This window comes from Delphinus delphis, chromosome 10 (assembly GCF_949987515.2).
Source record: "Delphinus delphis chromosome 10, mDelDel1.2, whole genome shotgun sequence".
NCBI classification, from domain to species: Eukaryota; Metazoa; Chordata; class Mammalia; order Artiodactyla; family Delphinidae; genus Delphinus; species Delphinus delphis.
The window spans coordinates 41,067,622-41,126,448 of record NC_082692.2 but is presented as its reverse complement, the minus strand read 5'-3'; the positions used below and the strand labels follow the sequence as shown (position 1 = coordinate 41,126,448).

Here is a 58,827-nt window from a genome sequence, read left to right as displayed (position 1 = left end):
GGGAGAGGCCACAACAGTGAGAAGCCCGCGTACCGCAAAAAAAAAAAAAAAGAAAAAAATATATATATATCTTCCACTGCTATCTTGGTGACTTTATTAATTTTTATTGAGATATAATTAACCTACAACACTCTGTTAGTTGATATACAACATAGTGATTTGATATTTCTATACATTACAAAGTAATCACCATGATAAGTCTAGTTACCATCTGTCACCATACAAAGTTATTACAATATTATTGACTGTATTCCCCACCCTGTACATTTCATTCCTGTAACTCATTTATTTTGTAACTGGAGGTTTATATCTCTGAATCTCCCTCACCTATTTCACTTACTCTCCCCAGCCTCCTCTCCTTTGGCAACCACTCTGTATCTATGAGTCTTTCTGCTTTGTAATTGTTTGTTCACTTGTTTTGTTTTTCAGATTCCACATGTAACTGTAACCATACGGTGTTTGTCTTTCTCTGACATTTCAATTAGCATGATACCCAGTAGGTCCATCCGTGTTGTTGTTAATGTCACGATTTTATTTCTTTTTTATGGCTGGATAATATTCCATTGTATATACGTACCACATCTTTATCCATTCATCTATCGATAGACACTTAAGTTGTTTCCATTTGTTTGATTTTGTTTTCCTTTCACTTAATTCACTTCATTTCATTCTTTCCTTTCATGGATGTAAGTAACTGAGGTCATGAATTCTTCTCTGAACACTGAGGAACTATATCCCAGAAGTTTGATATGTGATTTAATTGTAACAGGGAAGAGCAAACTCGGACTCCATGTTGGATCTGTTTCTTTGATTTTAAACTTTGTTTTTCGTCGCTTTTGTTATTATAATCATATATAACGGCCTGCCTCAGGGAACCCTGCCCATCTGCCTGAATGTTATAATAAAGTGCCTTTGTTCAGCTCCCAGGGAGACAATCCGACTCTGCCCACCTGTGAATGGCTGCAGAAAAGAAGCAATTAACACATCCCCTTCCCGATGCTGGCCAAGCCAGGCAAATAATGGCCTTTTTACTTTACTTCCTCACCTCCTCCCCCTCTCTGTTCTACAAAAGAAACTGCCATCCAGACCCTGATAAGATGGTTGTGGGGGGACCCTAGTCCCCCATCTTCTCGGTCTGCCGGCTTTCTGAATAAAGTCGCTATTCCTTGCCTCAACACCTTGTCTCCCGATTTATTGGCCTGTTGTGCGGCAAGCAGAGTGACTTGGTAACAATTTTTAATTGTCATTTTTCTAGAAAATCTTCAGCTGTTTGTTTGTTTGTTTGTTTTCTCACTCTTTGGCCCAAGAGAAAGACCATTTCTTTAAGTTCCTATGTGGAAGGGCATTTACCTTTTCTGACCTGATTATTATCAAGCTTGCTCCATTATAGTCAGAGAATAGTACCTGTATCATTCCTATTTTGAGGAAATGATTGAGTGCCAGAATGTGTGGTTTATTTTCATTAATATTTTGCTGAAACTTGAAAAATTATGTTCTCAATTTTCAAAGAAGAAATTTAAATATAGAGCCATCAGATCTAATTTTTGACTATGTTAGTAATATTTTCTGTGTTCATATTTATCTTTTGTCTACTTGATTTGTTAGGCCTAAGAAGAGTGAATTAAAATCACCTATTACTACATTTCTGAATATTTTCCTGGTATCTACCTTCATTTCTGCTTTGTGAGGGTTACTTATATGCTATTTAGAACTTATATATTTCTTAGATATGCATTTTGAGTTTTACACTTTACATTATAAAGTGTCTTCTTATCTCAACCAATCTGGGGAGATTGGTCTGAATTTCACCTTGTTTAATAAGATTGTGACCTCTGCTTTCTTTATGTTTGCATTCTCTTTTTATGCCTTTGTCCATCATTTTATTTATTGAATAAATGAACGAATCTATTTGAGTCACTTTATTTTTAAGCATATCTTTTGTATATTGCAAGCAGCAGAGTTTTTCTTTTAATCTAATCTGAAAATATTTTTTATTTTAATGAGTTAAGTTCGTTTACAATTATTAATATGGCAAATAGTTCAGTGTAATTTGGAGATTATTATTTTCTGTTAAATATGATGTTTATATGAGTATTTCTTTTTTATTTCTTTTTTTTTATTTTTTTGGCTGCGTTGGGTCTTCATTGCTGCATGCAGGCTTTTCTCTAGTTGAGGCGGGTGGGGGCTACTCTTCGTTGCAGTGCGCGGGCTTCTCATCATGGTGGCTTCTCTTGTTGCAGAGCACGGGCTCTAGGTGCACAGGCTTCAGTATTTGTGGCTCACGGGCTCTAAAGTGCAGGCTCAGTAGTTGTGGCACATGGGCTTAGCTGCTCCGCGGCATGTGGGATCTTCCTGGACCAGGGCTTGAACCTGTGTCCCCTGAATTGGCAGGTGGATTCTCAACCACTGCACTACCAGGGAAGCCCTGACTATTTCATTTTTAAAATCTTTCACTATGTCTTTTTGTGGTTTTCTAAATTGCAGTTTTTCAGATATTTAGGAAAGTGTATATGTTGGGATTGTCTTGATAATTTTATTTTTATATACTTCAGTTAGTTCCTCTCTTCTTTAGATAGTTCCTATTAGTTTTCTACTATAAACATCAGAAAACAAGCTTATATTCTCTCCCTTTCTCTTCCATTGTCTTTGTGTATAACTTTGTACTCTTACATATGTTCTAAATACAACTACTTGATTTATCAGTCTTAGGGCTATCTTTTGACTCTCAGATATTAAAGACTAGGCCATCAGCAAGCTTATTCTATGTCCTTACTCATTTTTCCACTTAATCTGTAATTATTAAGAAATGTGTTTCTATTTGTCAATTTCTTCTATAATTTGGCATACAGATATAGATATAGATATTTTTTTGCCCATGCTGCTCGGCTTGTGGGATCTTAGTTCCCCTACCAGGGATTTAACCCCAGCCCTCAGAAGTGAAAACCGGGGAGTCCTAACCACTGGACCACCAGGGAATACCTGTGGTCTATATTTTCTTACCTATATCTGACTTTACTACTAGGTGCAGACTCATTCAGTTTTAGTATAATGTCCTGGTGACTTCTTGCTATCATTATGCATATTTTAATTTATTTATTTTGTAATATTTATTTTGGCTGTGCCAGGTCTTAGTTGTGGTGTGCAAACTCTTAGTTGCAACAAGCATGCGGGATCTAGTTCCCCGACCAGGAATCACACCTGCGCCCCCTGCGCTGGGGGAGCTCGGTCTTACCCACTGGACCACCAGGGAAGTCCCATTATGCATATTTTTAGATGTCAATGTACATGAACTATCTTCTATTAGTGTTAGCTTTACACATCGTATTACACATTTTGATTTTAACCTTTTCAAGTATTTAAGTTTTCTTTGTGACTCATGTGAAGGGCTTATAACTAGATTTTGTGATAGTATTAATCCAATCTGAGAACTTCTTTCTTTTAACTTCTAAATTTAAGCTATTTACATTTCTGTGACTACTAAGCTGTCTGGATTTGTTTCTATTATCACATATTGTGCTATGTTATTTGCTTCCTTTATTGTCCTTTCATCACTTACATTAAACTAATTAAATATTCTAAGTAATCTCTAATTTCCCCCTACTGGCTTAGGAGTTTTCGTTTTTTATTAATTAAGATTTACCCCTACATTTTTAACATGACTGCCTAATTTAGCAACATCCGAAGTTAATCAATATCTCTGCCCTCCTGCCAAATACGACCAAGACTTCAGAATTCTTTTACTTTATCTGCCCTCACTCTCATGTTATTTCTGATTATTCCATCATGTTCTTAAATTTAATTGTCATTATTGCCAGTGATTTTCGTAGTTATAGTCATTTTTCATTCCTCAGTCTGATTTACCAATATTTTAGACAGGTTTCAGTTAACGATGGTTGTGGTGGTGTGTGCGCACGTGTGTGTGTTTACTCATCTTTGCTTATTGCATCCCAGTTTTTCTTTCTGGGTTCAGTATCCTTCTTCCTTAAGTGGTAACAAAAATAAACCAAATGACAACTTCGGTACGATGCCACTTTTTATCTATAAGAGTCACAAAATCTAAAAATTTTGCAACATTCTGTGTTGATGAGAATGCGGGGAAAGAGATAAACTCATATACTGCTGATGGAATTCTGCATTCATACAATCTCCATGACGGTAATGTTCCAATATCTATCAATATTAATAATACATAAACATTTAGACTTGGCAACATCCTCTTTAGGACTTTATCCTAGTCCTATTCTCGCACATGTGTATAACAATGTCTAGACAAGACATTGCTTATAATAGCAAAAGACTTCTGACAGCCTAACTACTCATCAATAAAAGGAGACAGGCTAAATGAAATATGGTACTTCCATAAAATAGCATACATTAGAGCCATATATTTCTAAAGTTTAAAAAGTAAATTTCAGGACTTCCCTGGTGGTGCAGTGGTTAAGAATCCACCTGCCAATGCAGGAGACACGGGTTCGAACCCTGGTCAGGGAAAATCCCACATGCCAAGGAGCAACTAAGCCCATGTGCCACAACTACTGAGCCCACATGCCACAACTACTGAAGCCCGCATGCCTAGAGCCCACGCTCCGCAACAAAAGAAGCTACCGCAATGAGAAGCCCGCGCACCGCAACGAAGAGTAGCCCCCACTCGCTGCAACTAGAGAAAGCCCACATGCTGCAACGAAGACCCAAAGCAGTCAAAATTAGATAAAATAAATACATTTATTTTAAAAAAGTAAATTTCAGAACTGGGAATTTAGGGAGCTGCTATTTGTAATAACAGGGAGCGAGAATATATACATATATATGCTTAAATATACAGTACATTGTTTCTCTGGAAGGAGAAAGCTTGAAGTATGCATCGCCAAAGCAAGGGGTACTGGCAAACTGTGGGGAAGGATGGGAGTGAAGCTTTCCTCCATAGACCATGTTGTGCTTTTTGAATTGTAAACCACATTAATTAACGTATTGCTTATTCACATGAATTGTATCTTTAAAAAAGAGAATAGTAAGAGGGTAAGTGGATACAGGCAGTATAGCAAACTCTTTTGAGGAGTTCTGTTGTAAAGTTAGGCAAAGTCCACCTCTTCCTAGCTCTGTGTCCCAGGCAAGTGAGTAAATGTTTCTAAATCTCCACTCTCATTCTTAGAATTGGGATAGTGACACCTGCCACATGGGATTATCTTAAAGATAAAGTAAGATGGTATATGGCAGGCACTTAGCACAGCAGAAGCACACAGAGGGCACTCCGTGAATGACTATCGTTGATACTGAATTATTACAATTCATAAAAGCCCTTGAAACTCTAGGTTGAAGACTCAGTCTTTCCTAGGGCCAGCAGGTGGCATCGGACCCAAGTGAACGGATGCTCCTTTCACTCAGCGCCCAAAACAGATTTTTGTTTTCCTTATTCCCTTGTCCTTTCCCCCGCAAATTCTGACTCCACACTTCCTTCTCCTGAACCACGACTGCCGTGCAGACTACAAGTGGCTGCCCCACTCGGCTGGAGTGTAAAGTACTTTAAGTTCAATGTTATTCCCGCACTGGGCAGAGCAGACGGGGCGGGAGGTTGTTTGGGGCTCCAAAGTAATCTGAGAGTTTCCTAAGGTTCCTCCTCTCCATTCATATCTCGCTTTGGAAAGAGTAGTACATGGCTGAGCAGGAAAGGCAATGAAGGTAAGTGACAAGAAGAAGGGGAAATTAAGGGGCGGAAGTCAAATGGTGATGGGTAGTAGGAGGGGGAAATGAAAAGAACTCTGGACAAATCAGAATTACTAATGTCTGTGGTTACCAGGCAGACCACACTTGTAAGATTTGTTGAGCACTCTGTCGGGGAACATTGTTCTGTGTCCCTGAAATAAGGCGTACCTGGAAGTTTCCCTGAGATAACAAGTTTTCACGACCGCCTATGATCCTAAGTTCTGCTGTATCTTCCCATACTGCCCATCAGGATGCCTGAGTTTTCCTCCCAGCTCTGTCACTGATTAGCTGTGTGATTTCAGGCCACTTTCCCTATCTGTAAAGTAAGATTTGACAGCTATACTATTTTTAAGATGTCTTCCAAGTTTAAAGTATTTTGAGTCAATGGGTATAATTTGTACTGAGGACATCAAAGATTAATACATCTTCTTCTGTGAGGACTATAGTTTCCATAAGGTAGGGAGATACAGAAATTATCATTCCTACTTTATAAATAGAAGGAGGACATTTGGTGGGGAGGGGAAGGAATCAGGCCAGCCTTCTCTCTCTCCCAATGCTTATTTCACCCTTGGTGAAATTTGAGAGATAAACAGGTGTGGAGAAGTAGGACAGCAGCAGGATGAAGCAAAGGTTTATCTGCACCAGAAGTTCCTTACTCTGGCCTCACCTTGCTCCCAACAGTGGCCAGGCAGAAGAACAAAACAAAAACAAAAACAAAAATATCTGGTGAGTTCATTGCTAGCCGGGAAAGTACCTGCTATTTCTGGGAAAGTGAAAGTTTCAACTTCCTAGAATAGGAACCGTCCACTTTAAGACCCTTCCAATAACCAGTGACGTGCACAGCTTTGGACTTTCCACGATTTGTATGTGTACGGAGGATTAAGATGGAAGACAGTAGAGGAAGGAGATTTATTCATTTACCCAACAAACATTTATTTATTGTCCACTATGAATGGAGCCCTGTGCCAGGTAGTAGATATAAAGCTTAATAAGATAGACAGCCTCCCCCGCAAGGGCTCATGGTCTCGTGGAAAGACAGAGGTCTACAGTGGGCGGTGGAGAGTTTAATAGGGACTGTGAGAGGTAAGCCCCAGCAGCAGCGCAACAAGAGCACGTAGAAAGGGCACTTTCTCCAGACTGAGAAGATAAAGCAAGGCTTCTTGGGAGACTTGAATCCTGAGTGGAATCTTAAAGAACTGGGGCAAATCCAGGAGCATCGTTCACCGAATGGCAGGAAACAACATACTCAGAGGCACAAAGGCATCAGGAGGGCAGGAAGTTTGTTGTGGATAGAACTTAATCCAACAAGAAAGGGTGAGACAAACGGGCTAGAAAAACTGTCTCTGAGGAAGATGTGAGCAGAAAAAGGGGTGAAGACACAGGGAGGATTTTACAGGAGTGACATCGTCTTATGCGTCTTTTAGAAAGAATGACTTTGTGAACAATGGCTGGAAGAGGTGCACCAACGGTAGGGGAACCTCTCTGAATATGAGATCATCTCACACTATGAATGAAAGTTACAAGAACGAGATCAGAGAGAAGATAAGGGATTCAGAGCTTTTCGGAGCTAGAAGTGAAAAAGCTTTACTTGATCTGATTATAAAGTAGATTATGACACAAGATGCAATATAATGTATTGGCTGAGAGCGTGGACTCTGGGGTCAGGCCTGGATTCCAAGTCCAATTCCACCACTGTGCAACCTTGGGAAAGTCCTTTAATCTCTTTGAGACTCAGTATTCTCATCCATAAAATGGGGATAATAACTAACAATCTCAAAGGGCTGAGGATAAGGATTAAAAATGATAATACATGAAAAAGGCTTAGCATAGTTCCTACTCTGTACACAGTACACAGTACAGTACACAGTAACTCGTCAATACTTTATTCATACTGTTAATTAGGGAACAGTCCTCTGTCCCACCATACCCTAGCTCCCCAACAAAATATCAGGTCCTGGTGGGAATGGGGAAGGATACAGAAAGGCAAACTCATGAATATTTATGTCATACTGGTTAATATGTATCTCAAAGAACAATTCAAAGGCTAAGACGGCCAGCAAAATAGTCCCTGTGATTATCTCTGGGATGTGAAACAGTGTGCAGCTTTACTTTTCTCCTTCCTACCTGTCTCTACATTTCCCATATGAATGTGTGCTATTTATATAAGGAAAAAATATTTTGAAATGTACTTATGATGCCACAGTACAGTACTCAGCACCAGGCAAAGCTCTGTTCATCAAGGAAATAAGGTCCCTGGATACAGAAAGCAACCTCCTGCCCTCCCATGGCCCCAACAAAAGTACACATGGTCTAAATCTCCATCATCGGGCCTCCAGCTCCAAAAACAACCACCCAGGGGAACACCCCCAGGGAAAGCCAAAGCAGGAGCTACTCTGGGTCACTGAGATGGCCCTGAGAAGGCTCCAGCATCTCTGGGGTCTCAGTCCTCCTGTTCTGCTGCACCAGGCGGGAGTAGAGGTCCTGCCCCTCCATGAGCTGCTCATGCTCCTTCAGCTCTCCCTGGCTCAGCACCAGGATCTGGTCGGCGTTCAGAACCGTGTGCAGCTTGTGGGCGATCACCAGCACCGTGCGGTCCCCGCGAGCTTTCCAGTCCTGCAGCTGAAGGGGGAGGATCATAACACCTCAGAAAGATAAGAATGAGATGGACGCCACGGCCCCACTGGGCACCATCTCTAGTGACTTAGGGTAGAGAAGGCATGAAACACGAGAAGATAAGACAGAACGGGAGGGAAAGGTCTGCGCTGCCCTCCTCTCTCAGAGGGGCTGTGGCAGCTGGAGGATGGGACGGGAGACATGGCGGCATCAGGGATGTCCCCACACCACCCCCACATAGCCTCCATTCCATCCCAGCCCTAAGAAAGGTCCCACCGCCCCTGCCCCTCCGAGCCCAGTACTCACAGCCTGCTCACACTCCACGTCCAGGGCACTGGTGGCTTCATCCAGGATGAGGACCCGGGGGTCCCTCACAAGGGCCCGGGCGATGGCCAGACGTTGCTTCTGTCCCACAGCCAACTGGTTCCCTTTCTCCCCAACCTCTGAGGAAACCGAGAAATCCCTCTCCTCACACACAGGTGACCACGAAAACATCCTCCTCACAAGCACAGCTGGTATTTCCACAGCCAACAATTAGGCGGATGAGGGCCCGGAGTAGGGGAGGGACCTCTAGGGCTGCCCGTGTAAATATGCATCATCACCCTGCCCTGCTCTCCAGGAACAAAGGCTCCTGAGCTGGACAGGCAGCTACAGAACTCATGATGCTGGGGAGGGAGGTGAGTGGGTTTGGCTGAAGGTACCTGTATCCCTAAAGCAATTAGAGGAAGAAGAACAAAAAACCCCAAAGTTAGCAGAAGGAAAGAAATCATAAAGTTCAGATCAGAAATAAATGAAAAAGAAATGAAGAAAGCGATAACAAAGATCAATAAAACTAAAAGCTGGTTCTTTGAGAAGATAAACAAAATTGATAAACCATCAGCAAGAATCATCAAGAAAAAAAGGAAGAGGACACATATCAATAGAATTAGAAATGAAAAAGGAGAAGTAACAACTGACACTGCAGAAATACAAAGGATCATGAGAGATTACTACAGGCAACTCTATGCCAATAAAATGGACAACCTGGAAGAAATAGACAAATTCTCAGAAAAGCACAACCTTCCGAGACTGAACTAGGAAGAAAGAGAAAATGTAAACAGACCAATCACAAGCACTGAAATTGAAACTGTGATTTAAAATCTTCCAACAAACAAAAGCCCAGGTCCAGATGGCTTCACAGGCGAATTCTATCAAATATTTAGAGAAGAGCTAACACATATCCTTCTCAAACTCTTCCAAAATATAGCAGAGGGAGGAACACTCCCAAACTCATTCTACGAGGCCACCATCACCCTGATACCAAAACCAAAGATGTCACGTCTTTGTTGATGTGACAGAAAAGAAAGAAAACTACAGGCCAATATCACTGATGAACAGAGATGCAAAAATCCTCAACAAAATACTAGCAAACAGAATCCAACAGCACATTAAAAGGATCATACACCATGATCAAGTGGGGTTTATTCCAGGAATGCAAGGATTCTTCAATATATACAAATCAATCAACGTGATACACCATATTAACAAATTGAAGGAGAAAAAGCATATGATCATCTCAATAGATGCAGAAAAAGCTTTCGACAAAATTCAGCACCCATTTATGATAAAAAACCTCCAGAGAGTAGGCATAGAGGGAACTTACCTCAACATAATAAAGGCCATATATGACAAACCCACAGCCAACATCGTTCTCAATGGTGAAAAACTGAAACCATTTCCACTAAGATCAGGAACAAGACAAGGTTGCCCACTCTCACCACTATTATTCAACATACTTTTGGAAGTTTTAGTGACAGCAATCAGAGAAGAAAAAGAAAAAAAGGGAATATAAATCAGAAAAGATGAAGTAAAACTGTCACTGTTTGCAGATGACATGATACTATGCATAGAGAATCCTAATGATGCTACCAGAAAACTACTAGAGCTAATCAATGAATCTGGTAATGTAGCAGGATACAAAATTAATGCACAGAAATCTCTTTCACTCCTATACACTAATGATGAAAAATCTGAAAGAGAAATTAAGGAAACACTCCCATTTACCATTGCAACAAAAAGAATAAAATACCTAGGAATAAACCTACCTAAGGAGACGAAAGACCTGTATGCAGAAAACTATAAGACACTGATGAAAGAAATTAAAGATGATAAAGACAGATGGAGAGATATACCATGTTCTTGGATTGGAAGAATCAACATTGTGAAAATGACTATATCACCCAAAGCAATCTACAGATTCAATGCAATCCCTATCAAACTACGAATGGCATTTTTCACAGAACAAGAAAAAAAAATTGCACAATTTGTATGGAAACACAAAAGACCCCGAATAGCCAAAGCAATCTTGAGAAAGAAAAACGGAGCTGAAGGAATCAGGCTCCCTGACTTCAGACTATACTACAAAGCTACAGTAATCAAGACAGTACGGTACTGGCACAAAAACAGAAATATAGATCAGTGAAACAGGATAGAAAGCCCAGAGATAAACCCACGCACATATGGTCACCTTAACTTTGATAAAGGAGGCAAGAATATACAATGTAGAAAAGACAGCCTCTTCAATAAGTGGTGCTGGGAAAACTGGACAGCTACATGTAAAAGAATGAAATTAGAACACTCCCTAACACCATACACAAAAATAAACGCAAAGTGGATTAAAGACCTAAATGTAAGGCCAGACACTATAAAACTCTTAGAGGAAAACATAGGCAGAACACTCTATGACATAAATCACAACAAGATCCTTTTTGACCCACCTCCAAGAGAAAGGGAAATAAAAACAAAAATAAACAAATGGTACCTAATGAAACTTAAAAACTTTTGCACAGCAAAGGAAACCATAAACAAAACCAAAAGACAACCCTCAGAATGGGAGAAAATATATGCAAATGAAGCAAATGACAAAGGATTAATCTCCCAAATTTACAAGCAGCTCAGGCAGCTCATTATCAAAAAAACAAACAACCCAATCCAAAAATGGGCAGAAGACCTAAATAGACATTTCTTTGAAGATATACAGATTGCCAACAAACACATGAAAGGATGCTCAACATCAGTAATCATTAGAGAAATGCAAGTCAAAACTACAATGAGGTATCACCTCACACCGGTCAGAATGGCCATCATCAAAAAATCTACAAACGATAAATACTGGAGAGGGTGTGGAGAAAAGGGAACCCTCTTGCACTGTTGGTGGGAATGTAAATTGATACAGCCACTATGGAGAACAGGATGGAGGTTCCTTAAAAAACTAAAAATAGAACTACCATATGACCCAGCAATCCCACTACTGGGCATATACGCTGAGAAAACCATAATTCAAGAAGAGTCATGTACCACAATGTTCACTGCAGCTCTGTTTACAATAGCCAGGACATGGAAGCAATCTAAGTGTCCTTCGACAGATGAATGGATAAAGAAGATGTGGCACATCTATACAATGGAATATCACTCAGCCATAAAAAGAAATGAAATTGATTTATTTGTAGTGAGGTGGATGGACCTAGAGTCTGTCATACAGAGTGAAGTAAGTTAGAAAGAGAAAAACAAATACCGTATGCTAACACATATATATGGAATCTAAAACAAAGGTTCTGAAGAACCTAGGGGCAGGACAGGAATAAAGACACAGATGTAGAGAATGGACTTGAGGACACAGGGAGGAGTAAGGGTAAGCTGGGACAAAGTGAGAGAGTGGCATGGACATATAAACACTACCAAATGTAAACAGATGGCTAGTGGGAAGCAGCAGCATAGCACAGGGAGATCAGCTCGGTGCTTTGTGTCCACATAGAGGGGTGGGATAGGGAGGGTGGGAGGGAGACGCAAGAGGGAGGGGATATGGGGATATATGTATACGTATAGCTGATTCACTTTGTTATAAAGCAGAAACCAACACACCATTGTAAAGCAATTATACTCCAATAAAGATGTTAAAAAAAAAAAAAAAAGAAGGTACCTGTATCAAGTCCATGCTTCATTTCCTTTATGAACTCCTCCACTCTGGCCGCCCGTGCAGCAGCCAGCACCTTCTCATCGCTGCAGCCCTTCAGCCCATAAGTGATGTTGTCCCTCACCGAACCCGAAAACAGCACAGGCTCCTGCCCGACCAAAACCACCTGGGCAGAGGCGACAGGAGCAGAGGACCATGTGGAAACCCCCAAGGCAGGGACCCTCCTTTCCTCCTCGCCTACCTACCTCACAATGGACTCCTTGTGTTTCTTCCCCCGTCTCCACCCCCTGCTCTCCACACATACTTCTTCCATCCAATCTGCAATCCCTCTCCTTCCTCCCCACCCACCTGTTGGTGTAGGTAGTGGCGCTCATACTGGGAGATGGGCTCCCCATCCAGCAGCACCTGCCCCTCGGTGGGCTGGTACAGATTCTGCAGCAGAGCAGCTACTGTGCTCTTTCCAGATCCACTGGGCCCCACCAGTGCGGTCATCTTCCCAGGAGGCAGGGTGAAAGTCAGACCCTAGAAAAGCCAGGAAAGAGTTAGGGGCCTGCCTGTTTGCCCTCCCTCTCCTCTTCTTTCTATCAGAGAAGGATAAGCTTCTCATCACTCAGGGCGTGAGGGGCCCAGATTCCCTCCCTGGGGTCTCCGTTGGGCACCTTGAGCACAGGCTGGTCAGGGCGATTGGGATACACAAAGAAGACGTTCTGGAATTCCATCAGGCCCCGCAGAGTGGGCGGGGCCAGTGTCCCAGTTGGAGGCAGATTTGGCTTTCGGTCCAGGTAGCAGAACACCTTCTCTGCAGCCCCCACATTGCTCAGCATGTCCCCAAACATGTACACCAGGGTCTGCAAAACAGGAAGGCAGGGGTCAGCCAAGCAAAGGAAGCTCCACCAGGAACCAACTTCCCAACTCCTCACACCCTCCCTGTCACACTCCACCCCAGCCATGCTTCTCCCCTCATCCAAAAAAGATTCCCTACCTTTTATATATATAGATAGATAGATATAGATATAGATATATACACATATATATAGATATGTATATTTATTTATTTTTGGCTGCATTGGGTCTTCCTTGCTGCGCACAGGCTTTCTCTAGTTGCGGCAAGTGAGGACTACTCTTGGTTACGGTGCACAGGCTTCTCATTGCAGTGGTTGCTCTTGTTGCAGAGCACGGGCTCTAGGCACGCGGGCTTCAGTAGTTGTGGCACGTGGGCTCAGTAGTTGTGGCTCGTGGGCTCTAGAGCGCAGGCTCAGTAGTTGTGGAGCACGGGCTTAGTTGCTCCGTGGCATGTGCGATCTTCCCGGACCAGAGATCAAACCCGTGTCCCCTGCATTGGCAGGCGGATTCTTAACCACTGCGCCACCAGGGAAGTCCTGATGCCCTACTGTTAATGTGCGATTTTTTTTTTTTTTTTGCCCGTGCCACAGGGCATGTGGGATCCTGTTTCCCTGACCAGCGATCAAACCCGTGCCCCCTGCAGTGGAAGCATGGAGTACTAACCACTGGACCGCCAGGGAAGTCCCCTTAATGTGCAATTTGCTTGAATTTCAAAGGGGCACCAATACCCCATTATTCCAATTTGCCAGGTAAAGGATGGAGACCAGAGTCCTTCCATCCCCAGACCTTTCCAGTTACTCGTACACAGCTCTGTCTGGCCGAGTTACACAGGGAACTCCTTAAAAGCGGGTGCTGTGCCCACCTCCTCTTTGCAGATGCCAGACTGCTTTGCACAGCTCTCCACCCATAAAAGATGTTTAATCCGTGTCTACGAAACTTATAAAGCCCAAGATCCAGTAACTAATTATTTTTGAAAACTGGTAAATATAGGAAGGAACTAAACACTTACTGTGCCTTTCCTAATCAAACTGTACCACTTGGCAACCAAACAGTAGATGAGGACACATCTCCCTTGAGACATGCATCTAATAAATAAGGAATGGGGGAGTATCACCGTTTTGCCACCACAAATGATTTAATGGATCTAAGCTTTACTGGTTGCTGTCACCACAAATGTATATGAGAGAGAGAAAGAGATCAGTGTAATATATACCTCTATGAAAAATGTGAAAATCTGATCATTGACTTGCATTTGGTGAAGTTGTTGTTAATTCTCTTGCTGTGGCCATGGCTTTGTGGTTACATGTATTTTAATGTTTACATGTAGTGATACATATTTACAGATGAAACCGTATCTTGGATTGCTTCAAAATAATATGGGGGGAGGGAAGTGGGTGGGGTTACAGATTAAATAAGATTGGCCATGAATTGGTAATTGTTAAAACAGATGCTGGGGGATAAACAACAAGGTCCTATCGTATAGCAGAGAGGACTATATTCAATATCCTATGATATATACACACTACTATATAGAAAATAGATAACTAATAAGGACCTACTGTGTAGCACAGGGAACTCTACTCAATACTCTGTAAAGACCTACATGGGAAAAGAATCTAAAAAAGAGTGTATATATGTATAACTGATTCACTTTGCTGTACACCTGAAACTAACACAACACTGTAAATCAACTATACCCCAATATAAAACAAAAATTTTTAATAAAATAAAAAAAAAGTTAAAAAAAAAACAGATGTTGGGTACATGGGGGTTCACATTATAGTTTTTTTCTCTTTTATTGCCCATGTTTGAAATTCTCTATCACAATGAGTTGGGGTTATTTCAGTTTGTTGTTTTTTTTTAAGGGGAACAAATAGAAGACAAAGCGGGAAAAGAGAGCCTGCACAGCTCCTGACTCACTTCCACGTGGTTGCCCACGTCCTCCTGGTAGAGCAGAAAGGAGATCAGCCCGCCCTGGGTGAGGTCCCCAGCCAGGATCTGCTGCAGCCCACGTCTCAGCAATATAACCTTCATTGCCAAGTGCAGCATCTGGAGGGAGAAGGAAAGGGAGCCTGAGAATCTTCCATTCTTTGGCCTCCCTGCCCCTATGACACTGAGCGACCCCCAGACCAGCTGTAGGAAGAGGACCATCACTTTCCCTGCCCCCTCCCTGAGCCCTTCCTCCAGCCACTCAGCCTCCTCACCCTCCTTAAGAGGCAGTAGAGGGCCTTTTCCAGATCTCGTCGCCACCACAGCTGCCGGCATCGGTCAAGAGCCTCCTTATAGCGACGGACCTCTTGCTCCTCCGCCCCAAAACTGCGCACAGTCTGCAGCCCTCCAACTGCCTCACGTACCACCTGTCCTGCTTTCGCCACAGCATCCTGGATCTCCTGAAGGACTGCCTGGAAAAGTGGGGCAGGAGATAGGAGGGGCTGATTCGGCAGAAGACAGCCGACCCCCGCGTCTCATTCCAGCCCTTGGAACGCTCTCTTCACGCTAAGTGAAGCAAGTCAGACAGAGAAAGACAAATATTATATGATATCATTTACATGTGGAATCTAAAAAAATAATACAAATGAATCTGCATACAAACAGAAACAGACTCACAGACGTAGAAAACAAACTTATGGTTACCAAAATTGGGGGAAGGGGGGGAGTGGATAAATTAAGAGTTTGAGATGAACAGATACAAACTACTAACACAAAATAGATAAGCAACAAGGAGTTACTGTATAGCACAGGGAACTACATTCAACATCTTTTAATAACCTATAATGAAAAATAACCTGAAAATCTCTCTCTCTCTCTCTCTCTCTCTTCCCCGCCACCTCTCTTCCCACCCCACTCTCTGTCACACACACACACAAAGTCCCAGAGGGTCATGGACCTTCTGAAGCCTCTAAGGGCCTGGAGAAGTCCTCTAGGAGAACTTTCTTCTTCCCTGGGGATTCCCTAGCATCCACACGTACCTGATGGCGAGCACTGTACATCTTTTCAGCCGCTGTCATTAGAGGCACCTCAAGCAGAGAAAGGAGGGTGAGTCGAGGTGACAGGTTGAGCATGAAGCTGTAAACTCCCAGCACTTTCACCAGGCTTCGAGACAGCACGTTGGCATTAAGAGGAAGCCAGTTACTCATCAGTTTGGTATCCGAGCTCAGCCGGGAATTCAGCTCCCCTGGGCAGGACAAAGCAGGTGAGGAAACCACATGTTGTAATGCAGAACCCCCAGAAACTCCCTCCTGAGCTCCCAATCTCACACAGCCCTCCCTCCCTGCAGACTGCCTCTCTACATGGTCCCCAAAGAGAGAAAAACAGCTCCAGGCCTTGGCACCAGGGATGCAGGGGGAGGGCAGTGGAGGGGAAAGGAAGTCCTGGCGGACCCCAGACCTGGACTCCAGGCCCTACCTGTCTTAGTCTCCTGGAAGAAAGCAAGGTCCTGGCACAGGAGGGAGGAGAAAAGCAGCTCCCGGACCCGCAGGTTGATTCTGGACATGATGAAGGTGAAGGTGCTTCCTCGGCAGCCTGCAGACAGTGAACTGCGGGGAAGGAGGGCGGCAGAGGATGAAGAGGAGAGATGCAGAGAAGGACGGAGGGAGAGAGAGAAGCAGAGGAGAAAGCATGCGAAGAAAACAAATACAAAGTTGGGGGCAGTATATCATGAGAGCAGAAGAGAAACAAATAAGAGAGAGGGAGACACAAGGGGCAGGAATCAACAGACGAAGAGAAAAGAGGACACAGTGAGCCAGCTGTGGGAACCACATCATAACACAGACAGATTCACCAGCATCACTAGTTCATTCTGTTCTAGACAGGAGGGAACAGTACAATAGAAATGGAAAGATGCTGTGAAGGGAAAGAGCCTATGGCTTGCTTCTGACCTGGTCTCTCTCAGGGCCATCCCTCCAGCTTTCCCCTTGGTCTTGGTCTCCTTCCTCCACCCCCAACGTCCTTCTTCTTACTTCCAGATATTGATACTTTCTTGTGGGAACTGTAGCAATGGACTCCCTGCCCTCCCATCTCCAAAGCCCTGGGATCCTGCTGTTCTCCCTCTCCACTGTCCTTGGGATTGGAAAATTCCTCTTAGACCAAGTGAATTTTTACAGTCAAACTCAAAGGAAAACTGTGAAAGCGCAAAGGCAGGAACTGTACAAAATATGGGTTTCTAATACAAATCTAATGACCATGTTGAGAGGGCTGCTGGCATACTCAGACATCAAATGGTGAGGGTTTGGACTTTGGTGATCACAGTGAGAACGGAGAGAAAGGAGCCATAGGAGCACGTTTTGAGTGTGGCAAATGCAAGAACGTGAGAAAGGCAGCGACGACGCTGGTGCTTGGAGCGGAGGATACTGATGGTTTCATGAATGGGAATAAGAAGAGGGAGGCATTTTCAAGGAGACCAGGAGGGAGTGGGATGCACTTGGAGTTCTGGGTGCATGGAGTCTGAGGTGACAGGGCGTCATCCAATGGGAACGTCAAGGAGGCCTCTGGATTACAAGACTGGAGCTGGATGTGGGAATGTGGATGTGGGAATGTCCTGCAGACGTGAGCTGCATTAGCTCAACAGGAAAAATGTTCTTAAAGATCAAAGAACTGAGTCCTGAGAAAAGTCCATAATTAAGGATCCAGAGGAGGACGGTTCTCCAGAAGAGGCAGAGTGGACTGGAAAGTAGAAAGGGAGTTCATAAAAGCTACCTGAAGAACAAGATCAATCATAAGAGATTGTTCTGGGACTTCCCTGGTGGTCCAGTGGTTAAGACTCCGAGCTCCCAATGCAGGGGGCCCAGGTTCAATCCCTGGTCAGGAAACGAGATCCCGCGTGCTGCAGCTGAGACACCATATGCCGCAACTAAGACCCAGCACAGACAAATAAATAAGATACATAAATAAATAATTTTTTTTAAAAAAAGAGATTGTTCTGATGCCAGATGCTACAGACACATAGAGAGCTGAGGGCTGATTTTTTTTTTTAAAGCAGCAGCTTGATCATTAAGAAGTTCACTTTTAAGTAGTTTCAGCAAAGAGTAGTAAGTATGAAATAATGAAGAACTGGTTTTTGAGGGATTCTAAATGAAGTATGACCATATCAAAGGAGCAGGATCAAGCAGCCGGCTGGTATTTGGGGAAGGCTAGTGAGGTACTCGCACGACCCTGAGAATGAGCACCTCCTTAAATTTTGCAGCCTAGGTGCCTGACTCACCTCATCCTAGTCCCAGCCCTATCAAGCAGTTAGTTAATTAGTTACTTAGTTTGTAGACAGCGGACTCCTGGCTACGTCTTAAAACAGAAGGAAAAGTAAATGAAGTGGAAAAGAGTAAAGATGCTGGAAAGAAAGGTGACAAGCCTCAGAGTAAGATCTTCCAGGAGAGACAAGATGACTTAAGGACGAAGAGTCAGGAGGAAGAAACATGCCCACCCTGACAACTGGATAACTGTGGAAACAAACACAGGGTGGGAGGTTGGAGACAGAAAAGAGAAATGGAACTTCATGGAGATAAAAATGTTGAGAGGTAACTGAGAGACATTCCATTCGACACATAAACACCTTTTGTACTACATTCACTCCTATCCGTAACTATAATAAGTAATATAAACTTTGAAGATGTTGGAGCCACGTGGTGAACGGAGGAATAAATGAGTGGATGCATGACACAGAATGGTGAATGAACAAATACAGATATTTTAGTTTAAGTATTTTGTGCTTTGGGCACCAGAGGGTCTGAAAACAGTTAGGAAAGTGAGGGCCCCTGTAAAAACTGGGGGCTAGCAAATCACCATCACCTACCTCCCAACAGAGAAGAGACACATGAAAAAGATGGCGCTGGCAAAGGCATCAGGATCAAAATCACCTCCCAGGATGTCAATCACAAGACCAAAATAGTAAGAGATTAATGTCTCACCTGCGGGAGGACAACAGTGAATGTGCTGGTGCCCAGGGCCTTTTCCCACCTCCAAGTCACAGCGCCCTCTCCCGACTCACCCAACACGGCAACAGCGAGGAAGAAGAAGGCCACACCCAGGAAAGGCAGGTCTGGCCTTGAGAGCTTCAGCAACCTCCACATCAAGGCTCTGTTGTTCTCCTGGCCCTGCTCCCTCTCCCGGGCTCCTGGAGGGCTCAGCACAGCCCACACGCCCCAGCTCAGCCCTGCCGCTCCGTAACCCAGCAGCAGCCAGCTCCACGGGGCTGAAGCCGCCCTGGCTGGGGGAGCACTCAAGGTCCCCGGGACCAGGGCCCGCAGGGAGAGAAACAGAGGGGTCACCAGGCAGAGGGGGGGCAGCAGTGCTCCCGCAAACCTCAGCAGCCCTCCCAGCCTCAAAAGCCACCAAAGCCCTCCCAGTCGCAAGGTGCCTTCTAGCCACAGGCCTGGAAGCCCGCGGGGAAGCAGAGCCCCCAGGGTCCCCTGCAGCAGCCAGAGTAACGCCCAGTCGGCCAGCAGCAGGAAGGCCCAGGGTCTCAGGTCAGGGAGCCGCATGGCGAGATCTAGGGGTAGAAGGTGAGAAACGACAGAGGTGAGTCCCAATCCTTGTCCCCACTCCTCCCCACTCGCACTCCGCCGAACGCGTCCACGGGCTTCCCATTTTATTTACCCAGTGATACCCTGAAAGATGCCTGAAAAGTGCTTGGTCCTCTCCCTCCTAGGATCCCAGGCATTCGGCCTGACAGAGGGAGCTGGGAAGCCTGACCATCTGCAGCCTCATCCTCTAAAAAAAGACCCGTGACCCCCTCCCCCCACCCCGCCCCCGCCAGCCGCCCCCGCCGAGTTCCAAAGGGCCAGGCGGTCCCGCCCCGCTCCCTTGCTCCCGGGGTCCAGAAGGGCTGGAAGCCTGGGACGCGGAGTGGCTCGTGGATGGGCTGCGTCCCAGTTAGAGCTCCAGGTTCCCACGCGCACCAACTCACCGGAGGGGACTTCTGGGCTGCAGCTCGGAGGTCTTTCCTTTACGTGCCAGGGGCCGAGCTCTGAAGTGCCCTCGCGCCGCCTCCGCTTCGTTTCCCCTCTGTCGGCGGGCGAGGATCCCCGAGCCAGGGCGGCCGGGCTCCCTCGCCTTTCGCTTTCGCTTCCGCAGCCGGTGCCCGGTGCTGGGCCCGGCGGCCAGCAGGCGGCGCGCGACACCTGCAGCCCGCGGAACAGACCCCTGAGTCCTGCTCCACGTGCCAGGCCCCGGTTAGTCTCCACCCTCAGCAACAGTTACTCTGTCATAGGAAACGGCTGCAGTTTTTTAAATTGCCACTAAGTAAAATAGAGCTGTTTCGAGGATTGGGATGCTTTGTAATTGGAGAACCGCTGGATTTTCAGACCTCAGCTCTGAACCTATTTTGAGAACTGCCCTCTTTCCCAATCCAAGTTCCAGATGTAGGATCTTGGGGTTTAAAACAACAACAACTAACAAACAAACAAAACACACACACACACACACACACACACACACACACACACACACACACGAAACAGAGCCAGAGTCCAAGCGAGAAACACACAGGACTTCTATACAGAAGGCCCAGCTACTCTCACCAGGACCTAAGTGAGTTTCCACTTACAGATTCTGAGGGGAGAAGGCCCCCCACCACTGCACTTCTTCCCTGTCTTTCTCAACACAGCTCCTGAGCAGAGAGAGTGTTCAGACGCCTCTAGATTTATGCTTCAGATGATGGTGGAACCACCTTCCTCATATGAGGGAAGTAGATTTTGTTTCTTAGTTTAACACTGATCAGCACAGTAGTCAGGTTTCTATAGGTCCTGCCAGACCCAGAGCCCATCTATGGGGCAGGTAGATTGGTTTATTCCAGAAATAGCTCTTCTGGTTGAAACCACCTCCCAGACTCAACATATTCCCCAAGGGAGGGCCACGTGGATTCCAATGCACCCTTTTGAAATGTTATTGGCACGACTTCCATGGGTCACTTCAAATTTAGATTTGAAGTTAGAGGATTACTAAAACTTCTCCAACCCCGTCCATTCTGGGATTTTAAGGATCTCTCTCTAACGAAAAAGCTCCATGTTCAGCTGCTTCCTACTTACAAGCTCTTCCTTTGACGAACTCTCCTTGGAGAGGTGACAGTGTCCTGCTCCTTCCTGAAATCCCAGCGTGATTCAGAAAATCTCATTCTGTCTCATCTTTCTAACCTGGTTACCTTTTCCTCATATTTCCAACTTCAGCGAGTCCTCCTTATCTCCTCTTCCACTTCAATCACAGTCGTGTCATCTTGCAATGGAGTGTGACCCATCATGAAATGGAACCCCTAATGTCCATCTTTCCATGTAATATCCAATCTCTCCACGGGGTTATTTGAGATAAATGGGACCGTGTTTACGATTACCGCACACACGTGAGGAGGAAGCTTGTTCATCCTACTTTACCAAGTCAAAAACAGTTGTTCTAAGCACACTACACCCAGATACCCAAACCATTAACAACTGACTACACAGGAGCCTTCAGGCTGTGTGCCTAACCTGAATTAAATTGCACCTAAGTGTCCACAGACAATGTTGAACCTTCCTGAGGTCCTGGAGAGATGAAAGTGGAAGGAAAGCCCAGAAGAATATTTGATGAGACCCCATTTCTTAGGTAGGGGTTTGAGTCTCTTTTCTCAGGAAAAGTCTGTCTTTATTTCCTGATCCCTCCTCCCAACAAGCCCAGCCCAGAGCCCTCACAAGGCCACAACACAGAGGCTTTTATAACCGTTTTCCTTTATTGTGCTTGGTGGGACACCCAGAAGGTTGGGCTGGGGGTGATACTCACGGAGACAGAGAACACACAAAAGGATAAACTACACGCTGCCTCCCAGTGGCCCCTGGTTCTCTATCTCTGGGTCAGGTCAGGCCCCCCTTTCTCCTGGGGTGTAACCTGGCCCAGGTCCCCAAGTCCACCACTGCCACCATTACTGACTGGCCTCACGGTACTGGTACATCAGGTCACTGACGTCTGTACTTTCCACTTTCAACCAACCGTCCTCCTTCACGTGGTACACTGCAGGCAAAGGAGAAAGAACAGAGTCGGGCTTCCCTGGTGGCGCAGTGGTTGAGAGTCCGCCTGCCGATGCAGGGGACACGGGTTCGTGCCCCGGTCTGGGAAGATCCCACATGCCAGGGAGTGGCTGGGCCCGTGAGGTACCACAAAAAAAAAAAAAAAAAAAAAAGAACAGAGTCACCTTCCCTTCAGCAAGATCCTGCTAATGATGTTATGTTGAAGGCGACAACAGCAACACACATTCTCAAAGCCCTTATTATGGGGATTGCAATGCCCCCTTCAGGCTCTAAAAACCCGTTCCCTGCCACTCAGCCTCCCCCATGTCTCCCAATCTCAACCCCCCTCCTTCTTCCTCACTCCCCAGGGGCGTGGCAGGGGAGGAGGGCATTGGTCTCTTACTATTGACAACGCCTCCAGAATAGCTGTCTCGGTGGGTGGCATGAACAATTGCCCTTCGGCCCAGGTCACAGGCCTCTTCAATGCTAAGGTCAGGTCTATAGCCAGTATCCATGACCCCATAGGCATGGGAGCACCCACTACCGGTGGAGAACATATTTCCCGAGAGCCGAGTCCCATCTGCATCCACGTAGTAGAGTCCAGGCCCCTATAGGATGCAAGAAGGGTCTAGGTTGGAAGTGGAAAGGAAGTTGTTGGTAACAGTCAGATTCAAGTGTAAGCCATGAGAAGTGGACCAAAGACTTAGGCTGACCCCAGGAACATCTGAACTAGGAGAACACTGTGGGAACAATCATAGCACTTAAGGGAGGAAAAACAAACTTGGAATCAGCTATTTGATCCAAAGGGACAAGCTTATGAAACAATGGTCCACATCCAGACCCAGAAATTGCCAGTGGGTAACAGTTCTATAACCGAGTGTTCTCTGTGCCACGTACCCTGTAGGGGAGGGAGTGGGAGTGTAAGGTGGGGAAACTGACCTCTCATCCACATGTGGGAATATGGAGAAGGGAGGGGACTCACTTTCTTGTCCCAGCCACAGATCATGCTGCCCATGGAGAGGCCCATGCCCCGGTACTGGCACATCATGTTGGAGAGCAGTTTGGAGGCTGCAGACACAGAGATACGCTCACCATTCCGCAGATAGTACAGCCTGGGTGAGAACAGGAAGGTTCCAGGAGAGGACTTAGAGGTGACAGGAGAAGGCTAGCCCTCCTAGCAGCCCACTTGATGGGCAGAAAATGATTGAAGAGATAAGCATTTGAAAGGAGTGGTTTTGTAGGATCTAAGGATGGGGAAAGATTTGGAATGTATATAGAATTAACTTTTCTTTAGTTTTTGGCTATGTGGCATGTGAAGCACAGTTCCCTACCAGGGATGGAACCTGCGCCCTCTGCATTGGAAGGCGGAGTCTTAACCACTGGACCACCAGGGAAGTCGTCAAAACCACACAAAGAGGGCTTCCCTGGTGGCGCAGTGGTTGCGAGCCTGCCTGCCAATGCAGGCAACATGGGTTCGTGCCCCGGTCCGGGAAGATCCCACATGCCGCGGAGCGGCTGGGCCCGTGAGCCATGGCCGCTGAGCCTGCGCGTCCGGACCCCCGCAACGGGAGAGGCCACAACAGTGAGAGGCCCGCGTACCAGAAAAAAGAAAACAAAAAACAACAAAAAAAACACATAAAGAAATCCCAGTAGGGACTTCCCTGGTGGCGCAGTGGTTAAGAATCTGCCTGCCAATGCAGGGGACATGGGTTCAAGCCCTGGTCCAGTAAGATCCCACATGCAGCGAAGCAACTACGCCCGTGCGCCACAACTACTGAGCCTGCGTGCCACAACTACAGAAGTCCGCTCACCTAGAGCCCGTGCTCTGCAACAAGAGAAGCCACCGCAATGAGAGAAGCCCACGCACTGCAACGAAGACCCAATGCAGCCAAAATAAATAAATAAATAAATAAATTTTAAAAAAGAAATCCCAGTAAATGATAGGATCCCACCAGGGTCGATGCTATTGGTGCTAAATATTGATAATTGACAAATGATCTGGCTTCTTGGCAGGAGCACAGGCTGAGATTTGGGAGAAGGTTTTTAACCACCAAAAGGCTGTTTTGTGAAATATGACATTAGCACTAAGATGCTGGGGGCAGTTAGGAGCAGTGATCTGGAAGATGAAGAATCCAGGCTTAGAAGGGAGGTAAGGGGCTAGGCCTACCTGCACTCCTTCGCCAGCAGACGCTCCCAGTACTGACAGTCAGCTGCACAGCCAGACATGGTGCCAAGCAGGTAAGGGTTCATCTCAATCACCTTGTTCACCGTTAATGTGCCTGGAAGAAGATGGAGTTTGGGGAGAGGAGGAATGACCCCACAGCTCTCCCTGTGTGTCCTAAAACAATATCTGGTCCCACTTTGGTGTAGATGCTGGGCTCCTGCTGAGAGGAGGACCCAGCTCCCCAGATTCTGCCAGCTGGAGAACACACACTCACCAATGTAATTCCCAGCCGAGGCCCGAGAATCCACAGCCACAATCAGCCCATGCTGGAACTTGAAGGCCAGCGTGGTCGTGCCATGAGCCATCTCGATCTGAATGTTCCTTTCTCCATTCCCACCCAGGGACCGGAAGAATTCAGTGGGCTAAGGAGATAGAAAAGGCAGAGAAAGGGCCACTGAAAACTTCTGAAGCTGGGCACTCCAGGAAAAGAATGTAGAGGAAGGAGATACCCAGAAATTCTCCAACCACCAATAAATGAAACAGTTAATAACCTAGCTCTACAAGGAAATGGTTTGGGAGAAGGGAAAGAAGAGGCCATGACACCAACCTTTTCCATATGCCAGCACAATAGACTAAGTGCTACACTAGATTAACTTAGAACAATGGCTTTCAACTCTCATTTTGTATTAGAATTATCTGGGCAATTTTAAAACCTCCTGAGATTCTGATTCAGTTGGTCTTGGGTGGGACCTGGACACTGGTATTTTTTTTAATTGCCCTATAATTGATGTTAATGTGTAGCCGAGATATAGATGCATTTATTTAGGGCAGACTGTGTCTTGTAAGACAGCAGCATTCAGTGGAAATACTTCAAGTTTGTTTCAAGTTTAATTTTTAATATATTTGAACTATTAATTAATTAAAATAAAACATACAATCAGTTGTATTAACTACAAACGTTAAATCTCAGGATGAGCCAAGCTCATCTTAGCCTCAGGGTCTTTGCTGTTGGCCTGCAATACTTTGAAGCTTTGCCTGGATGGCTTCTTCTCTTTATTAAGGTTTCCACTCTGTTGCTCCTTTAGAGAGACCGTCTGTGAGTGTCTCCCAAAATACCTCCCCCAATTTCTTATCTCATTGTTTTTAAAGGTTTTCATTAAAACACTTTAATTTCCTGAAATTGTCTTATTTTCATTTGTTTTTTGTTGGCTTCCTTGCAAAATGTAAACAGAGATCTTGTCTGTCTTGTTTTAACATGTGTCTATCCCTAGCACAAGGAGTGGAGTTTGGCATATAGTAAGTACTCAATGAATATCTGTTGAATGAATGAATGAACGGCGAAAATTTAGTCCATCTGTTTATAAGCTAAACTGACTCTCCCAACTTTGAACACAAATTCTGTGTACCTTCCTTCCTAGAAAACTGGAAAAAGAACACACCTGGTACACAGGTAGAGGTATTCTGAATTCAGTTTAAAATAAAGGTGATTTGATAAAGCCTTCATTCGTAGCTGGGATTGTGACTCTTACTTGATGATAAAACCATGTTTCTGGAAAGTATTAATTGTGTTGTACAATAAATTGACATCTCTGATACATAAAAACAAAAGTGCTACCATAACTGAACATTTTAAGGGTGACTGTAATGGTTTTCCATTCATAGGTCATTTAACCCTCAGGAAAAACGTTTTATGAATATTATCCCCATTTTACAGAAGAGACACCCAAGACCTAGACTAAGGGACTTGATCCAAGGCACACAACTGTGAGTGGCTGAGCCCAGGCTAAACGCTCGAGTTCATAGGTTTTGCAAGACACTACACAGCCCCTGTATCATAGGATAGGCCCATGAGAAAAGCTTCGTGATTCGTTTGTGATGGAGAACGGGCAGGAAAGCTCTCCGGTCTCCCGATGGGAGCCCCCTTCCCGCTCACCTCTCCTTCTTTGTCCTAATCTGCACCTCCTAACCCTCAGGCGGCCAGCCCCCAAGTCCCACGTGGCCTCTTCCCTGGCTCCGGCCCTAGACCCTGGACGTGGCTCTGCTAGACTACAGGATGGCCCCCTCCGCATTTCCCCGCCTCCGGACAGTCTCAAGGAAGACCCTCCATTACTCTGCTCCCTCCTGCCCGCCTCCCACGGGATTTTCTTACAGCCCTGACCTGCATTCCCAGGGGGAGGGCGAGCTCCGGAGATCGCAGAGAGAAACTGTAGTGACCGGGGTCCGAGCGCTGCCGGCTTCCCGCGTGAGGGAAAGCCCAGTCCTCCCGCTGCCCGCGCGGGGCTCCGCACACGTCCAGCAGCGCCATGACCGCCCAGCACCCGGAGATCTGGCGGCTCTCGGAGGAGGAAGTGAAAGCGAAAGCCCGAAGCCTTAAGGGGAGGGAACCAGAATTTTTTCCACATCCCCCTGCCCTTCTCGAGAAGTGTCCAGTGGGCGTATGGGGACCAGGCGTATTATGCTGGGGACAGGCTTCTCTGATCCGCCTTCATGGAAATTAGGGAAACGGGGGTGATAGACTGCCAGAAGAAAGGAAGAAAGAGAGCGAGCAGCTCGAAAGCTCCCTGGGCGATGAGGTTACTGTAAGAGACACCGACAGGCTGGGGCATCCTCCGGGGACAGTTATGGGGTGGGCAGGGGTCATAGCATCAAAAGCGTAGCCTTAACCAGAAATCTGGAAGTCAGTGAGAACCTGGGAGCAGTTTCAAACCGGGAATGGGGGAGGGGTGTGCCTAGGAGCATCGCTTTATAGAAGTAGGGGAGGGATAGGAGTACGTGGGGGCACTGAGTCTTGAGGACAGACAGGTCTTGGGGAGACAGGCAATAGAATACACCTGCAGCGTTTGGGGGAAGGGAGCACCAAGGAGAGGGTGCAGCCTCTGAATCCTTCGACCTAGTCCCTCCTAGGGCCTCTCCCAGCTCGACGGTCTCCCTGACCTGTAGCCACCCACAAGAACTGCCCTTTCTGACCGCACCTACTTGCGTAATTCTTGCTTGACTGAGCACTGTCTTGTTCAACGTCTCTAAAACCCGCCTCTCCTTGCAACCTGAGTTGGCCTAATCTGCCCGGCAACTGTTGACGTCACATGACCACGGCCCTCCCTGAATGGAAGAGATCTACTAGACCACCCCGCCCACTACGCTGAGTTCCCGGGGCAGGTGCCACTGCAGAACCCGGCGAGCCCTGCTGTAACGGACCGGGGTGGGCAAGCGAACGAGGTGGTGAACTTCCTCTAGACGTGCTCATCCTCCATCCTCCATCTCCGGGCTCTGAGGCACTGCAGCCGCTGGTGCCTGCTGGAGGACACCGTATCCCCTTGTGGCTCATCCTTGGGGGTGGGCACAGGGGGATGGAGAAGTGAAGGGGGCAACCATAGGAAATAGAAAACTTAAGGGAAAAGATGGCACACTCAGGGCTGGGAAACACTGAGGATGTTGAAGGAGGGAGGGACCCAGCTCCTGAAAATGGCGCTGCAATGGTCGGTGGGCCACTTGGTCCACTGAAAACACGAGAAACCACAGTACAAGACACCAATTTTATTATAAATATCAAGAAACCACAGGGTATTTATGGGCCAGCATATGCCTCGGGTGAGGTTGAAAAGGAGCTGACCTTCCATTTCTGTGTATTCCAAATATTTCTCATGCTAGCCACACCAACCCTGGCTCCAAACCCAGTTACACCAAGGAGTTCTGAAGCCTGTTTTCTTCCAGGAAATCTGTATAACCAAGAGGAGCTTGGAGAGCAGCTAACACTCATGGCAAAATTTCAGGCATCACCTCAGGGGTTACGTTTTAGAATGTCACCCCTCCCGGTAGCAGCTGCCCACTCTGCAACTCTGGTAAGACCTTTGTTCTCAAACTCTCCACTGTAGAGAGGAGGGAAAAAGGGAAGGAGATGGAGTGTGCAGATCTGAGGAGTCTTTCATTCTGGAGCACCTGACCCACCAGGAGCCTGAACCATGGTGCAATAGCGTCCCTTATTCGCCATGAGCTGCTGGTGGGTTCCCGCCTCAATGATGGTGCCTCCTTCCAGAAAGAGGATGTGGTGAGCCTGCTTCACCAAGCTGAGGCGCTGGGTGATGAGAAGCACAGACCGAGAGCACCGCTCAGGGCTTTTATACAGGAGCTCCTCCACCTGAGAAAAAACATACACTCTGTCAGACCAGGGGACCACTCCCAGCTCAGGGAGACATCTGTGTTTCCAGAGCTGGGACAGACCTCGCCAGGATCATTGCCACCTCTGCCAATAACCCAAAGGAAACTGAAGATTCTCCTTCTGGGTGCTTCTCTGTCAAACCTTTGATTTGTGAAGGGCTGTTTACATGAGGTGGCAACGGTGGAATAAAAGAAAGAGGCCTAAACTGGGAGATTGGGATTCACACACTACTGTATATAAAATAGATAACTAATAAGAACCTACTATATAGCACAGCGAACTCTACTCAGTACCCTGTAATGGTCTATATGGGGAAAAAAAATCTAAAAAAAAAAAAAATCACTTTGTTGTACACCTGAAACGAATACAACATTGTAAATCAACTATACTCCAACAAAAAAAAATTTTTTAAAGTAATGAAAGAAAGAGCCCTAGGGTGAAACCCGTAAGAAAAGAGTGAAAGGTATTGAATAGTCTCTCCTCTCTAATTTTTAAATTCTCTTTTAAGGAAATATAACTTACTAGTAAAGAGCATGAGCATTCAAGTCAGGCAGACTTGAATTGGGGTCCAGGCTCTGCTATTCAATAGCTGAATGACAGTGAGCATGTTATTCAACCTCTCTTAGCCTCTGTTTTATCATCTGTTGGATGAGGGTAACAACACCCAGCTCACAAGCATTCATGATGAATAAGTGAGCAAGAGACTACATCCAGCACGTCCAGCACATAGTAAAAGTTCAATTCATATTAGTATTATGAGGGCGGTCTTTTGCTTATGTTTGGCTTCACAGATTCAGGGTCTATAGATCATCTCTTTTAACTGGTTTTAGGCATCTTGGGGAGAAGCTAACGGGAACTGAGAATTGCAAGGACCAGTTTGGAGAATTATGATGTTAATATAATAACAAAGGATGAGTGAAGGAAGGAGGACTGGATGGGAAATAGGCATTAAGAAGATGACTCTCGGGCTTCCCTGGTGGCGCAGTGGTTGAGAGTCCGCCTGCCGATGCAGGGGACACGGGTTTGTGCCCTGGTCCGGGAGGATCCCACATGCCGCGGAGCGGCTGGGCCTGTGAGCCATGACCGCTGGGCCTGCACGTCCGGAGCCTGTGCTCCGCAACGGGAGAGGCCACAACAGTGAGAGGCCCGCGTACCGCAAAAAAAAAAAGAAGATGATGACTCTCTTACACAGGACTGGCTGTTTATATCCAGGGCACTGGTAACATCATCCAGGATGAGTACACACGGTTTCCGGATCAAGGCTCGAGCCAAGGCCACTCTCTGTCGCTGACCCCCTGACAGCTGGCCCCCAGCCTCACCTACTTCTGCAGAGACAAGGGCCAAGGTGAGAGCTGAATAAGCACACGCACGCACACGCACACGTACACGCACACCAAGGACTGATGGATGCAGCAAGATAGAGAAGGTTCTGGGAAGGTAAAGGAGTTCTGAGGACATGAGGATAAAAGAGCCATAGGAACAAGATCTTACAACTTCAAACTGATGTCAGTGGGGTGGGGGGAGCTAAGGAATCAAGGCAAGACTACTGGGGTTACAAGGAAGGTAAAGATGTCTGGGTGGTGATGTGAGTGGAGAGAGCACCTGTGTCGTAGCCTTGAGGGAGTACAGAGATGAACCCGTGGGCTCCGGACTCCACTGCAGCAGCTGTGATGTCCTCCATGGTTGGCTTCTGGACCAGGCCATAGGCAATATTTTCTTTAAAGCTTCTTCCAAATAGCTGTGGCTCTTGTCCCACAGCAGCCACCTGGGACAAAATACGATGCAGAGTCATAGAACAAGGAACACAGGAGTGTGGTTCTCTAGAGACTGAAGACTGAGAATCTCTACTGGAAGCATATCACAAAATTACACAGCCTCTCTCCTGACCACGCGCTCACCTCCACCTAAGGTCTCCTAACGCTCTGTTCAGAGTGCTCGGTAAGAATGCTCTTCTGACTTGAGGCTCCCTGCCCTCCCCCATGCCATCTTGTAGCTCACCTGTCTGTGCAGGTAGCAGTGCTCATATTTGGGAAGGGGCTCCCCGTCCAGGAGCACCTGCCCCTCGGTGGGCTGGTACAGATTCTGCAGCAGGGCAGCCACTGTGCTCTTCCCAGACCCATTGGGCCCCACCAGCGCCGTCACCTCACCAGGACGAAGGGTGAACGTCAGCCCCTGGAAGCCAGAGAATCACACACACTAAGAGGCAGCCGGAGGCCCCTAAGCTTGAGACCTGTCAGTCATTGTCTTGTTACGTTGTCTTGTCAATGTCTTCCCCCAGAGAAGAGAGGAGGAAAATGGTGAAGTACAGCAACTACTCCCCTTCCACATGCACAGACACCTCCCCATGGAGTAGAGACGGAAGATGAAACAAAGACAAAGGCAAACACTAAGACCACTGTGCCACACAGGCAATCTCAGAGAGCATGAGAAAAACGAAAACAATCACATTCCAAACCACAGATGGAAAGAAAAAGGAAGACTGGAGACACAGCTTTTGCTTCCATGACGCCTTAGGACAGGAGAGCCTTCTCCCTGAGAGCCTCCTCTTCCATTCTTCTTGGAAATCCAGCCTGGTCCTTGAGCTCGGGGGCAGTTTTATGGAACGCGTGAGCTTGTCTTTGCCTCTGAAGGGTGAGGGAGGCTCTACCTAAACCTGGTGCTAAGCAGGTTGAAGGCAGGGAGGAAATTTAAGGTGGTCGAGTTGAGGGTGAGGTTGGTAGAATACAGGGATTGGTAGGTTGTACCTGCAGCACTGGGACATCTAGACGGTTTGGGTAGGCGAAGGAGACACCCTGGAACTGGACGAGGGCCTGCAACTTTAAGGAAGTGAACACACCACTGGCTGGGCAGTGAGGGATCTGGTCCAGGTATTCAAATATTTTCTCTGAAGAGCCCACAGCCTTCTGTAGCCTGGGATAGATGGACAGCAGTACCTGGAGGGGAGGTATGAATAGTGAGGCGGGGGATGGGAGGGACCCAATCTGTTACCAGGGTTATGTGATGTGAGAAGGGCAAAGGAGGGAAGGAAAGTGATTCAGATGGAGACGGCACAGGGGAAGGAAAAGCACTGGGGAGTGAGAACGGAAGGACCTCACCTCAACAGCTGTGGTGAACTGGTTCTGGTAAAGAACAAAGGCGACCAGGTGCCCACTGCTTACAGACCCACTTGTCACCAGCTGCCCACCAAAATACAGGATTCCCACCTTCAGCAGCAATCCTGAGATCTGTGGAGACCACAGAGAAAAGGGACTGTGGGAGGAAAACCTAAAATTCTGGTGCAAAGATCCAGAATCATTAACAGTAAGGAGAGAGAGCGTCCCATTTCCGCCAGTAACTCAGGGGGTTCAATAGGTATTAAAGAATGAACCATAGCGTGCCATGGAATCTCACTCGGTTACCCATGATAGAAGTCAACTATCACCATCACCATCACCAGTAGTGCCTTGTTTGGGGAGCGTCTTGCTCTTCACAAAAGGCTTTTATGAATGTAATGTCATCTAACATTCATATCAAGAGCCCTATAAACTAGGTTATATTACTCCCATTTTTTTAAAATGAGAAAAAAGTCTCAGAGAAAGTAAGTTACTAGCCCGTGGTCCCAGCGCTAGTAAATGGCAGCATCAAGGCAGGAACTTCTGATCGCTGATCTAGTTCTCTGTCAATTATATCACAAGATGCCCCGCATCCTTGGCTTCCGCTGTTCCCATGGCTCTCAGGAGTACATCCGCATAGTTCAGGCATGAAGCAGGCCCAGGTGCAGGAATGCATAGCTCCCTGAGCACCCCCCATGAGGCAAAGGAAGGCCCTGGGACTGGAAGACTTGGTACTTTCCTACAAAGGGGGTCGGGGAGATTTTGTGCACCCTACGGAAAGGAAGCCATCTAGCATGCCTAAAGAGGGAGGGGGTTAGGAACAATGAGTGGGGTCATGGAGCCTCTGGTTGCTGGGATACAGACACTGAACCCACCATTGCCCAGCGGAGGAAGAGTGTGGAGCAGGGTCATGGGACAGGGAATGGCACTGAAGCAGTCCCCTACCAAGGGGACCAGGGAATAGGCATTCATCCCCAGGTGCTCACAAGGGTGGTCCAGAGGTTGACCGCGTAGGCCAGGGCCTCCTTCTGGTTGAGTGTCTTCATTTCATGCAGCTTTTGCCTGAACTTCTGGGCCTCACCCTCTTCGTTGGCAAAGCTCCGGACTGTAGGCATGGCTGACAGCACCTCAATGGCCACCTGGCTGGATTTTGCCAGAGATTCCTGCACCTGTGCTGCCAGCACCTGTGGAGACATGGACAAGAGATGTCACACGTGGTTGGCAAACCATAAGGGACGCTAGGACCTGAGTTATCCAATTGTAGATTAAAGGTGAGAAAGGGCAGAGAGGCAGAAGAGAAAGGGACACAGCTATATCCCCCACGGATACTAAAGAGATACAGAGAAGAGGAAAGTGACTCAGAAGGGTCATAGAGGATCATATTCTTGAGACTGGTGATCATATTCCTTTTTTTAGTTTTCATTTTATATTGGAGTACAGTTGATTAACAATATTATATTAGTTTCAGGTATACCGCGAAGTGATTTAGTTATACATACATACGTATCTATTCTCTTCCAGAGTTCTTTCGTATATATGCTATTACAGACTATTAAGTAGAGTTCCTTGTGCTATACAGTAGGTCCTTGTTACTTATCTATCTTATATATAGTAGTGTGTATATGTTAATCCCAACCTCGGTGATCATATGCTTAAAGACAGACGGTAGGCAGACATTAGAAGACACAGAGAAGGTGAAGATCGACATTGAGCAATCCAGGAACGTGGACAAGGAGTTTCAAAAAGATGAAGAATCAGCGAAGGTGCCAGGAAAGAAATCTGTGAGGAGAGCCCACCAAGTCTGGGCGATGAGGGTCAGTATAGGTTGAGGCAACTCCCTGGACATACCTCGTGCCATTTTCCCAGCTTCTCAGGCAGAAGGAAGAGTAGTGGCAGGGCGAGCAGGGTGACCATGGTGAGGGACGGGGACCCCCAGAGCATGAGCCCCAAGAGACACAGTCCACGGCAGAGGTACCACAGAAAGAGGCTCAGGTCCGAACTCAGAGACTCACTCACGGTGGACGTGTCCTCTGTGACCCGAGATGTGATGGCACCTGCCAAGGGTTGAGGAGAAGAGAGTGAGTGAGTGAGAAACTCAGAGTGATGGGAGGGACTGGCAATGAGCCAGGGTGCCAGGGGGAGGGGTTCTAAGCAGGTCTGGAAAACAAGGTCAGTGGTTTAGGGAGGCTTGGACTCTCAACTCAAGGAGAATGGGTTCCAGAGGAAAAGCCTGGTCAAAGACCTTCCTTTTAACTCTAAAGAAATTGATGCCCTTGTGAATTTCTAATTCTCTGACAGATTTCTGTTCTCTAAAGAACTTGTATATCCCCTGCACATAGGCAGGAAAAACTTAAACTGATCATATAACAGAGCTGGAGAAAAACGAAGGTGCTGCTAGAAAGCAGTCCAGGAAACTGTAGCAAGTCCTGGATTGGGAATCAAGAGATGGCTTCTATTCCCAAGTTCATCTCTATCCATACGTGTCTATGCAAGTGTTGGCATTTAGGGTCTGGGCCTCAGTTCCCGTCTCTGTAAAACGAGGTGGTTGGACTCTGTGATCTCAAAATTTCCAGGTTTGAGATTCCTGTCGTTTCTATCTAAATACACACAGAGGGATATATTTGTGGGAAAATCTTGGATGGAAACACTAGGTTTTTCTGCAAATAGGAAGTATATGTATTTTGCTCTTGAGGTACGTCAAGAATAAGACATGACGACGTTTTTGTGTGAGAGGAGGATCAAGGTTATAAGTAAAAATATGTATGGGGATATAAACAGTAAGTGGATGGATAGTGAAAAGAGTTTCATGAGAAACCTGTTTGGTTCTTTTGAAAAAACTCTGTTTTCTGGCACAGGACAGCCCGAAACACCTCTCCCTGCAGGTGGCAGTGCACACGGCCCATGGTGCTGTTGTAGATTCCATCAGCCGTGAACTCCAGCACTGCACTAGAAGGAGACAGAGAAGGAGGGCCAGGCACGGTCAGGGGGCCCCCCAGAAATGCACTCCAGACGGTAGCCCCAACTTTCAACTCCCTCTTTTTCAGGGTTCCCCCATCCCCAGCCTTCCAACTTCAGCCCCCAGACCTGGCTATGGTGAGGACAGACATGAGAGTTATGTTTCGCGCGAAGGCAGCGCCTGTCCTGTCTTGTAGAATCCAGTCCGTGAAACGGCCCGTGAAGAATGGAACAGCCATCTCCCCTGGGGAGGGAGAGAAATATCAAGTCTAAGAAGGTCAGCTCTAACCAGACGACAACCGGCCCACCCTCCTTTCACCTTTGCCCATAATCCTGGAGGGCAGTGGCAGAAAAGACACAATCTACACCTAAATGGGCCACCTGGGAACTCAAAACCCTGTGGCCCCACAAGACCTTTAGAGGTTGGATGAGGAAGGCTAGGGATCATAGGATGGTCTGCCCCAGAGGAAAGGCCTTGTCCAAGGTGGCCAGTGAAGCAACGCCCGGGGCAGCCCTGGAGTCCAGGACTCCTGACTCCTACCCAGTACAGGGCTCTTCCCTCTCCACGGGGGTGGGGAGTGCGGGCTCTTCTCAAGACCTGAGCTGGGTCCCCTTCCCCTCATCCACATTTCCGAGAACTCATACCAATCTATCTCACTGACCATTACTCTCGATTCCTTCCCAGTCCTCTAGCCTCGTCCCTCTCCCCCTGCATCCCCCTTACCAAGACAGGAGAGTACCACCAGGGCCAGAAGGAGCGGCAGGCGTTGTATCTCTGGGCCCAGGAAGCCTAGAAGCCGTCTCACCGCCACTCCAGAAGCGCCGTGAGCTCCTTGCACCCAAAGGCTCCTGATCTTATGCCACAGGGCGGCCGCGGGCAGTGCCGCCGTGTAGCTGAGCGCAAAGGCGTCCAGGCGACTCCCCCAGTGCAGTGGCCGGGTGCTGTGAGCGTCCCCGGGGGCTCCCCACGAGCGCAGCTCTCGGAACGAGGCAAGTCCCGGCAGAGCCAAGCCCAGCGCCGCCGCCAGCGGCTCCAAAGCAGCCAGCCATCCCCGGACTCCTGCGCTTTCTCTCCGGAAGCCCAGCGCTGCCCCGAGGACGCCTCGGGCTCCCAGCCACAGTACCGCCCAGCGGCTCAGGCCCGCCACCCAGACACTGAGCAGCGGCAGCGCAGGGGGTACCAGCAGGGAGGCTATTCGAGGCAGCGCCAGCCGGAGCAGCATCCAGTCGGCGAGGAGCAGCAGCGCTGTCCCCAGGCACGCGAGGGAGGCTCGGGAGAGGCGGAGACACCCGCAGGGAGCGGGGGACTCCGAGCAGGCCATGGGCGCGCGCGGTTCGAGGCCGGCCCAGGTCCTGGGACTCTCGCCGTCCTCGCCAGGACGGAGTCTAGTCTCTGGACGCTGTTGGAGTCGTAGCAGGGCGGGTCCCCGGACCGCGCCGGGGAGGGAGCAGGGCGAGCCGGGTCGGGGCTTCGGAAAGTCCCGGGAACCCGCCGAGCCCGCGGGCGCTGGCCTGAAGTGAGCAGTTTACAGTAAAGGGAAAACGAAAGCGTCTCCGGCTCCCCAGCCCCACCCACTCCGAAGGCGGCCCGCCAGGACTATGTGGGGGGAGGGCGTCGACATCAGATCCGAGATTTAGGGGAGCAGCCCTGGTGCTCCACCTTCTCCATTCCCAACACCCGACCCTGCTGTCCTCGCCTCCACTTGCGGGACCCACTTGCCGCGACTTTCTCACTCCAGCCTCTGGGCGGGGTGCCTACGTCATCTGTCTCCGGGCAGTTCTGCCCCGCGCAAGTTAGCGCCCGGATGCGAAGCCTCACGGCATGGACCCGGGCGCCCCCTGGCGGGCGTGGAGAAGGGGAGGAGCTGTAGGCAGCGAGTGGCGCGCTGTCCCAGGTCGCAAACCAGTGCACCAGGCGGCGAGGAGCGCGGCGCGGGGATGCTGCGAGCGGGAGCACCCACCGGAGACTTACCCCGGGCCAGAGAAGTCCACACCGGGGTAATGAGTCTGGGCTTGAGGGTTAGCGGAGGGGTGGAGGAAGTAGAGCGATAGGGGGACCCTGGAAGCGCCAAAGAGTAAATTTGGAGACTAACAAGAGTGGGGAGATAGCTTGTAGCAGCCAGTGCTCACATCCCGAAATGAACACGGGCGTCTGTATTCTGAAGGGGTCGTCTAGGGGTCCGCGAAGGGACTGGGCACGGGAGGCAGGCAGAGAAGGTGTACTTTGGCTCTGAGCTGGAAGCGTTAAGGGGAAGCTGCCCTAAAGCGCTTTCGCTTTCACTCTGGGCTAGAGAGAGCGGCTGGTTAAATCAAGGGAGGGGGTTGGAGAAGGTGCACAGAGAAAAGGAAACGGTGCCCTGGGTTAAGTAGGACAGCACTTGAGAGAGGGGAGTATGGGCACTGATTGAGAAGGGACGCATCACACAGACCTTTGATAAACTAGCCCGTGGGTAACATAGCCCCAGCACTGATAATGGGGGTTCCATGTGAGCTGGAGGGGCCCTTCCCCAGCCTGGCCCAGGAAGGCTCCTACTTGGCCCAGGTGCCACCGTGCTCCCTTCCCTATGTCTTCCCCACCCACCTCCACAACCTGCTGGACGACTTTTGCCCAGGCTGGACCCGTGGGGCAGATGGCAGCCCAAGGCAGGGTGGCTTCTGCTCTCAAACTTCTACCACCAAGCTTAGCTTTGGGGCAGCTTTGTTATATAGGAATAACCTCTTGGATGGGGTTGCCTCTGTTCTCTGCTGTGCTATTCATGATGCATCAGTATGTCAAAATGAACACTCGGCCAGCATCCCTGGAAGCCAGAGTAATTTATGGAGTGGTGAGAAGTATAGCTGTAAAACCATTTATAAATTAGAAAATCTCTCCTCACTGCCAGATGAGCAGTGAAAAATAAGAAGTAGAAGTTAAAACAAAGCATGGGAGGTAGACATGGGTTTTAGTCCTGTGTTACCTTCGACAAGTCATTTGCGTTCTCTGTGGCTCAGTTTCTTCATTTGTAGGATCTTTAAGGCTTTTTCCAGTTCAACAGGAGTTTTAAAATGTAGCTTTATCCTCCTTCACTCTTCCTTAATTCTTTTGTTTAATTTCTTTTCTTGACCTGAAAAAGTCAGCTCAAACTCCCCAATCAAATCCTCTTTTGGTGCAGATCTCTTTCCCTGGCTACTCTCTTCCCCTGGCTGTTTACCTCTTGATAAGAAATCCTTAAATGAGACCTCTGTTTTAAACTGTCCCATGTGTTTCTTGCTGCTTTCCTCCTTCCTTGACACGTGGCCATGCTAACCACTGACCCCTGAGATGTTTTCTGTTGTTCAGTAAACTGAAAGAGCTCACTTCTGATTAAGGGGGGGAGTGGATGATTGTGGGCCCAAAAGAAGGGCTTGAGCTTGTTTCCCAAGGTCACGGTCACTCGCTGTGTGGGGAGGTCTGTAGCACATCTGTACACACAACAAACGCATGCGGAGGTAATTCATTTGTGGAACTGCGTCACGGGGACTTGGAAGTGCCCGCCCTGAGCCCTTCACTCAAAGGGAGCACTTATGCCCCTAGGAGCCTCATCCCACCTCTCTCTCTTTACAGTGGAAGGATTCTAGGGATGCCATTCTTTCTGTGTGATACCACCGCCAGGCTCTGACATTCCCTTGCTGCTGGGAGAGACAAGAGAGAAAATGGAAAGATGAAGAAAAAAATCCCATTCTGGGAGTCAGCTCTGGCCTAAATTACTGTATAACCTTGAGCCAGTCGCCTCCCCATTCTGAGAATGTTTCCTCATCTGTAACATGAAGGGATCAAGGCTCTTGCTGCTCTGACGTTCCATCCTCTGTGTCTCTGCAGACAACCATCATGGCGGTAGAGTTTGATGGGGGCGTCGTGGTGGGATCTGATTCCCGGGTGTCTGCAGGGTGAGTAGCAGTGCCAGTGTGTTCTTTTGGAAGGAAGCTAATGGCCCCGAGTGCACATTTTTCTTAACCATTCATAAAGAGACTGGCAAACTGAAGCATTGGAGAAACTGAGTGAACCTTTCAGAAAGGCCACTATGATAAGATATTGGGTGGGTATTTGGGTCTCTGAATTCATGGCGAAGAATCTGGGGCCTGGATGCTAATGTGGCCCGTCCCAGGGAGTCACAGAATTGGGTCTGAAAAGGGTTTAGGAGATAGAGATTTCAGGGGCCCACCTTCCATCTATGTTTAGAGATAGAAAAGATGGTCCTGCCAAGCAGATATTCTGGTTTCTGATCCATCACGTGTTGAACTAAGTTTGTCTTTCTCCCTTCTGGCCAGTTTCCTCACATACAGGATTAGATCAATATTACTTACTTTATGTTCCACAGAACACGTAACTTCCTCAATATGGTTAATAACAAAGAAAAATTAATAAGGCGAAGATTAATCTTAGCTTAATTTAGTATTTTTTGTGTTACTATAAAAATCTAAGCCTGAGGGGCTTCCCTGGTGGCGCAGTGGTCCCTGCCGATGCAGGGGAGGCGGGTTCGTGCCCCGGTCCAGGAGGATCGCACGTGCCGCGGAGCGGCTGGGCCCGTGAGCCATGGCCGCTGAGCCTGCGCGTCCGGAGCCTGTTGCTCCGCAGCGGGAGAGGAAGCAGCAGTGAGAGGCCCGCGTACCGCAAAAAAAAAAAAAAAAAAAAAAATCTAAGCCTGAAAATAAATCTAATTTTGATCATTACTTGCAGTGTTTCGTTTGTTTGAGACAATTCTTTGCTTCCTGCTTTAATCCAAGCTTTAAATTTCATGTACTCTGAAGCCATTCTCTTGTGAAATAAATTTGAGAAACACCGAAAGATGAACATCAGAAATTTTGGCAACTCTCTATATGATCCAGCAATCCCACTCCTGGGCATATATCCAGACAAAACTATAATTCGAAAAGATACATGCACCCCTATGTTCATAGCAGCACTATTTACAGTAGCCAAGACATGGAAGCAACCTAAATGTCCATAGACAGAGGAACAGGTAAGGAGGACGTGGTACACCATGAAAATTGGGGTGCATCTGTCTTTTTGAATTATGTTTTCCTCCAGGTATATGCCCAGGAGTGGGATTGCTGGGTCATATGGTAGTTCTATCTTTAGTTTTTTAAGGAACCTACATACTGTTCTCCATAGTGGCTGTACCAATTTAGATTCCCACCAACAATGCAAGAGGGTTCCCTTTTCTCCACACCCTCTCCAGCATTTATTGTTTGTAGATTTTTTGTTGATGGCCATTCTGACCAGTGTGAGGTGATACCTCATTGTAGTTTCTATTTGCATTTCTCTAATAATTAGTGATGTTGAGCATCTTTTCATGTGCTTTTTGGCCATCTGTATGTCTTATTTGGAGAAATGTCTGTTTAGATCTTCTGCCCATTTTTTGATTGGGTTATTTGGTTTTTTGATATTGAGCTGCATGAGCCGTTATATTTTGGAGATTAATCCCTTGTCAGTTGCTTCGTTTGCAAATATGTTCTCCCATTCTGAGGGTTGTCTTTATACAAAAAAAAAAAAAAAAAAAGAGTGAATATATGTATATATGTAACTGATTCACTTTGCTGTACACCTGAAACTAACACAACATTGTAAATCAACTATACACCAATAAAATTTTTTTTAAAAAAGAAAATGTGGTGTATATATATAATGGACTGTTACTCAGCCATAAAAAAGAATGAAATAATGCCATTTGCAGCAACGTGGATGGACCTAGAGATTAAGCATAGTCAGAAAGAGAAAGATAAATACCAAAAGATATCACTTACATGTGGAATCTAAAGTATGACACAAATGAACATATCTACCAAACAGACTCACAGACGTAGAGAACAGACTTGTGGTTGCCAAGGGGGAGAGGGGTGGGGAAGGGATGGATTGAGAGTTTGGGGTTAGCAGATGCAAACTAGTATATATAGGATGGATAAACAACAAGGTCCTACTGTATAGCACAGGGAACTATATTCAATATCCTGTGATAAACCATAATGAAAAAGAATATGAAAAAGAATATGTATATGTATAACTGAATCACTTTGCTGTACAGCAGAAATTAACACGACATTGTAAATCAACTATACTTCAATAAAATTTCGTAAAAAATTGGCATCTCTAACGTTGATGACTTTTGACTCCTTCCTGACAGAGAGGCGGTGGTGAACCGAGTGTTTGACAAGCTGTCCCCCCTGCACCAGCGCATCTACTGTGCTCTCTCTGGCTCAGCTGCTGATGCTCAGGCCATAGCGGACATGGCTGCCTACCAGCTGGAGCTCCATGGGTATGAAGTTCTGGGGTCCCCAGTCCACACCACCTAGAGTTCCCCCAGCAGTGAACCCCTATACAGAGTCCTGTTCCAGGAGCAGTGCTGTGGAAAATGAAAAGTTCTTGCTTTGCCTCCGGCTTTCATTGGTGTTGAACTGGCATTTGAATCTCTCGAAGCTGGTTTCTGCACCTGTAGAGTAGAGATGACTAATAGTACCTGCCCTACCTCACCAGATGGTTATTTCCAGAATCAAAACATATGAGTGAAAGTAGTTCAAAAACGGCAAATCACTCCCCTAATATAAATAGTGGGGACGAAGATTAGGACGTGGGCCACCATAATATCAGGTGGTGACCGTAGGGGAAACCAAGGTCATTAGGGCAGAAGTAAAGTTTACCTGCTTTGACCCACATGGGCAGGGCTCTGGCAGTCAGGAGAATTATGTCATTGGGGGCTGGGGGTGGGACAGAGTAAAGGAGGGAGAACAATTAGCAATTGAAACCTTCTTCCCAGTGGGTGATGTGAGACTCTTGTTCCCCTGCACTTGTGGGAGGGGAGCTAGAGTTTGAATCCTTGCAGCTATAGGTTTCGGGTGTTCCCCCGGCAGCGATGATGGTAATGGCCCAGGAGGGTGGAACTTCAGGAAAATCATTATTGCTGCCTATTCCTAACCCTTCCTTTAGAATGGAAATGGAGGAACTCCCACTCGTTCTGGCTGCTGCAAATGTGGTGAGGAATATCACCTATAAGTATCGGGAGGACCTGTCTGCACATCTCATGGTAGCAGGCTGGGACCGACGCGAAGGAGGCCAGGTGAGTCTCTCCCAATGTCCTCCCTCCCTCAGGGTTCCCCTCTCCCGCAGAGAGGGAGATGGAGGTCATATGGCATTCTCACTAAGAGTTCCAAAGACACTGCCTCGAAAATGTAGGGTAGTCTCAAAGGAGAAGGGCATGAGGTGCTGGGGCTTCACTGCAGAGTGTGGACACCACCTGCTTGTCTCAGTGGTGAGCAGAGGTGGGAGGCTTCTAGAGTCTGACCTGAGGATGCCTCCCCCAGGTATATGGGACCATGGGAGGGATGCTGATTCGACAGCCCTTTGCCATCGGTGGCTCTGGCAGCACCTATATCTACGGTTATGTGGACGCGGCGTATAAACGAGGCATGTCCCCGGAGGAGTGCAGGCGCTTCACCACGAATGGTAACTAAGCAAGTGGAAGGGTACCTGGGGCAGGTGTTGTTAATTGTGGGAAGGAGGTAGAGTATGAGGAATAGGAATACGTGGGTGACCATTTAATTAAATGTCCAATGGGAATTCCCTGGCGGTCCAGTGGTTGGGACTCCTCGCTTTCACTTCCCGGGGCCCGGGTTGGATCCCTGGTGGGGGAACTAAGATCCCGCAAGCCATGCAGCATGGCCAAAAAAAAAAAAAAAAAACAGAAAACGTCCAAACTGGGACACTTCTGAGAGTGAGAGACGGCAGGACAAAGGCTAAACTAGATGGGCTTTCAGGATAAAAGGCATAAACCAGGATTGTTATAAGTACACCAAATTAAGATCTAGGGTGACCACAAAAACCAGTGGTGAGCTAGCTTGGGCCCGCTCCTAAGAGCTGATGGTTAAATATTCAAGGTTGGGGAGCTGCTTATTTATCTATTTATAATTTGAAGTCAATCATGGCGGGAGTATCGAGACCATGGACATCATGTGAAGACTGTTTTTTTTTTAAAGTTGGTTGATCACCACTAAATATGCATCTCTAGGAGACGGGTTCTGAAGTCTGAAAGTGGTCATAGGCATATGGACAGGAGGGAAGGGAAATGATATTTGAAGCTAAGCCAGTCTCTCTTCCTCTCTGCAACTTGAAACCCTCTGCAGCTATTGCTCTGGCCATGAACCGGGATGGTTCCAGCGGGGGCGTCATCTACCTGGTCACGATCACAGCCGCTGGTGTGGACCATCGAGTCATCTTGGGCAACGAGCTGCCAAAATTCTATGACGAGTGAATCTTTCTCAGACTTCCCTTCTTTATTTTACAATAAACTTTCTGGGACTGGAAGCTGGTATGGTCATGGTCACTCAGGGAGATGAAGCTTGGGAACGGGGCTTCTTCCCACCCAGGTGTTAGCATATCTTTTTTATTCTTTTGTCCCCAGGTCTAAAACATCTTTCCCGCAGGAGAGAGAGGTGGGCAGGGAGGCGGGGTGTATACTAGAACCAGGAAGAGCTCTACACAGGACAGGTCATAGGTAGCTAAGACAGCTACACACAGGAGAATTAGCTAAGAGCACCAGCAAACTCACATGGAAGAGAATTCCTTTCATAATGCATTCATTCACGTTAGAGACGAAAAACTGATAAGTACTTAAATATTTGGTGGGGGGGTACTTGTGAATTTCAAAGAATAATAACAAGAACCAAAAAAGCTACACGTATTGAACCAGGCATTAGCTACATGCTTATAAACTTCATTTCTTAGAACCCAAACAAAAAAGTCTTATGTAGGTAGGACAACTACTTCTGTGTACGGATAGATGGGAACTTAGGAAGAGTAAGCCATGGCAAGTTCAAAAGCTGAGATGTGGGATTTAGTTTACCATATGCCTTTCCTCTACCACAACATGAAACCTTCTATTCCCGCAAGCTTCATAGAGCATCTCCTCCTTGAAATCTGCAGTAATTAGCCCAGCCCATGCTTTGACACTTTCGAAGTCGTCACTAGATATTTGAGTAACTGTACGAAACAGGCTGAGTTCTGGTCCTATCGTTGCCAGGCACTTTCTGAGTGAGAGGACAAATTACTCCCCTTCTTTGAGCCCTCATTTTCTCTTCTGTCAAATGAAGGTGTTGAGTGACTTCTAAGATGGTTTATAGTTTTGACATTCAATGCCATTTTGCTCATAAGTGAGCAGTTAAGAGGTGTATTTAACAGAAATCCTAGTAGGCTACCCAGGAAGCTTCTGTCTGCTTTTCTTTCTGGAGCTCAGGCTCAACATACAAATTCAAAGTACCCTAAGACATTCCTGTGTCCTTGGTAGTGTGTATTTGGTTTGGAGAAAAATAATCTAAAATTACTAGAGCCTAGGGGAGGGGGAAGGGTAAGCTGAGACAAAGAGAGTAGCATTGACATATACACACTACCAAATGTAAAATAGCTAGTGGGAAGCAGCCTCAGCTCGGTGCTTTGTGACCATCTAGCCCTCTAGATAGGGAGGGTGGGAGGGAGACTCAAGAGGGAGGGGATATAGGGATATATCTATGCATATAGCTGATTCACTTTCTTATACAGCAGAAACCAATACAACATTGTAAAGCAATTATACTCCAATAAAGATGTTAAATAAATAAATTGTACATTGCAAATAAAAATTAGATCAACCGTTTAAACTGAAAAATAAATAAAAAATAAATTAAATTACTAGAGCCTTGAGTTCTTTCTAGCCACGAGATTTAACCTATTTTGCAATTTAACATAATAGTTTAAGAGCCTATCTCTCCTGCTGATCACAACTCCCCACCTCGAACTCTGGAGAGTAGACAAAAGCAAGGACTAAACCACTCTGAAAAATAAACAAAAGCAGGGGGATTGCGGAGTCAAAACTTGGGGAGGCAACGCTCTGGGGGGAAAAAGAGGGTTCAATGTTTTTTCTCGTGGCTCTGCCCTGAAGTCAGGCAGCAGCTACAGAGCTACACTTCTGAACTGAATGTCCACTGCCGTTCTGGCTGGAGAAAAGAGGCCCCCGTGGGCAGGAGAGTGTAGGGGAATCTCCCAGATGAGAGAGCCAGGGACGGGGCTCCCTAATTCTAGGTATGAATCCTCATGACAGCCGGGTTACTCCTGAGCTGCACATATGACACAACCAGCACAAAACAGCAAAGACTTTGAGGACTGAATTAAGATGTAAACCTTTTAAAATTAGATGGTGGTCTTTTTCTTTATTGGCCAAAATACTGCATCCTTATGCCCCTCATTCCAAAATAATGGCTTACAATTTTAAAAGAAGAAGGAGGAGGAGAAGGAGGGGGAGAAGAGGGAGGGGCAGGGGAAGAGGAGGGGGAGGGGGAGAAGGGGGAGTAGAGGAAGAAAATAATTAGAGCAAAGACAAAGTTAAGAAATAAATGAAGCCAAGAGGTAAAAACAATATACAACATGAGTATCTCCTTTTAAAAAAGAAAAGTGAGGGCTTCCCTGGTGGCGCAGTGGTTGAGAGTCCGCCTGCCGATGCAGGGAACGTGGGTTCGTGCCGTGGTCCGGGAGGATCCCACATGCTGTGGAGCGGCTGGACCCGTGAGCCACGGCCGCTGAGCCTGCGCGTCTGGAGCCTGTGCTCCGCAACGAGAGAGGCCACAACAGTGAGAGGCCCGTGTACGGCCAAAAAAAAAAAAAAAAAAGAAAGAAAAGAGATGTGCTGGAGCTGTCTTGAACAGCCTAACAGGAGCAGATTGTAAAACATTCAGGAATTTTGAGAGGTGACTGTTAACCATTGGTAGCTTGACATTGACCGTGGTGAAAGCATTTATACTACAGAAACCAGCAATGCTACGCATCAGAACTTTTTTGGTTTTTTCCCCAGAAAGCCAGTTTAACAGGCCACATGTTGATCAGCCAGCTATCCATGGGTGAAAAACAACTGGCTCTGAGCTACAGGGTAGTGAAAGCAAAAAAGGAAATGAAATCAGGTACAAGATTTGAAAGATTCATTTAAAAAGCGAATCATCCAAAAACAACAATATATATATATCTATATAATAGATATATATATATAGTTTTTCAAATCACATAGAACATTAACTGAAATAGAATATGCATCATGCCATAAAGAAAACGCCAATAAATTCCAAAGTATCAGTATCTTTGAAACTACATTCAGCATCCATATTGTATTAAATTAGAACTTGATAACAAAAGGATACCTAAAATTCTGATGGTTTTCAAACTAAAACAATATTGATAAATAACAGAGTTAAAAGGTACTCATAAAAGAAATTTACTCATTTAGAACCAGGTGGTAAAAACGTTACCTATCAGATTCTGTGGGACACAAAGGAATACTTAGAATTTTATAGCTTCAAATACATTTCTTAGAACAAAAAAAGTTTAAAATAAATGACTTAAAAATTCTCCTAAAATGTTGGAAAAAGAACAATCGAGCAAACCTAAAGAAATAAGAAGGAAGGAATTAATTTTCTATTGTTGTCTCATACTCACTGCATTAGCTACCTATTGCTGTGTAACAAATGACACCAAAATTTAGCAGCTTAAAATAACAACCAATAACAACCATTTACAATTGGGCATTACAATTGGGAACACAGGGGAAGTTTAAATACGGACTGTGTATTTGATAATATTATATCCATGGTAAGTATCTTAGAGGTGATGATGTTATTCTGGTTTTGTAGGAGAAACATTCTTATTCTTCAAATGCACATTCCAAACTATTTTAGGGTAAAATGTCATATATCCACAAATTTTCTCAAATGGCTTAACAACATAGATCCTCAATAGTAAATGGATAAATAAAATGTAGCTTATTAATACAATAGAATACTGCATAAGCAATGCATACTAATAACTACTGATAATGCAACAAGATGGATAAATCTCATGGAAATAATATTGAATAAAGAAGCCAGATGCACACAAAACTACACAATATATGTTTTGAAACAACCAGGTCCTACTGTATAGCACAGGGAACTATATTCAATATCCTGAGATAAACCATAATGGAAAAGAATATGAAAACAATATGTGTATAACTGAGTCACTTTGCTGTACAGCAGAAATTAACACAACATTGCAAATCAGCTATACTTCAATAAAATTAGAGAAAGAAAAATATATATATATAGGTTTCGGTTATCTATTGCTGTGGAGCAAACTGCCCTTAAACTTTGTGGCTTAAAACAAAAACAATCATTTTATGGTTTCTTGTTATTCTGGGGGTTAAATGAACTTGAAGAACCACTGATGTAGCCCGTGAACCAAAGCACTTATCACGGCAGCCGATCCATACAATCCCTGACATTTCATGTAAGGACATTGGTTACCTGTCCCATCAGATCTGAACACCTTTAGAATACTGTAAAAATTTCCCCGACTTTATGGGTCCTGCCTCCCCATAGAACAATTCAGAAAACCCACTTCTCCCAGTCCTCTTGGAAGCCAGGGCACCAATATAAGACCTAAGTCCCACCTTTAAAAAAATCAAATTCATGCACCTCAGACTTCAATTCACAACTGAGTGACAGGAGGAAATGGGCATCTACCCTGCATTCAGTTCGAGGCAAAGGTGACAGGAAAAGCAACTGGCTTTGAGGGAAGCAGTGGTAAAAAAAAAAGGCTAAATTCCTGCCACCAAAGCGGCTTCGAAGTATCTTCAGTGGTGGTTGCAATAAAGTCTAATTCCTAATGAAAGAGCAACACCTGGAAGCAGCAGCACCTGGAAGCAGCAGTAAAGTGGTTTATGAGACCTGTTCTGGCTTGGTGGGGGGGGGGATGGCTATCTGTTTATGATGAGCCTACCATATGTTGGAGAAATGTATTTGTTAGATTTTTTAAAGTGTTGCCAAAAATTAACGAGGGAACCAGGAAGAATACAAGAGACTAGATTCAAAGAGTATTTGCAAAACAAAGTTGCACATAGTCAGGGGAAATCGCTGTGTTAGAGATTCAAAATGGTTAATGTACTACAAAGCAATAAAATCATAACCTTGGAGTTATCTCCTTTACCAGACAAAAAGCAAAGGCATCACACCTTATCAGCTTTCTACAGATTAACATCTCATAGTACAGGGCCAGCTGGGTTCTTTTTAGTCAATTTACAATCCCTGAAACAGGATTATAATCAGGCAGGATTATAAGAAAATGTTCACATATATTAATCAAGAAAGCAGATGTTTGCCTTATTTCCAAATTTTGGAACATTTTCCCTACATGATTCCTACCCCTAAAGTAATGAATTGACCAGATAAGATTTTCCAGAAATATTCTAATTCAATATCCTTAATTTGACAGGCTCTTTTATTTGGCCTGTTTTAGTATTAAGATGTGAAGACTTCCTTGTCATGTAGTTAACAAAACAAAGGTCTTAATGATGTTAACAGTTCACATCTTTCTGGAAGGCTTTAGCCCATAAGGTCATAGTTTTAATTACTCCTATGATAACCAGAAATCATTTTATTGCCATGCAAGAGCTTACTTATCCCAAGAACCCTCCCCGACTCACCATCTCAGAGCTTCATTTGTAGGGCCGTTCACTGAGGATGAAATCCCATTTTCTCTGAGATGCTCAAAGTTCATCAGTGATTCTGGCTCATCAGAAATTAACATCCTTTTCCACCTGTCGGGTGGGGACAATAAACTAGGAACCAGTGTGCTCAGAGGATTTTGTAGGCCTTGTTTCCACAAACAAACTGCAGTTCTTTCTCTTATTAGAGAAATTAATGAGATTAATGAAATGAGATTTTCCTTTTTATATGACACTTCTGGCATGCTCAGCATTCCAAATTTGGAGATGTGAACCTCTGCATATCACTACACTGCCATAAAAACATAAAGCAACCCACAAAAGCACTTTGAACACTATTTGCAGAGAAGAACTATATACCAAATTTTCTATAGAATTATCATATATTCCACCAGTGATGCTGTCTACAAAAATATTTGATTGTCTATAGAGCTATGGTAGCTATAAAAAGCAAAATTTGACTCACTGTCCTTTAACAAAGGATAGCTGGGATTTTTCTAAGCTTAAAAATTGTAAAAGCATTTGTCAGAATTCCAATTAGGAATAGGGTCATGATTATCTTTCATTTTTCCTGAGTAGTTATACTTTGCAGTCTATATTAAGATTTACTATAGGATATTTTTTCCTGAATTCTGTGGTTCCAATGGAACAAGACATCATTCAAAGAACACTGGGTTTTATTTTCCATAAGCATAGGTGAAACCTGAGGATTACAGATAGATAAGAAGAAAATAAAATGGTCTGCTTACATGCTCATCAGAAAATAGAACATTTAAAACAACGTTCTGAAATAAATCACCATAATTAAATATTGGTTAACAGTTTCATTCAGTCTTATTTCCTGTCCCACTGATCTAGGGCTAGCAGACTATGTTAATGACTTCTCTGCTTCTGTACTAAAATAGTCCTATAAGTTCCAATTTTTAAGTCCCCGATACAGTTTGACAGGTGTCAATAGGTGACCATATCAGCATAAACTGGTAAATTTGTTCTCATAATTCTATTCTCTGCAATAGCAAGAATCAAGAAATCCTGGTCATCATTTCCACTGAGCCCCTGAGATTGTCCTTTTCTGTTGTTTCTCTCAGAAGACCCAATTTTTGGTGATAGCTTCTAGCAGAGGGCTTCTTCAAGTATGAGAGAAAAACAGAAAACATCTGTTTGGCCAGATGGTGCAGTTTAATTTATCACAGTAGCCAACAATATCAGAATAGACGAGTAGAATCTAGAAATCTCACAATTTCACAAAGACTTATGAGTCATTACTCTGAAGGTAAGTACACATTCTAGACAGTGAGGGGCTTTGGCAACTTTCCGTGTTCTTCTAATTCAGCCTGTAAAGTGCGGACTAGGATTCCTACTGATTGACAAGGGTATTTTAAACCCAGAAACAAAACCTTCTTTAAAATAAATGTATTGGGGCTTCCCTGGTGTCGCAGTGGTTGAGAGTCCGCCTGCCGATGCAGGGGACACGGGTTCGTGCCCCGGTCCGAGAGGATCCCACATGCCGCGGAGCTGCTGGGCCCGTGAGCCATGGCCGCTGGGCCTGCGCGCCCGGAGCCTGTGCTCCGCAACGGGAGAGGCCACAACAGTGAGAGGCCCGCGTACCGCAAAAAAAAAAAAAAAAAAAAAAAAGTATTAAAATCACCCATCCAGACTTGGAATACGAACAAGAGTATGCTTTTACCCTTCCTGAAACATCTACAGTCATTAAGACACACATTCGCAATATTTTTACCTGGACAAGATTAATAAAGGAAAGGGTGAGCTCCTGTGTTTTGTCAGCTTTTTCAGCATTGTGGGGTTGATACACAGGGTAGCTCTTTTGAGAGTATAGAATTAATTTAAAGTATATAAGGCATGCAAAATGCGCCTAATTAACTTCTGGCCTCCTGCGTTTCATATTGTGACAGATTAAGGCTTTGGGGCCACCTAGTGGTCAAATGGGTAGTGGCTATCTAGTGGGAAAAAGGGTTTTTTTAGAGTACAGTAAAAGATAGCTTGACAGTTTTAATATTTTCAATTAAGAGTTTAGTCTTCAGGAAGTCAACAACAACAAAAAAGAATTGTCAGAGGAAACTGGTCACTTAACTCATATAAGTGGACAGGTACCTAAGAGTGGTCAATTGTTAAAGTTTTTGCTATCCCAATAACCAGAGTGATAATAAAACATTTTAAAATAAATAAAGAAGGTAACATAATAATTATAGAAGCCTGTAGGTCTCTCACGATTCAAAGGGTTTTTGTTATTTGTTTTTAAAATATTTAAGGCCATGAAAATATCAGCAAAAGCACTCAAATTTATCAGGATACTGAGTGAGAGTATTCGGAGAGAAAATGGCTGCTTGCTGAGCTGATTACACTCAAGGAAATAAAAGCTTTTTCTATCTCTTTTAAAGAGTACAATGAATATTCCAAGACCAAATTTGAACAAGTCCTCTCTTTCTTTTTTTGCGGTACGCAGGCCTCTCTGTGTTGTGGTCTCTCCCGCTGCGGAGCACAGGCTCCGGACGCGCAGGCTCAGCGGCCATGGCTCACGGACCCAGCCGCTCCGCAGCATGTGGGATCTTCCCGGACCGGGGCACGAACCCGCGTCCCCAGCACTGGCAGGCGCACTCTCAACCACTGCGCCACCAGGGAAGCCCCTCTCTTCTTTTGCTTATTAATTTTAAGTCATCATTATGTGTGTGTTTCAAATATGTGTATAGTTAGATGACAATATTATTTAAAGCTTTCAACTTCAGCTTTAAAATATAATTAATCTTATTAATACAATACACTAATGTGTATACCACATTGAGTTTACCATCTTTTCTTATTGAAGTATAGTTGATTTACAATGTTGTGTTAGTTTCAGGTATACAGCAAAGTGACTCAGTTTTACATATATATGTAAATATATATATATATATATATATATTCCTTTTCATCTTCTTTTCCCATATAGGTTATTACAAAATATTGAGTATAGTTCCTTGTGGTACACAGTAGGTCCTTGTTGGTTATCCATTCTAAATATAGTACTGTATGTATATGTTACACCCAAATTCCTAATTTATCCTTCCCCCCAACCTTTCCCCTTTGGTAACCATAAAAGTTTGTTTTCTATATCTGTGAGTCTGTTTTGTAAATAAGTTCATTTGTATCATTTTTTTTAGATTCCACATATAAGTGATATCATATGATATTTGTCTTTCTCTGTCTGACTTACTTCACTTAGTATGATAATCTCTAGGTTCATCCATGTTGCTGTAAATAGCATTATTTCATTCTTTTTTATGGGTGAGTAATATTCCATTGTGTAAATATATATATATATATATATATATATATACACCACATCTTCTTTATTCATTCATTTGTCAATGGACTTGAGTTTACCATCTTATTTTAGTTTTGCAAAAAGTAAATATGGACAAGAGTATATATACATAGAAGCTGATTCAGTATTTTTTGGTGATTCAGTATTTTTTTCTTTGTCTCTATGAATTATTATTTCTTTTAAGAATGTTGTAGGTGGGGCTTCCCTGGTGGCTCAGTGGTTAAGAATCCGCCTGCCAATTCAGGGGACACGGGTTTGAGCCCTGGTCCAGGAAGATCCCACATGCCACGGAGCAACTAAGCCCGTGCTCCACAACTACTGAGCCTGCGCTCTAGAGCCCGAGCTCACTGCAACTAGAGAAAGCCTGCATGCAGCAAGAAAGACCCAACGCAGCCAAAGGTAAATAAATTAAAACAAAATAAAATTTTTTTAAAGAATGTTGCAGGTAATCAAAAGTCATTTCTTACTTAACTCAATTTAAATTAGTCCAAACTTATAAAATCATTTAGGTAAGACTACGAAGTTGAACATAATAACCACTATTGACCTTAGAAGTTTTTCACAGGTGAAAGTTTTAATTTTTACTGAGAAAGTAAGTGGAGTAACTAAGTCAATGATTTGCAGCATTGTCTAAAGACCACAAGAGCTAACAGTTTACAGAATAAAAGCATGTCCTGTGTTAATTAGATTAAATACATATGTTTACATTTAGGTTTTCTTCCCAGAAATTAAGACAGCAAAATGAGGGGCTTCCCTGATGGTCCAGTGGTTAAGACTCTGTGCTTCCACTGCAGGGGGCACGGGTTTGATCCCTGGTCAGGGAACTAAGATCCTGCATGCCCCATGGCAGTGACCAAAAAAAAAAAAAAAAAAAAATCTGAGGACGGGGAACAAATCCTTTTCTTTTTTTTTCCCCCAAAATCAATTTAAAGTGATAGAAATCAAATTAGTAGGTGTCTAGAGTGGAGAGTTACTGCAAAAGGGCAAGGAGAAACTTTTTGAGACATGAAAAATGTTCTATGTATCAATTGGGGTGGTGGTTACACAGTGTATACATTTGTCAAAACTCATCAAACTGAATACTTTAAATCAGCGGTCCCCAACCTTTTTGGCACTAGGTACCAGATTCATGGAAGACAATTTTTTTCCACAGACGGGAGCAGGGGGGATGGTTTGGGGATGATTCAAGTGCCTTACATTTATTGCGCAGTTTATTTCTATTATTATTACATTGTAATGTATAATGAAATAATTATACAACTCACCGTAATGCAGAATCAATGGGAGCCCTGAGCTTCTTTTCACTTGCCACTCACTGGTAGGGTTTTGATATGAGTCTGAAAGCAATTGATTTATTATGGTCTCTGCTAATGATAGTCTGTATTTGCAGCCGCTCCCCAGCGCTAGCATCACCGCCTCAGCTCCACCTCAGATCATCAGGCATTAGATTCTCATAAGGAGCGCGCAACCTCGATCCCTCGCATGCGCAGTTCACAGTAGGTTTCACGCTCCTATGAGAATCTAACGCTGCCGCTGATCTGACAGGAGGCGGAGCTCAGGTGGTAATTCGAGTGATGGGGAGCAGCTGTAAACACAGATGAAGCTTGCCTCGCTTGCCTGCCACTCACCTCCTGCTGTGTGGCCCGGTTCCTAACAGGCCACGGACCGCTACAGGTCTGTGGCCCAGAGGTTGGGGAACCCTGCTTTAAATGTTTCCATTGGTTTTATGTAAATTACACCTCCAAAAAGTTTATTAAAAACCACAAAATGAGATCAGAAATTTCAGTTGTGGAGTTTGTGGGGTTTGGCAATAGAAAACCAAGTAGGTCATAGGTCAAGCATAGCACAATCAAATATCCTGTTTCCTTTTTTGCCTCCTAATTTAGTAGATCAGGTTTTTTAAATTTAAATTATGTAAACTAAAGTAAAACAAAAACATCTGTGACACAGTTTAGAAGGATTACAGGGTGCAAAGCCTGGATTCTGTATCAACTCCAGGCAAGAAAACTGGCCCTAATTTCATCAGGAGTCCTTCCCAAATCTACCACTTATGGCATAAGCATTGACCAGATATTTACTAATCTAGGCCTTTCACTCATCTTGCTTCTACCATAGTTTTCAAAGGTAAATCTGAAGCTCAAGAGCTTAACCTTTCGATCATCATTGTTTTGCTGTGGCCACCCAAGGCATGAAGTGTAAAATGCCTTATCTGTCTCTATAGCAGAAAGACAAAACAATCCTTAGTTGATGTCTTAGAATTTTTCCTGCTGTATACCTGAATATACAGGGAATGTCCTAGCAGGATACAGGCTACAATGCACAGTTACCTTTGGGAAGCAGAGTGAAATGGAGAGAGGGGAGTGATAAAAGGAGACCTTTTACCCTTTTTACACCCTTCTATATGGTTGGAACTTTTTATAACAAGATATTTTATAACATGATCAGGTATTTACTGCGGAATTTTAAGAAACAAAAAATGGGACCTTTTTTTTTTTTTTTTTTTTTTTTTTGCGGTACGCGGGCCTCTCACCGCTGTGGCCTCTCCCGTCGCGGAGAACAGGCTCCGGACGCGCAGGCTCAGCGGCCATGGCTCACAGGCGCAGCCGCTCCGCGGCATGTGGGATCTTCCCGAACCGGGGCACGAACCCGCGTCCCCTGCATTGGCAGGCGGACTCTCAACCACTGCGCCACCAGGGAAGCCCGGGACCTTTTTTTTTAATGGATGGATTTTCCACTAGGTGGTAGTAGAGAATTACAATCAATATTAGTCTGAACCTGAAGGGCAAAGAGAAATACTTATTAAGCCGAAAATCAAAGGCTGTAGCCCATTTGCAGCTACAAATATTTATTAAGTAGATCAGTCTGAGGTTTAATTGCTCCATGAACACCAGATGATAGGTATCTGCTCTTTTGAGTAATGCTTTCCTGGTTATGTTCTCCTGTAATCTGATTTTCTGAAAATGGGCCTGAGATGTACTCCTACTGAAAGTGAACAATTGCGGTGCATTATGGTAGGAATGATGGAAACTTGAGAAGCATTATGGTAGGAATGATGGAAACTTGAGAAGAGATACACACACTGATAATAAAGATATACACTCTTTTTTCTTAGCTGAAGTGAAATTGCAGAAATATACGCTGGATCTGTACACATTCCTCTCCTTAAGTCTCCCTGGATAAAAGGAGGATATGTGGGCATCCCTGGTGGCCCAGTGGTTGAGAGTCCGCCTGCCGATGCAGGGAACACGGGTTCGTGCCCCGGTCCGGGAAGATCCCACATGCCGCAGAGCGGCTAGGCCCGTGAGCCGTGGCCGCTGAGCCTGCGCGTCCGGAGCCTGTGCTTTGCAACGGGAGAGGCCACAACAGTGACAGGCCCGCGTACTGAAAAAAAAAAAAAAAAAAAAAAAAAGGAGGATATGTATCTGAAGGATGAACATCCACAAGTGGGCTGTGGATGCATCGTTACCTAATCTCCAACATGCTTGACTCATCGCGTCACTGACCCTTATGTCTCTGCCTAGTTGCTTTGCCCATTCCATCAAAATTCAGCAGGACACACATTCTTTTCAATTGCACGTGGAAAATTCTCCAGACTGGCATATTAGGCCACAAAACAATAGATTTAAGATGGTTGAAATCATATCAAGCATCTTTTGGGACAACAGTATAAAACTAGAAATCAACTACAGGAACTTCCCTGGTAGTACATGGCTAAGACTCTGAGCTCCCAATGCAGTGGACCCAGGTTCGATCCCTGGTCAGGGAACTAGATCCCACATGCATGCCGCAACTAAAGATACCTCACACGGCAGCAAAGATCCTGCATGCCGCAACTAAGACCTGTCACAGCCATAATAAACAAATAAATAAATATTTTAAAATACTGTGGAAAAAACTGCAAAAAACACAAACACATGGAGACTAAACTACATGCTACTAAACAACCAATGGGTCAATGAAGAAATCAAGAAGGAAGTCAAAAAATACCTTGAGACAAGTGAAAATAGAAACACAACTGTCCAAAATCTAGGGGACACAGAAAAAGCAGTCCTAAGGGGGAAGTTCATAGCGATATAGGCCTAACCCCAAGAAACAAGAAAAATCTCAAATAAACAACCTACTCTTACACCTAAAGGAATTAGAAAAAGAAGGACAAATAAAACCCAAAGTTAATAGAGGAGAGGAGATAAAGATTAGAGCAGAAATAAATGAAATAGAGACTTTAAAAAAAGAGAAGATTAATGAGACTAAGAACTGGTTCTTTGAAAAGATAAACAAAATTGACAAACAGTTCTTTATATATTTTGGATATATCTCCTCAGACCCTTTTTTTTTTTTAGATTCCATATATATGTGTTAGCATACGGTATTTATTTTTCTCTTTCTGACTTATTTCACTCTGTATGACAGACTCTAGGTCCATCCACCTCACTACAAATAACTCAATTTTGTTTCTTTTTATGGCTGAGTAATATTCCATTGTATACATGTTGGCAGGCGGATTCTTAAGCACTGGGCCACCAGAGAATTCCCTTTCAATGTTTTTAGTTTTCCCCATTTAAATCTTGCATGTCTTTTCTTTTTTTTTTTTTTTTTCCCTTGGTGAAGGATTGTCCAAGCTACAGTCAATCTTGTAAGAGGCTCCCAGGGTCATTATAACATAACTACCATATAACAGTATAGCATTAGAGTCTATTATAATCACTTATCAACATATTTGCCTCCTCTATTAGACTTTCGTTTCCTTAAGAGCAGGGATTACATATTATTCACATTTACATTCCAAGAGACTTATTACACTGCACACAAAGTATATGCTTAATAATGATGGTTTAGTAAATATTTGAGAGCACATTCAAATTCAGAGCTACTTAAATCAGATTCAAAGTCTTATGAAAAGATTTCACTTAAGGAAAAGAAAAGCACATACACGCGTCCCGTGTTTGTACGGGAACAAAGGTCATCAAATATCATTCCTAATCATGATCATTTATATTTTAAATGTGCATGCAATAAGTATTTGTTCACTTAAAACGCTGTGAAAATCTCATTCAGAAGAGGCAGAGAATCTGGCCACTTTCCTTCTTCTAAGTCCTGCTTAGCAAATGAACAACCAAAACATGAATGCACAAAAAGGAAATTAGCAGATGTTGGGCAGCAAAAGGAAATTAACAATGAATTGTGTATTAAATCATCTTAAAGATAATAATTTAACAATAACATTAGAAACCTTATGTTCTTGTGGGGTTTTTTTGTTTGTTTTTTTGTGGGTTTTTTTGCGGTACGTGGGCCTCTCACTGTTGTGGCCTCTCCCGTTGCGAAGCACAGGCTCCGGACGCGCAGGCTCAGCGGCCATGGTTCATGGACCCAGCTGCTCCGTGGCATGTGGGATCTTCGCGGACCGGGGCATGAACCCGTGTCCCCTGCATTGGCAGGCGGACTCTCAACCACTGCGCCACCAAGGAAGCCCTGTTCTTGTGTTTTGAAATGAGACAATTTGTTTGTCTTTTCTTTCTGAGAATTTATTTCTGATTACTGTAAGTTTGCTATTAAAAGAGACCATTTTATCACATATCCCATTTGTTTTGTTGTTTTGATAGAAAAGTGCAATTGATTTTTTTGTGTATTTATCCAACCACCTTGCTAAAATATTATTAATTCTTATAGCTCAGATTTTTTTGGTATTTTTTCTGTAGACAATCATATCACCTATACATAATGAAAGCTTGTTTTTTTCCTTTCCTATGCTTCTATGTTCTTCCTTCCTTTCGTTCTTTCTCTCTCTTTCTTTCTTTCTTCCCTCCTTCCTTCCTTTCTTTTTCTTTCTTTCTTTCCTTTTGGCTGTTGTTAAAAAGTCCCAAATTCTCTGCCTAAGTAACCCCACTAAGCCATTTTCCATTTCACAGTATAATATTTGACTCTCTAGAAGGGTCTACCTCTTTTTAACTCAATGCCAAAGATGGAATTTCAGTTCTTAGCCTTAAGACGCGGGTAACAAAATTCTCTGTAAGATAATAAGGAAAAGATGTTATTTTTCTGCTCGCAAAGCTGGGGAGAATGATGAATGCATTTTTTTAACATAACACTGTCTTTGTAAATGATACATCTAACAAAGACAAGTTGTCAAACCCCTATATATCAAAGACTTTGGACAAGACTGGATAAAATACCCCTTAACCTATAAAACATCTGTAATCCTGACCACTCAACTTTCTTGATAATGTAAGCTCTAGTGATAATATTGTTAACATCTCCATCTGCAGGAAGCTAAAATTACTTGCGAATTTCTTCTGTCAAATGAGAAAAAGCATCATTGGCATTTTCCTCTTCTCACACACACAGAATAAATGACTCTACTGGACTTTTTATTAAACAAAGAATGAAAGACTGTTCAATGAGTGAACCAAGCAGAGAGTAGAACCATAAGGAGGGCGATTCCATGCTGAGCCTAAAAATAAGCCCACAATTAAAAAAAAAAATGTTTTTAGTTCTAAAAATATCAAGTAAGACAAATCTCTATTTTGACCTCAATAGGAGCCTCTCTGCCTCCGTGATCTTTCACTAGCTAGCTCAAAACTTTGTTGTTAAAGAATTATTTGTACTGAAAATCCAGAGCTATTAGAAAGTAAGAAAATTATGGGATTTTCTTTTGTTGTTGATTTTTGTCTAAAGGTTTTTGCCAGATGTCACTGGTATGGGTCCAGGTGCACTCTTATCTGTGAGAGTACTAGCAGTTGAATCCAAGCAGGCATTCCCAAACTTGAATGCATCGGAATCCCCTGGAAGGCGTGTTAAAATGCAGATTTCTGGGTCCCACATCCAGAGTGTCAGATTCAGAAGTTTTGGGTTCAGACCTAAGAATTAACCTTTTAAATACATTTCAAAAGCTGCTGATCCAAAGACCACATTTTGAGAACCACTGGAGTAGAAGAACAACTGTAATTCCAGCACATGTTCTATCATTCATCTTTCTAAGTTGGTTGTGTTAAAAATTCATCTGATTCTAAGTGAGGGATTCTTTGTGAGAAATGAGGCTGAGATGGAGAGTGTCTCCATAGAGAGAGTTGAGAATAACCCAGCCTGGGTTTAAGTACACGATGCAGAACACAGAGGTTCCAATAGGTTGCTTTTCCTCAGTAAGAGATCCACAACCCCCCACCCCAAAATATTTCTTTAAAGGAAACATAGGAAAGTTGTGTGATTTTTTTTTTCTCTTCTAGATGGAATGTATTTTTTTCTTTCTTTTCCTTGGAAGGAAAGTACAGTAGAACAATCTCTAGTTTTTCCAAGAAGTTAATGATTTCTCCTTTTATTTGAGTGTGAGATTTATTCTACCTGTGTGAAAGTCCATGTGAACTGTGTGTTTAGGGTTTTTGTATCTATATCCACGAGTGAGATTGACTTATAAATTTCCTTTTTTGTACTGTCTGTCAAATTTTTAGTATAAAGGTTATTACAAGCCTCCTAAAATAAGTAGGGGATATATCCTCTTTTTATATTCTGTAAGAACTTCTGTAGGATTAGAATTGTTGTTTCTTTAAGTGTTTGGTACAACTTAC

The 58,827-nt window shown here is 44.9% G+C and overlaps 4 protein-coding genes across 4 annotated transcripts; 1 reads left to right on the top strand and 3 right to left on the bottom strand.

The window, feature by feature from the left end:
• Positions 1-7,567: 7,567 nt before the first annotated feature.
• TAP2 (transporter 2, ATP binding cassette subfamily B member) lies at positions 7,568-19,798 on the bottom strand. Its single transcript, XM_060022052.1, has 12 exons — positions 19,697-19,798; positions 19,089-19,589; positions 18,894-19,008; positions 16,514-16,644; positions 16,078-16,283; positions 15,313-15,510; positions 15,029-15,157; positions 12,925-13,113; positions 12,614-12,787; positions 12,272-12,431; positions 8,620-8,756; positions 7,568-8,319 (listed from the first exon to the last, which is right to left on the bottom strand). The coding sequence occupies exons 1-12, from the start codon at positions 19,758-19,760 to the stop codon at positions 8,089-8,091; spliced, it is 2,235 nt and encodes a 744-aa protein (XP_059878035.1). The 5' UTR covers positions 19,761-19,798; the 3' UTR covers positions 7,568-8,088.
• Positions 19,799-21,783: 1,985 nt separating this feature from the next.
• Positions 21,784-26,563, bottom strand: PSMB8 (proteasome 20S subunit beta 8). The gene is made up of 6 exons (XM_060021345.1): positions 26,394-26,563; positions 24,510-24,657; positions 24,239-24,350; positions 23,054-23,183; positions 22,475-22,679; positions 21,784-22,075 (listed from the first exon to the last, which is right to left on the bottom strand). Exons 1-6 carry the CDS (start codon positions 26,538-26,540, stop codon positions 21,987-21,989), a joined length of 831 nt encoding a protein of 276 aa, XP_059877328.1. The 5' UTR covers positions 26,541-26,563; the 3' UTR covers positions 21,784-21,986.
• A 1,191-nt stretch (positions 26,564-27,754) lies between these two features.
• Positions 27,755-36,209, bottom strand: TAP1 (transporter 1, ATP binding cassette subfamily B member). The gene is made up of 11 exons (XM_060022049.1): positions 35,163-36,209; positions 34,568-34,682; positions 34,299-34,429; positions 33,332-33,537; positions 32,470-32,667; positions 31,487-31,615; positions 31,136-31,324; positions 30,390-30,563; positions 29,994-30,156; positions 29,580-29,716; positions 27,755-28,370 (listed from the first exon to the last, which is right to left on the bottom strand). Exons 1-11 carry the CDS (start codon positions 35,758-35,760, stop codon positions 28,158-28,160), a joined length of 2,253 nt encoding a protein of 750 aa, XP_059878032.1. The 5' UTR covers positions 35,761-36,209; the 3' UTR covers positions 27,755-28,157.
• Positions 36,210-36,301: 92 nt separating this feature from the next.
• Positions 36,302-43,886, top strand: PSMB9 (proteasome 20S subunit beta 9). Its single transcript, XM_060022050.1, has 6 exons — positions 36,302-36,436; positions 38,277-38,344; positions 40,579-40,710; positions 41,379-41,508; positions 41,753-41,894; positions 42,572-43,886. Exons 1-6 carry the CDS (start codon positions 36,377-36,379, stop codon positions 42,697-42,699), a joined length of 660 nt encoding a protein of 219 aa, XP_059878033.1. The 5' UTR covers positions 36,302-36,376; the 3' UTR covers positions 42,700-43,886.
• The last annotated feature ends 14,941 nt before the right edge of the window (positions 43,887-58,827 follow it).

Bases quoted from the DNA above. Each gene is read 5' to 3' on its own strand.
- TAP2 (XM_060022052.1), bottom strand. From the start codon at position 19,760: ATGCCTGGGATCCTAGGAGGGAGAGGACCAAGCACTTTTCAGGCATCT. The intron at 15,511-16,077 runs GTACGTGTGGAT...CCACTTTTCCAG, and splicing joins TGTACAGTGCTCGCCATCAG to GCAGTCCTTCAGGAGATCCA. The intron at 8,320-8,619 runs GTGAGTACTGGG...CTCCCCCTTCAG, and splicing joins ACGTGGAGTGTGAGCAGGCT to CTGCAGGACTGGAAAGCTCG.
- PSMB8 (XM_060021345.1), bottom strand. From the start codon at position 26,540: ATGGCGCTGCTGGACGTGTGCGGAGCCCCGCGCGGGCAGCGGGAGGAC. The intron at 24,351-24,509 runs GTGAGTGTGTGT...ATCTTCTTCCAG, and splicing joins CTCGGCTGGGAATTACATTG to GCACATTAACGGTGAACAAG. The intron at 22,680-23,053 runs GTGAGTCCCCTC...TGCATCCTATAG, and splicing joins TCTGTGGCTGGGACAAGAAA to GGGCCTGGACTCTACTACGT.
- TAP1 (XM_060022049.1), bottom strand. From the start codon at position 35,760: ATGGCCTGCTCGGAGTCCCCCGCTCCCTGCGGGTGTCTCCGCCTCTCC. The intron at 30,564-31,135 runs GTACAACCTACC...TCTGGCTTCCAG, and splicing joins TAGATGTCCCAGTGCTGCAG to GGGCTGACGTTCACCCTTCG. The intron at 29,717-29,993 runs GTGCTCTCTCCA...TTGTCTCTGCAG, and splicing joins CCCTCAAGGCTACGACACAG to AAGTAGGTGAGGCTGGGGGC.
- PSMB9 (XM_060022050.1), top strand. From the start codon at position 36,377: ATGCTGCGAGCGGGAGCACCCACCGGAGACTTACCCCGGGCCAGAGAA. The intron at 38,345-40,578 runs GTGAGTAGCAGT...CCTTCCTGACAG, and splicing joins GATTCCCGGGTGTCTGCAGG to AGAGGCGGTGGTGAACCGAG. The intron at 41,509-41,752 runs GTGAGTCTCTCC...TGCCTCCCCCAG, and splicing joins ACCGACGCGAAGGAGGCCAG to GTATATGGGACCATGGGAGG.